Raw genomic sequence first — 60,948 nt, 5'->3', positions numbered from 1 at the left:
GCCGGGCGGGCGGGGGCGCGGGGGCTGCTGGGAATTGTAGGCTGGTCTCAGGAAGAGAACCGGAGCCAGGCCGGCAGGGGCGCGGGGGATGCCGGGAGTTGAAGGCCTGTCACAAGGAGAGAGCCAGAGTGGGGCGGGCAGAAGCGCGGGGGATGCCGGGAGCTGAAGGCCTGTTAGAGGGCGAAAGCCGTTGGAGGGGGGCAGCGTGCGGAGGCTGCCGGGAGTTGTAGGCTGGTCTGAGGAAGAGAACCGGAGCCAGTTGGGCAGGGGCGCGGGGGATGCTGGGAGTTGTAGGCCTGTCAGAGGGCGAGAACGGGAGCCGGGCGGGCCGGGGCGCGGGGGCTGCCGGGAGTCGTGGGCGCGTCAGCGAGCGAGAAGCAGAAGCGGAAGCGGAAGCGGGCGGGCAGGGAGGGGCGCGGTGTCTGCCGGGAGTTGTAGTCCTGTCGGAGGGCGAGACTCCGGGGAGCCGGGGTCCGGCCGCCGGCGAAGCGGGCCCCATGGCCGGGCCCGGCGGCGCGGGGGGCCTGCCCGGGGGCGCGCGGCCCAAGGTGGCCCCCAGCGTGGACTTCGACCACAGCTGCTCGGACAGCGTGGAGTACCTCACCCTCAACTTCGGGCCCTTCGAGACGGTGCACCGCTGGCGCAGGCTCCCGCCCTGCGACGAGTTCGTGGGGGCCCGGTACGGCCGGGACCGGCCCCGAGGCGGAGGGGGGGCGGCCCGGGGGGCGGCCCGGGGGGCCCGCCGGAAGTGGGCCGCCGGACGGGGCCCGAGGGAGGCCCGAGGGCCGAGGGCAGGCCCCGGGGGCGAGGGGAGCCCGGGGGAGGGCACGGGGCACGGGAGAGACCGAGGGGAGAACACGGGGGGCGGGGAGGAGAGAAGGCGAGGAACTGAGGGGAGACGGGGGGCGGGGGGGAGGAACTGAGGGGAGACGGGGCAGGGGAAACTGAGGGGACACGGGTTAGGGAGAGGAGAGAAGGGGGGAGCTGAGGGGAGACGGGTTGGGGGAGAAAATGAGGGGAGACCGGGCAGGGGTCGCTGAGGGGACACGGCTTGGGGGAGGAGAGAAGGGGAGGAATTGAGGGGAGACTGGGCAGGGAGAGCTGAGGGGAGACTGGGGGGGGGGGGGGAATGAGGGGAGGCCGGGCAGGGGGAGCTGAGGGGAGACTGGAGCTGGGGAGAAGCTGAGGGGCCACAGGGCAGGGGAGACTGAGGGGAGACTGGTGGGGGGAGGAGCCGAGGGGAGACGGGGCAGGGGGAGCTGAGGGGACACGGGTGGTCGGGAGGAGAGAAGGGGGGAGCTGAGGGGAGGCAGGACGGGGGGAACTGAGGGGAGACTGGGGGTAGGGAGGAACTGAGGGGAGACAGGGCTGGGGAGACTGGTGGTGGGGAGGAGCTGAGGGGAGACGGGGCAGGGGAAACTGAGGGGACACGGGCGGGTGGGGAGGAGCCGGGGGGGAACGGGGCCCGGGGAGCTGAGGGGACACGGGGCAGGGGAAACGGCGAGGAGAGAAGGGGAGGAACTGAGGGGAGACTGGGGCTGGGGAACCTGAGGGGAGACTGGTGGGGGAAGGAGCTGAGGGGAGACGGGTTGGGGGGACGAACTGAGGGGAGACAGGGCAGGGGAAACGGTGAGGAGAGAAGGGGAGACACTGAGGGGAGACGGGTTGCGGGAGAAGAGAAGGGGAAGGAATTGAGGGGAGACGGGGCGGGGGAAACTGAGGGGAGACGGGGCAGGGGGAGGAACTGAGGGGAGACGGGTGGGGGAGAGAAGGGGAGGGCCTGAGGGGAGACAGGGCGGGGGAAACTGAGGGGACACGGGTGGCAGGAAGGAGAGAAGGGGAGGAACTGAGGGGAGACTGGGCAGGGGAAACTGAGGGGAGACTGGTGGGGGAAGGAGCTGAGGGGAGACGGGTTGGGGGACGAACTGAGGGGAGACGTGGGGGGGGGGAAGCTGAGGGGAGACAGGGCAGGGGAAACGGTGAGGAGAGAAGGGGAGAGACTGAGGGGAGACGGGTTGCGGGAGAAGAGAAGGGGAAGGAATTGAGGGGAGACGGAGCGGGGGAAACTGAGGGGAGACGGGGCAGGGGGAGGAACTGAGGGGAGACGGGGCAGGGGGAGGAACTGAGGGGAGACGGGGCAGGGGGAGCTGAGGGGAGACGGGTGGCGGGAAGGAGAGAAGGGGAGGAACTGAGGGGAGACATGGCAGGGGAAACTGAGGGGAGACTGGGGGTGGGGAGGAGCTGAGAGGAAACGGCAGGGGGAGCTGAGGGGAGAGGAGAGAAAGGGGGGAACTGAGGGGAGACGACAGGGCTGGGGAGACTGGGCAGGGAAAACTGAGGGGAGACTGGTTGGGGGAGGGACTGAGGGGAGACAGGGCAGGGGGAGCTGAGGGGACACGGGTTGGGGAGAGGAGAGAAGGGGAGGAGCTGAGGGGAGACCGGGCAAGGGGAAACTGAGGGGAGAGGAGAGAAGGAGGAACTGAGGGGTGGAACTGCAGGGACACTAGTGGTGGGGGGGAGCTGAGGGGAGACGGGTTGGGGGAGGAACTGTGGGGAGACAGGGCAGGGGGAGCTGAGGGGACACGGGTTGCAAAGGAGGAGCTGAGGGGAGGCTGGTGGCGGAGAGGTTGCTGAGGGGAGACAGCGCGGGGGAAACTGAGGGGAGATGGGCCGGGGGAGACTGGTGGCAGGAAGGAGAGAAGGGGAGGAACTGAGGGGAGACGGGTTGCGGGAGAAGAGAAAGGGAGGAATTGAGGGGAGACGGGGCGAGGGAAACTGAGGGGAGACGGGTGGCAGGAAGGAGAGAAGGGGAGGAACTGAGGGGACACGGGTTGCAAAGGGGAGGAGCTGAGGGGAGACTGGTGGTGGAGAGGTTGCTGAGGGGAGACAGCGCGGGGGAGACTGAGGGGAGATGGGCCGGGGGAGAATGGTGGCAGGAAGGGGAGGAACTGAGGGGAGACGGGTTGCGGGGGAAGAGAAAGGGAGGAATTGAGGGGAGACGGGGCGGGGGAAACTGAGGGGAGACGGGTGGCAGGAAGGAGAGAAGGGGAGGAACTGAGGGGAGACTGGGCGGGGGGAGCTGAGGGGACACGGGTTCGGGGAGGAGAGAAGGGGGGGAGCTGAGGGGAGGCAGGACGGGGGAAACTGAGGGGAAACTGGTGGCGGGGAGGAACTGAGGGGAGACGGGTTGGGGAGAGGAAAGAAGGAGGAACTGGGGGGAGACGGTTGGGGAGAGGAGGGGAGGGGAGGAACTGGGGAGACAGGGCATGGGAAGCTGAGGGGAGACGGGTTGCGGTGGGAGAGAACAGGAGGAGCTGTGGGGAGACTGTGGAAGGGTGAGGAGGAGAGAAGGGGAGAAGCTTAGGGGGAATGGAGGAGGGCGACCTGATGAGATGGGGAGAGGTGCTGAGGAGAAACCTGGGAGATGGAGAGGAGGGGAGGCTGAGGGGCCAGGTCAAGGGGGAAACCAAGCCGGGGCGGGGGGAAGAGGAGATTAAAGTGGGGACACTAGAGGTTGTATTAAGAAGGTGTTAGCAGGCGATCTGAGTAGGGGAGCTAGGGGAGCGGTCTCCCGGCATCGTCCACCCTGGGGCAGGTGAGAGTCAGTCTCCAGGACAGGCCCCGTCCCTTGGCGTGTCTCCCCGCAGGCGCAGCAAGCACACGGTTGTGGCCTACAAAGACGCCATCTACGTGTTTGGAGGCGACAATGGGTAAGTGCTGGTCCAGTCAGGAAACGAGGGGTCCCACCCCCATCCCCGGAGCCCGAAGCCCGGCGCTGTAAGAGCCAGGGTGGACACGAGACAGGTCGGACACGGTCCCCGTCCCTCCCAGGGACGCACGGTGTGAGGGGGAGGTGAGCAGGCGGGACCCGGAGGCCTCGGGTGACCCGTCCGGTCCGAGGCGTCCCGGCCCCGGTCCGGCGGGCCCAAGCTGTGTCCCCTCTGCCTCCCCTCGCTCAGGAAGACCATGCTGAACGACCTGCTGCGATTTGACGTGAAAGACTGCTCGTGGTGCAGGTAGGCCGGGGAAGTGGGGGAACCGCCTCGTCCTCACCCTGCCTCCCCTCAGTGCCTCTCCGAGAGGAGGGGGGTGGGTGGGTTTTGCCTTTCTGACCACCCCCGGCTATGAGGACAGAGGTCAAATCCGGCCCTTTTGAAGGCTCTGCCCGTGCTGGAATGGAAACACAGCTCAGCCCCTAACGCTTCCCCCCAACCTGGAGACCCCAAACCGGCTCGGGGCCCCCAGACTGCCCGGCTGGAACTGACTCGGCCCGTTCCCCCCATGTCCCCGCAGGGCCTTCACCACGGGGACCCCGCCGGCCCCCCGCTACCACCATTCGGCCGTCGTGTACGGGAGCAGCATGTTTGTGTTTGGTGAGCGTGGGCCCGGCGGGGGCGGTGGCACGCTGAGGGGTAGGGGTCCCAACCGTGGGAGCAGCTAGTAGATGGAGAAAGCCACCACCCTTGGGTGTGTAGGGGCGATCTGGGGCACAGCTGGGCAAAATTCACCCCATGGACGTCCCTGTGCCCGCCATAACTCCTTCCCTTTAAAACACTCAACCCCCTTGCCCCCTCCTACGTCACCTCGCATTTCTACTACAACCCAGCCCACGTACTTCGCTCCTCTCATACTAACCCTTCTCACTGTACTTCAGTCTCCCTGCTGACCTCTTGCCCACATCCTTCCTCTGGCCTGGAACACCCTCCCCCCTCGTATCGGACGACGATTCTCCCCTCCTTCAAAGCCTTATTGAAGGCACATCTCCTCCAAGAAGCCTTCCCTGACTAAGCCCCCTTTCTCTTCCTCTCCCTTTCGCAGCTCCCCGACTTGCTCCCCTTATTCATCCCCCCAGCACTCAAGTTTTTACCTATTTCTATTAACGTCTGCTTTAGACTGTAGGCTCATTGTGGGCAGGGGCTGTGGCTGCTATTATATCGTACACTCCGAAGCGCTTAGTGCAGTGTCGTAGACACAGTGAGCCCTCGGTAAACATGACTGACTGAAGGACGTCCTGACTCGTCCCCAGCCGTGGGGGCCTTCGCGATCCCTCGCCACGGTGCCAGGTGGGCACGGCAACTTCCTCCGTGGCGGAGGCGAGAGGGGGGTGGCAGGGCAAGGACGGGGGGCTGCGCTTCTTGTAGATGAAGCTGGTTCTCTGACCCCTTGTCTCAGCCTCCCCCACGGCTGGTCTTCAGGAGCCGGGAGAGACTCCTTTTATTTTTTATTTTATTTTTTTATGGTATTTGATGAGTGCTTACTATGTGTCAAACACTGTTGTAAGCGCTGGGGTAGGTCCCTGTCCCGCATGGAGCTCACAGTCTAAGTAGGAGGGAGAACAGGTGTTTAATCCCCATTTTAATACCCACTGTTGGGTAGGGACTGTCTCTAGATGTTGCCAACTTGTACTTCCCAAGCGCTTAGTACAGTGATCTGCACACAGTTATCGCTCAATAAATACGATTGATGATGATGATGCACACAGTAAGCGCTCAGTAAATACGATTGATTGAGTGATTGATTGATTGATTGATTTTACAGTTGAGGGAACTGAAGCCCAGAGAAGTCTTGGAGAAGCAGTGTGGCCCTGTGGAAAGAGCCCGGGCTTTGGAGTCAGAGGCCATGGGTTCAAATCACGGCTCCGCCAATTGTCAGCTGTGTGACTTTGGGCAATCAATCAATCAGTCAATCGTATTTATTGAGCGCTAACTGTGTGCAGAGCACTGTACTAAGCGCTTGGGAAGTACAAGTTGGCAACTTATAGAGACAGTCCCTACCCAACAGTGGGCTCACAGTCTAGAAGGGGGAGACAGAGAACAAAACAAAACATATTAACAAAATAAAATAAATAGAATAGATATGTACAAGTAAAATAAATAAATGGAGTAATAAATACGTGCAAACATATATACATATATACAGGTGCTGTGGGGAAGGGAAGGAGGTAAGATGGGGGGATGGAGAGGGGAACGAGGGGGAGAGGAAGGAGGGGGCAAGTCACTTAACTTCTATGTGCCTCAGTTACCTCATCTGTAAAATGGGGATTAAGACTGGGGGCCCCCCTGGGGACAACCTGATCACCTTGTAGCCTCCCCCGCGCTTAGAAGAGTGCTTTGCGCCTAGTAAGCGCTTCATAAATGCCATTATTAAGGCAAGTGACTCGCCCCAGGTCACCCACCAGACAGGTGGCGGAGCCAGGATTAGAACCCAGGTCCTCTTGACTCCTAGGCTCGGTCACCTTCCACTAGGCCCCACTGCCTCTAGGCCACGACTCCGTAACGAGCTGTTCCTTCCCAGGGGGCTATACTGGGGACATTTACTCCAACTCCAACTTGAAGAACAAGAACGATCTGTTTGAGTACAAGTTTGCCACCGGCCAGTGGACCGAGTGGAAGATCGAAGGCAGGTAAGAGGCCTCCGGCCGGGGAATGTACCGAGAACCTTTGTATCGTACTTTCCCAAGCGCTTAGTTCAGTGCCCTGCACGCCGTAGGCGCTCAGTAAATACGACTGAACGAACTGAATGAGTGAACCGTCTTCTCGTGAGGACAGCCGGCTTTCAAGATGACTTCGTCAGAACCCATTTATCAACCCCTTTCAGGAGTCCCGGAGCCAGTAATTTACCTAGTTGGCACCGCTAGCATTTAGCGAGCGTCAGCTAGGTGAGGGGAACTGACTGACTGGCTGCAGAGCTTTGTAACTCTTAATAATAATAATAATAATGAGAGTAATAGTAGTACTCATTCCATTCCATTCAGTCATATTTCATTCATTCAATCGGATTTATTGAGCGCTTACTATGTGCAGAGCACTGGTCTAAGCGCTTGGGAAGTCCAAGTCGGCAGCGTATAGAGGCGGTCCCTATCCGACAGTCTAGAAGGGGGAGACAGAGAACAAAACAAAACATATGAACAAAATAAAATAAATAGACTATGTACAGGTAAAATAAATAGAGTAATAAATACGTACAAAGATACATACAGGTGCTGTGGGAAAGGGAAGGAGGTAAGGCGGAGGGGGTGGAGAGGGGGAGGAATATTTATTGAGCGTTTACTGTGCAGAGCACTGTTGTCATTATTATTATTATTGTCATTGTCAGCTCACTGGGAGCCTAATAACACAGTAATCATTTTATTATCAGTTCCCAAAGTCCTAATACTACTATTGTCATTATTAATAACATTCCCAGACTGAGGCCCTTCCTTCCTCTCCCCCTCATCCCCCTCTCCATCCCCCCATCTTACCTCCTTCCCTTCCCCACAGCACCTGTATATATGTATATATGTTTGTACATATTTATTACTCTATTTATTTTACTTGTACATATCTATTCTATTTATTTAATTTTGTTAGTATGTTTGGTTTTGTCTCCCCCTTTTAGACTGTGAGCCCACTGTTGGGTAGGGACTGTCTCTGTGTGTTGCCAATTTGTACTTCCCAAGCACTTAGTACAGTGCTCTGCACACAGTAAGCGCTCAATAAATACAATTGATGATGATGATGATTAAGCACTTGGGAGCGTACAATGCAATGATAACCAGTCACATTCCCTGCGCACAACGAGTTTATAGTCCTGAGGCAGGGAGAAAGACATCAATACAATTAAATAAAATTACAGATATGTATAGTTGTGGGGCTGGGAGGGGGGAAAGAGCTAAAGGAGCAAGTGAAGGCGACGCAGAAGGGAGCGGGAGATGAGGAAAAGCGGGGCTCAGTGGGGGAAAGCTTCTTGGAGGAGATGGGCGTTCAGTAAGGCTGTGAAGTCGGGGGAGATTAATCGTCTGTTGGATTTGACGTGGGCCCGGGGTCGTCGGCGAGTCAGGCGAGGTGGAGGTACAGTGAGAAGATTAGTGCCAGAGGAGCGAAATGTGCGGGCTGGGTTGTAGAAGTAGAGTAGCGAGGTGAGGTTGGAGGGGGCAAGGTGGTGGACCGCTTTAAAACCAGCGGCGAGGAGCTTTTGTTGGATGCGGAGGTGAATTAAGTATTAAGCACTGCCTCTGTGGCTATATCAAGGGCCAGCTGGATGTAAAGGGCCCGAGGAGCCAGTGGCCACCTAATTGGCGGGCGAAAGGGTGAAGGACGAGCCGCGGTACGGCGTAGCTTGTCGCGGAGGGAGGGATGGTTTGGGTCCGAGATGGCCCCGACCCACCGGTGGGCACCGGGGGGCTGAGGCTCACGTCCGCGTTGCAGATTGCCGGTGGCGAGGTCGGCCCACGGCGCCACCGTGTACAGCGACAAGCTGTGGATCTTCGCCGGGTACGACGGGAACGCACGGTACGTACACGTCCCGTATGACGCCGGACCCCCAGGCCAGCCCCTCTCCAAGTCTCTGGGATCTGGCCACCAGCCCCTGGGTCTGGGCGGAGAGAGGGGGATGAAGCATTTTTTGTTTTTTTTAAAAGGCATTTGTAAAGCACTTACTATAATAATAATAATGATGGTATTTGTTAAGCGCTTACTATGTGCCAAGCACCGTTCTAGGTGCTGGGGCGATACAAGGTGATGAGGTTGGCCCACCTGGGGCTCACAGTCTTAATTCCCATTTTACAGATGAGAAGAAGTTGTGACTTCATTCATTTATTCATTCAATTGTATTTATTGAGCGCTTACTGTGTGCAGAGCACTGTACTGAGCGCTTGGGAAGTACAAGTTGGCAACATGTAGAGACGGTCCCTACCCAACAGCGGGCCCACAGTCTAGAAGGACTTGCCCAAAGTCACACAGCCGACAGTTGGTGGAGCCGGGATTTGAACCCATGACCTCTGACTCCAAAGCCTGTGCTCTTTCCACCGAGCCACGCTGCTTCTACTGTGTCAGTCGGTCGTATTTATTGAGAGCTTACTGTGTGCTTGGGAGACGACAGTATCACCATATACAGACATAGCCCACTGTTGGGTAGGGGCTGTCTCTCTGTGTTGCCAATTTGTACTTCCCAAGTGCTTAGTACAGGGCTCTGCACGTAGTAAGCGCTCAATAAATACGATTGATGATGATGATGATACCCTGCCCACAGCTAGCTGACCGTCTAGAGGCGAGGGGAGGCAGACATTAATTCATTCATTCATTCATTCAATCGTATTTATTGAGTGCTTACTGTGTGCAGAGCACTGTACTAAGCGCTTGGGAAGTACAAGTTGGCAACATATATACATTAATATATATATATGAGCTATGTTCCGGGCGCTGTACTAAGTGTTGGTTAGATGCTTATTGGACACGGCCTCTGTCCAACAAAGGGCTCACAGTCTCAATCCCCATTTTAATAATGACGCCCAGAGAAGCGAAGTGACCTGCCCAAGATCATACAGTGGCAGAGCCGGGATTAGAACTGAGGCCTTCTGGGCTCCCAGCGTCTGGGCTCTTTCCACTAGACGAGCGTCTAGAAGCGACCAGAATTAGCGTGGCTCAGTGGAAAAGAGCCCGGGCTTTGGAGTCAGAGGTCATGGGTTCAAATCCCGGCTCCGCCACTTGTCAGCTGTGTGACTTTGGGCAAGTCACTTCACTTCTCCGAGCCTCAGTGACCTCACCTGGAAAATGGGGATGAAGACTGGGAGCCCCCGGTGGGACAACCTGATCACCTTGTAACCTCCCCAGTGCTTAGAACAGTGCTTTGCACATAGTAAGCGCCTAATAAATGCCATTATTATTAATTATTATTATTAGACCACACTGCTTCTCAATGCGGGGTGGGAGGGTGGTTCTTGTTGGACTCAGGAAAGGTTAAGAAAGGGTGGTGGAGGAGGAGAAACAGCATGACTTGGGAGTCAGAGGGACCTGAGTTCTAATCCTGGCTCTGCCACTTGTCGGCTAAGGGGCCTTGGGCAAGTCACTTCACTTCCCAGCGCTTAGAACAGTGCTTTGCACATAGTAAGTGCTTAACAAATACCATTATTATTATTATTCTCTGGGCCTCAGTTACCTCGTCTCTAAAATGGGGGTGAAGTGTGAGCCCCATGTGGTGCCTGGACTGTGTTCAATCTGATTAGCTTGTATTCATTCATTCATTTAATCGTATTTATTAATGATAATGATGGCATTTATTAAGCGCTTACTATGTGCCAAGCACTGTTCTAAGCACTGGGGAGGTTAACAAGGTGATCAGGTTGTCCCACGGGGGGGCTCACAGTCTTCATCCCCATTTGACAGATGAGGTCACTGAGGCCCAGAGAAGTGAAGTGACTTGCCCAAAGTCACACAGCTGACAATTGGGACCCATGACCTCTGACTCCAAAGCCCGGGCTCTTTCCACCGAGCCGCGCTGCTTCTCTTTATTGAGCGCTTCCTGTGCGCGGAGCACTGTACTAAGCGCTTGGGAAGCCCAAGTTGGCAACATATAGAGACGGCCCCTACCCAACAGCGGGCTCACAGTCTAGACGTCGTCCACCCCAGCCCTTAGTACAGTGCCTGGCACATAATAACCGCTCGACAAATACCATAAAGAAGAAAGAGGAGGAGGAGCAAAGCACCCTGTAGGTGTGCCCTGAGGGGTGGGTACCCCAAGAGATGTCTTGGGGGCGAGGGCGAGAGTTTGTTACTGCCCCGTGACTCCCCGTCTGGCCTGGAGAGTCTGCGGGATTCACCGGCGCCAGTCCCCGTTTCCTCGCTCCGCCCAGCCCAGGCGGGAAGGGAGCAGTTTTCCCAGAAAAAGTCCCTCTCCCCAGCCTCGAGGGCAAGGACAGAGGTTGGACCCGTTGTAGCTCCAAGTCCGGTCGCCGCCCCGGCCCGGGGAACCAGAGCGGTCCCAGCCATTGCCCCGTGTCACCTCCCGTCCGGTCCCCTGCCCAAGCCGTGATAACAGTTCCTCCTCCTCCCTCAGGCTGAACGACATGTGGACGATCGGCCTCCAGGACAGAGACGTGACGTGCTGGGAGGAGGTGAGCGGCCGAGGGGCGCGAGGAGGGCCGGGGACCGCGGGACGGATAGGTGAGAGCCCAGCGCCGGGTCCACCCCCTCCCGCCAGATCGAGCAGAGCGGCGAGATCCCGCCTTCCTGCTGCAACTTCCCCGTGGCCGTCTGCCGGGACAAGATGTTCGTCTTCTCCGGACAGAGCGGGGCCAAGATCACCAACAACCTCTTTCAGTTCGAGTTCAAGGATCGAGTGTGAGCCCTGCCTGGGGTCGTGGGAGGAGACGGAGGATGTGGGGGCCGAGGGCCGCAGCGGGGAGGGTCTCGAATCACCGGGTCGAGCGAAGGGCGGCGGGGATGACGTGAGGATAGGGTCGCGGGGGGAAGTTTTCAACCCGCGTTTCACTCTCTTCCCGTCAAACAGCATCCCCCTGCCGCGGATCCTTTTTGGGAGCCACCTGAGGGGGCAAATGTGGCTTTGGGGTCACAGTTGGCTTGTAAAATATGGTTCTTTCCATTGCCCATTTCCTACTCTCCCCACTGCACCCTCTTTCCTCAAGTAGGCCGGGAGGCCTCACCGAAATCTTGTTTATTTATATTAATAAATAAGAGAGTCTAGAGCCTCCCGCTCTAGACTGTAAGCTCGTTGTGGGCAGGGATCGTGTCTGTTTATTATTATTTTGTCTTCTCCCAAGTGCTTAGTACGGTGCTCTGCACATAGTAAGCGCTCAATAAATACGATCGACCGACCGACCGAAAGCTACTTGAGGAAAGGCAGCGGGCCGGAGGCTCCCTGTGGGCCAACAAGACCACTTTTCTTTGAGTCTCAGACTCCAGTCTGTGGGTGAAAGGCGAAGTTCTTAGTATTTACTGAGCGACTCCTGAGTACTGAGCGTCAGACTGCGTGCTTGCTGCAGGCAGGGCAGGGAGTCAGCCGCCTGTCTGGGCTCAGAGGCCTGTTGTGGAGGAAATCAATCAGTCACTCAGTGGTATCTGTTGAGCGCTTACCGTGTGCAGAGCACTGTACTAAGCTCTCGGGAGAGCATTCATTCATTCAATCGTATTTATTGAGCGCTTACTGTGTGCAGAGCACTGTACTAAGCGCTTGGGAAGTACAAATCGGCAACATACAGAGACGGTCCCTATCCAACAGCGGGCTCACAGTCTAGAAGTGAGAGTACAGTAGAACAGAGTTGGTCGTCACGTCCCCTGCCCACAACGAGCTTCCGGTCTAGAGGAAAAACGGGCAAGATGAGGTGACAAGCTAAACATGGAGGTAGAAAGAGAGAGAAGTTAAGGTCCCAGGAGAAGCAGCGTGGCTCAGTGGGAAAGAGCCCGGGCTTTGGAGTTAGAGGTCATGGGTTCAAATCCCGGCTCCGCCAATTGTCAGTTGTGTGACTTTGGGCAAGTCACTTGACTTCTCTGGGCCTCAGTTTCCTCATCTGTAAAATGGGGATGAAGACGGTGAGCCTCCTGTGGGACAACCTGATCACCTTGTAACCTCCCCAGCGCTTAGAACAGTGCTTTGCACATAGTAAGCGCTTAATAAATGCCATTATTATTATTATAGGAGGATGGTGAAGTTGTTGCCTGGAGTGGGAAAGGTAGGGGGAGGGGATACTTTGGGAGGGAAGATGGGAGTATTGGAAAGAGGAATTGAGTTTGGGCCTTGTCTTTTGAGGTGCTGTCAGGGATCCTGGAGCTCCCCTCTAGACTTTAAGCTCGTTGTGGGCAGGGAATGTGTCTGTTATATCGTTCTGTCGTACTCTCCCAAGTGCCTTGTACAGTGCTCCGCATTCAGTAAGTGCTCAATAAATCTAACAGGATGTATCGCAGGGGAGGGTTGAGGTCATCGGAGCGGGGAGCTCACCCGCCTGTCCCCGGCTTTTCTCCCAGCTGGACCCGAATTCCAACGGAGCACCTGCTCCGAGGCTCGCCGCCCCCTCCCCAGCGGCGTTACGGGCACACCATGGTCGCCTTCGACCGCCACCTCTACGTGTTCGGGGGCGCCGCCGACAACACGCTGCCCAACGAGCTCCACTGCTACGACGTGGACTTCCAGACGTGGGAGGTGATCCAGCCCAGCCCAGACAGCGAGGTGAGGGCGCGGTCCGACCGGGAGACCGGGAAAGGGGGGGTCCGGTCCGGCCCGGACGGCGAGGGAGCCGGGGTGCGGGGGGGGGGGGGTCTCACCGAGCCTGGATGTCGAGGGGTTGGGGGTCCAACCGAGGCCTTCAGAGAGGGAGCGGACGACGAGCGGCGGGACGGGGGTCCGACCAAGCCCGGACGGAGTTCGTTTAACACCCTTCCCAGGACGCTACCAAAGTCCCCTCTGGGCAGGGAGTGAAAGCAGGTTAAAAATGTTGGTATCGGTTCGGCGCTTACTATGTGCCAAACCCTGTTCTAAGCGCCGGGGGACATCCAGGGTAATCAGGTGGGGCCCACAGTCTTCACCCCCGTTTCCCAGATGAGGTAACTGAGGCACAGAGAAGTTGAGTGACTTGCCCAAGGTCACACAGGTGGCCAGTGGTAGAGCCCAGGATTAGAACCTGTGACCTCCGACTCCCAAACCCGTACTCTATTAAGCCATGCTGCTTCTCTTAATAAGAAGCACTGTCCTAAGCGCCGGGGTACGTAGAAGGTAATCGTGTTGTCCCATGTGGGGCTCACAGTTTTAATCCCCATTTTACAGCTGAAGTACCTGAGGCCCAGAGAAGTTAAGCCATTTGCCCAAAGTCACACAGCTGACAAGTGGCGGCGGCGGGATTATCATCATCATCAATCGTATTTATTGAGCGCTTACTATGTGCAGAGCACTGTACTAAGCGCTTGGGAAGTACAAATTGGCAACATATAGAGACAGTCCCTACCCAACAGTGGGCTCACAGTCTAAAAGGGGAAGACGGAGAACAAAACCAAACATACTAACAAAATAAAATAAATAGAATAGATATGTACAAGTAAAATAGAGTAATAAACACGTACAAACATATATACATATATACAGGTGCTGTGGGGAAGGGAAGGAGGTAAGATGCGGGGGATGGAGAGGGGGACGAGGGGAAGTACCTGAGGCCCAGAGAAGTTAAGCCATTTGCCCAAAGTCACACAGCTGACAAGTGGCGGCGTCGGGATTAGAACCCAGACCTCTGACTCCCAAGCCTGTGCCCTTTCCACTAAGCCACGCTGGTTTGACAGGGAAGATCCCGGCCTTGGGACTCCTCACGGGGTGGGATGGGGAGGGTCTGTTCGGGCGTCTCATTTCAACCCGTCCTTCAGTCAACAGTATTGAGTGAGCGCCTTCGGTGGGCAGAGCACTGTTTTGAGCACTTGAGAGAGTTCAGTGGAGTTATTAAGCTCCATCCCCGCCCTCAGGAGCTTCCTGTTAGTCCGGGGGGGAGACACCAAAGCAATTCCAGGAAGGGGAAAGCAGGGAAAAGGAGAGGTGGCGGGGAGCGGGGAGCGTTCGATCCGGGCCCAAGGGCCACGGGGCAGTTTGAGGAGAGTTGGGAATGCCGAGGCAGCCCGGATGGAGTCGCCGAGCCGAGGGATGGGGGTTCCCAACGCGGGGCCGCCCCCTGCCCCGCCGCCGGCGCAGGTTTCCAACGCGGAGATGCCCGAGAGAGCGTCCGCTCCAGAGGAGGTGGCCCCCCTCCCCGCCGAGGAGCGAGGCTTCAAGAAATCTCGGGACGTCTTCGGCCTGGACTTCGGCGTGACCACGGCCAGGCAGCCGCCCCTGCCAGCCTCGGAGGTAAGCGAGGGTCCCCTTCCGCCTGCCCACTTTTTAATATGAGTGGTATTTAAGTGCTTACTCTAGTCCAGGCTCTGTACTATAGAGAAGCAGTGTGGCTCAGGGGAAAGCTCTCTTCCTCCCTTCAAGGCCCTTCTGAGAGCTCACCTCCTCCAGGAGGCCTTCCCAGACTGAGCCCCTTCCTTCCTCTCCCCCTCGTCCCCCTCTCCATCCCCCCCGCATCTTACCTCCTTCCCTTCCCCACAGCACCTGTATATATGTATATATGTTTGTACATATTTATTACTCTATTTATTTTACTTGTACATATCTATTCTATTTATTTTATTTTGTTAGTATGTTTGGTTTTGTTCTCTGTCTCCCCCTTTTAGACTGTGAGCCCACTGTTGGGTAGGGACTGTCTCTATAGGTTGCCAACTTGGACTTCCCAAGCGCTTAGTACAGTGCTCTGCACACGGTAAGCGCTCAATAAATACGATTGATGATGATGATGATGATGAAAGAGCACAGGCTTGGGAGTCAGACGTCATGGGTTCTAGACCCGGCTCTGCCACGTGTCTGCTGTGTGACCTTGGGCAAGTCGCTTCACTTCTCTGAGCCTCAGTTGCCTCATCTGTAAAATGGGGATTATTCATTCATTCATTCATTCAGTCGTATTTATTGAGCGCTTACTGTGTGCAGAGCAGTGGACTAAGCGCTTGGGATGTACAAGTCGGCAACATCTAGAGACGGTCCCTACCCGACAGTGGGCTCGCAGTCTAGAAGGGGGAGACAGAGAACAAAACAAAACATTTCAACAAAATGAAATAAATAGAATAAATATGTACAAGTAAAATAGAGTAATAAATACGTACAAACATATATGCATATATACGGGTGCCATGGGGAGGGAAGGAGGTAAGGTCGGGGAATGGGGAGGGGGAGAGGAAGGAGGGGGCTCAGTCTGGGAAGGCCTCCCGGAGGAGGTGAGCTGCCAAGTGGGCTCCCGCCCCGCCGACCCGTGCCCCCTATTTCATTCATTCAGTTGCATTTCTTGAGCTACTACTATATCTGTTCTATTTATTTTATTTTGTTAATATGTTTTGTTCTCTGTCTCCCCCTTCTAGACTGTGAGCCCACTGTTGGGTAGGGACCGCCTCTAGATGTTGCCAACTTGGACTTCCCAAGCGCTTAGTCCAGTGCTCTGCACACAGTAAGCTCTCAATAAATACGATTGAATGAATGAATGAATGAATGGGGACCAATTCTTCCTTCACCACAGTTCCCCATGGTCTCTCTCCCAGCCTCAGCTCTTCCCCTGCCCCCCGTCCCTTGCCCCACCTGGCTCCCTAGACTGGCACCACACACATGCTCCCCGAGCCGGGGTGGCACAGTGTGGGTTCTCCCAGCCGGGTCCGAGGCCTCCGGGCCCGGACGTCTGGAGCTACTTCCACACTCCCAGACGCTCCCTGCCTCTCCCCAGCTTCCCAGTGGGCGCCTGTTCCACGCGGCGGCGGTCATCTCTGACGCCATGTACATATTCGGCGGCACCGTGGACAACAACATCCGCAGCGGCGAGATGTACCGCTTCCAGGTATACGGCCCGGGCAGCAAGTAGGTGCGAGCTGGCAGCCACGGGCACGCGAGGCAAGCGTCGCTCGTGGGTGGCGGGCATGGGGGGCCGTTGGGCACAGAGAATCCCAGGCGGTGGGTGATAGGAACCGGGTTGGCCTGCTTGAATCCTCTGGGAAAGACTGTATGCTCAGTCAGTAGACACATTCCCTGCCCACAGTGAGCTTACGGTGTAGACGTTTCCCAGCGGCTCCGACCTGAGCCGTGACCCAGAGTTTGAGGGGGTGGCAGAAGGGCCTTTCCAGCCAGTCCCCTGCCCCTGGGAGCTACAGCCCCAAAGGGGAGGAGGATTCTTTTTAGCCCAGGCCTGCCCGCCGTGCCCTCCCTTCCGCTGTCTCCCTGCTGCACTTTTTCCCGGCTTCGGGGCAGGACGAGAGGCGAGAGGACCGGCATCCTGGCCGTCCCCTCCCGCAACGTGGGCCGCATGCGCCGACCACTGCTCCTCCCCGATCCTGGGAGTGGGACAGACCGAGGCCAGAGCCGACCTCATCCTCTCTTTGGTTTCAGTTTTCATGCTACCCCAAGTGCACGCTGCATGAGGATTATGGCCGGCTGTGGGAGAGCTCTCAGTTCAGTGACCTGGAGTTCATCCTCGGAGAGGTGGGTACGTCCACGGGCCACCGCGTTGGGCCCCTCCACCGTCCCCGGACGCGGGGTCCACGAGCACGGGAATGCCGGAGGCGGGGCACGGAGCTAGCGAGCACAACTCCCTCCACCCCCAGGCTCGTCCCCCTCTTCCCAACGCGGCCTATGCCTCCGCTCCCCACGTGTTCTGGGGGTCCATTGAGTGTCAAGAGCCTGCCGGCTTCGGGGAAGGGGGCTCTGGGATGAGATGCCCCCATTTCCAGCGAGGAATTCTGCCTCATCCCGTGTGGGATGCAGCTGTCGTTCAGCCCGGCCCGCACCCTCGCTGCCCCACCCCGGTCCTTGGCCCAGATCCTCTGCCCTCCTGAGCACCTGCCCCCATCCCATGGAGAAGTGGGAGTTGGGCTACATCTTCCCGTCTCCTGGGGGGAAATGGCAATCGGCGCCGGCCTCCCCTGCCGCCTCCGACCCCTTCCTCCTCCCCCGGGCAGAAGGAGGAGCGCGTCCGGGGACACGTCGCTATCGTCACGGCCCGATGCAAGTGGCTGCGAAACAAAATCATGCAGGCCCGGGACCGGCTGCGCCAGGTGAAGAGCCGGGGTTTGGGGGGGGTCACGCCACTTTTCGGGGGTCAACTGCCGGGGCTGCTCTGGGACCCAGAGATTTTCCCAGCCTGGAAAGGTAGCGAGTGGAACGGGGATTCATTCAATCGTATTTATTGAGCGCTTACTGTGTGCAGAGCACTGTACTAAGCGCTTAGGGATGGCACCAGGTAACCGGGGTGCTCAGGACGGGGGTGGAACAGCTGTTGCGGGAGGGCCAACTGAAAGGGTCAGGATTTGGCCATTTGGGCACAGCGGACAGAACAAGGAAGGGAGTGCGCCGGACCATCGTGGGATTGTTGTTCCCCAGATCATCAGTCGTATTTATCATCAATCGTATTTATTGAGCGCTTACTGTGTGCAGAGCACTGTACCATCTACCAGGGTAAGGAAACCCCTCCGGTCAGACGTAGAGCAGGAAATATGTTTCCCCCGTGTGAAGAGGGATGGGCCGTTTTGGGTCCCTGAGGGTTGGAGGGGGAAGAGGCAGGGGTGTCGGATAATAATAATAATAATAGTGATGGCATTTATTAGGCGCTTACTACATGCAAAGCACTGTTCTAAGCACTGGGGAGGTTACAAGGTGATCAGGTTGTCCCACGGGGGGCTCACAGTAGCCATCCCCATTTTACAGTTGAGGTAACAGGCCCAGAGAAGTTAAGTGACTTCTCCGTAAAATGGGGATTAAGACTTTGAGCCCCCCCGTGGGACAACCTGATCACCTTGTAACCTTCCCAGCGCTTAGAACAGTGCTTTGCACATAGTAAGCGCTTAATAAATGCCATCAAGAAAAAAAAAAAAAAGCGACTTGCCCAAGGTCACGCGGCTGACAATTGGAGGAGGCGGGATGGTCCGTGCTGGTTCTTGGGAGGAGATTCAGAGCTGAAGAAAGAGAGAGAGAGAGTCAGGGATGGAGGATAGTGTATGTTGGGTTAATGGGGAAAATCAGAGATAGGGAGGGGAAAGTCTGGAGTATTGGATGATCTGTGTTGGGAGAGTCGGGGGGAGTCAGGGAGGTTGGATGGTCCATGCCGGGTCCCTTGGGGAGAGTCGGGGGGGGTTGGATGGTCCGTCCCTGACCATAACGGGGGCTGTCCAGGAGGGCAGCCAGCAATCGGTACTTCCAAGTATCCAGGTGCTCTTGTTGGAGAGGAGTTCTGGGCTGGGGGGGCCACCGGGGATCAACCAATCAATCAATCAATCGTATTTATTGAGCGCTTACTGTGTGCGGAGCACTGGACTAAGCCCTTGGGAAGTCCAGGTTGGCAACATCTAGAGACGGTCCCTACCCAACAGTGGGCTCACAGTCTAAAAGGGGAAGACAGAGACCAAAAACCAAACATACTGACAAAATAAAATAAATAGAATAGATATGTACAAGTGAAATAAGAGTAATAGGGATGTCCCTTGTTGACCCTTGAACCCGGGGTTAAACCCCCTTCCCCCTCCAGAGCTGCCCCGGAGGCTCGCCCGACTGGGCCGAGCCCGGCCACGCACCCACTCCCCCCGGGCCCCCCCGAACCCAGCTGACCCGTCCCCGTTTTGCTCCCACCTAGAAATGCAAGCAGGAGGCCGAGGAGGCCGAGGGGCCGCCCACCAGGGACGGGATGCCGGGGGCCGGCGGCCCCAGGCCGGCCCGGCGCCAGGCCCCGCTGGAGGTGACCATCCGGGAGGCGGCGGCCGAGCCGTTCGCGGTGCTCATGCAGTTCCTCTACACCGACAAGATCAAATACCCGCGCAAAGGTAGAACCTGGCGGCCGGGACCCTGATGAAGTTTGGGTTCCCATCATCATCATCATCATCATCAATCGTATTTATTGAGCGCTTACTGTGTGCAGAGCACTGGACTAAGCGCTTGGGAAGTCCAAGTCGGCAACAGATAGAGACGGTCCCTACCCAACAGTGGGCTCACAGTCAAAAAGGGGGAGACAAAACCAAACATACTAACAAAATAAAATAGAATAGATATGTACAAGTAAAATAGAGTAATCATCATCATCATCAATCGTATTTATTGAGCGCTTACTGTGTGCAGAGCACTGGACTAAGCGCTTGTGGAAGTCCAAGTTGGCAACATATAGAGACGGTCCCTACCCAACAGTGGGCTCTCAGTCTAAAAGGGGGAGACGAAACCAAACATACTAACAAAATAAAATAAATAGAATAGATATGGACAAGTAAAATAAATAAATAGAGTAATCATCATCATCATCAATCATATTTATTGAGCGCTTACTGTGTGCAGAGCACTGGACTAAGCGCTTGGGAAGTCCAGGTCGGCAACATATAGAGACGGTCCCTACCCAACAGTGGGCTCACAGTCTAAAAGGGGGAGACAAAACCAAACATACCAACAAAATAAAATAAATAGAATAAATATGTACAAGTAAAATAAATAAATAAATAATCATCATCATCATCATCATCAATCGTATTTATTGAGCGCTTACTGTGTGCAGAGCACTGTACTAAGCACTTGGGAAGTACAAATTGGCAACGTATAGAGACGGTCCCTACCCAACAGTGGGCTCACAGTCTAAAAGGGGGAGACAAAACCAAACATACTAACAAAATAAAATAAATAGAATAGATATGTACAAGTAAAATAAATAAATAAATAGAGTAATCATCATCATCATCATCATCAATCGTATTTATTGAGTGCTTACTGTGTGCAGAGCACTGTACTAAGTGCTTGGTGCTTGCCTCCACCTCCCGGGGCTGCCAAGATGCAGCGGGGAACGAGATGACCCATAAATATCTTCTGTGTACCCCAGTGCTTAGTACAGTGCTTGACCCCTCGTAAGCGCTTAACAAATACCACGCTTATCATTAGTATGAGATGAGTATGAGATTATCATTATGAGAAGCAGCATGGCTCAGTGGAAAGAGCGCGGGCTTTGGAGTCACAGGGCGTGGGTTCAAATCCCGGCTCTGCCAATTGTCAGCTGTGTGACTTTGGGCAAGTCATTTAACTTCTCTGAGCCTCAGTTACCTCGTCTGTAAAATGGGGATGAAGACTGTGAGCCCCCTGAGGGACAGCCTGATCACCTCGTAACCTCCCCAGCGCTTAGAACAGTGCTTTGCACATAGTAAGCGCTTAATAAATGCCACCATTATTATTATTATTATTATTACTTATACTGTTAGCCCTATGTGGGACTTGAGGTCCCGTGCCTAAGCGTGGCTCAGTGGAAAGAGCCCGGGCTTTGGAGTCAGAGGTCGTGGGTTCAAATCCCGGCTCTGCCAATTGTCAGCTGTGTGACTTGGGGCGAGTGACTTCACTTCTCTGGGCCTGTTATCTCATCTGTAAAATGAGAATGAAGACTGTGAGCCCCCTGAGGGACAGCCTGATCACCTTGTAACCTCCCCAGCGCTTAGAACAGTGCTTTGCACATAGTAAGCGCTTAATAAATGCCATCATTATTATTATTATAGTATTATCTGGCCTCGGGCGAGAGGCCTGAGCAGCCCCGCTCCCAGAGGGCCTGGTACTTCCCAACGTAGGCTGATCCCAAGGTCCTTAGCCCGATCCCCGGCTCACTCGCTCTATAGTTCCCGTAGAACTCAGACTTCCGAATAGCCAAACCACCACCCCCCGGCCTGGGGATTGACATCTGACCTCTCCAGAGCAAGTCGGTCAATCAGTGATATTTATCATTCATTCATTCATTCATTCAGTCGTATTTATTGAGCGCTTACTGTGTGCAGAGCACTGGACTCAGCGCTTGGGAAGTCCAAGTCGGCAACATCTAGAGACGGTCCCTACCCAACAGCGGGCTCACAGTCTAGAAGGGGGAGACAGAGAACAAAACAAAACATATTAACAAAATAAAATGAGCCCCTTCCTTCCTCTCCCCCTCGTCCCCCTCTCCATCCCACCCATCTTACCTCCTTCCCTTCCCCACAGCACCTGGATATATGTATATATGTTTGTACGGATTTATTACTCTATTTATTTTACTTGTACATATCTATTCTATTTATTTTATTTTGTTAGTATGTTTGGTTTTGTTCTCTGTCTCCCCCTTTTAGGCTGTGAGCCCACTGTTGGGTAGGGACTGTTTCTATACGTTGCCAATTTGTACTTCCCAAGCGCTTAGTATAGTGCTCTGCACATAGTAAGCGCTCAATGAATACGATTGATGATGATGATGATGAAGTAGAATAAATATGTACAAGTAAAATAGAGTAATTCATTCATTCAGTCAGTCATATTTATTGAGTGCTTACTGTGGGCAGAGCACCGTATTAAGCGCTGGACAGGGCTTCTAATCCCAGCCGAGCCTTTGGCCAGACACTTCCATAGCCCGTTGTTGGGCAGGGATTGTCTCCATTTGTTGCCCAATTGGACTTTCCAAGCGCTTAGTACAGTGCTCTGCACACAGTAAGCGCTAAATAAATACGATTGAATGAATGTCTCTGTTGCCCAATTGTACTTGCCATTTGTCAAGTGCTTACTGGGGGCAGAGCACTGTACTAAGCGCTTCGGTGTGAGCCCACTGTTGGGTAGGGACTGTCTCTATATGTTGCCAATTTGTACTTCCCAAGCGCTTAGTACAGTGCTCTGCACACAGTAAGCGCTCAATAAATATGATAGATGATGATGATGACAATCAGGTGGGTATGCCGGCTGACTCCGAGAGAGGCCGAGACCACTTGGATCTGGGGGATGGGCCCTGCGGGAGGGGTGTTTGTGGGTCATCTGGTTCCCCAGTTCAATTCAATCGTATTTATTGAGCGCTTACTGTGTGCAGAGCACTGTACTAAGCGCTTGGGAAGTCCAAGTTGGCAACATATAGAGACGGACCCTGCCCAACAACGGGCTCACAGTCTAGAAGGGGGAGACAGACAACAAAACAAGACATATGGACAGGTGTCAGTGACGTCCCCGAGAGGCGGGGGGCAAGCCTGAAATATCTAACAATCAATGAATCGTGTCACTGAGCGCAGCGAGCACTGTACTGAACGCCAGGGAGAGGACAGTATAAAAGAGTTATATATGACAAACCGTGGACTAATCCCAGGGTTAAGTACAAAATAATCAAATTGGACAGAGTCCTTGTCCCTCTTGGGTTTCGTGGTCTAAATAGGGGGAAGACCCAGTACTGAATTCCTGGTACTGATCACCTGTATATACATATATATACATATGTATATATGTTTGTACATATTTATTACTCTATTTATTTATTTATTTTACTTGTACATGTCTATTCTATTTTATTTTGTTAGTATGTTTGGTTTTGTCTCCCCCTTTTAGACTGTGAGCCCACTGTTGGGTAGGGACCGTCTCTATACGTTGCCAATTTGTCCTTCCCAAGCGCTTAGTCCAGTGCTCTGCACACAGTAAGCGCTCAATAAATACGATTGATGATGATGATGATCACCTTGTAACCTCCGCAGTGCTTTGCACATAGTAAGCGCTTAACAAATATCATCATTATTATCACCCCAGTGCTTAGTACTTGGCACATAGTAAGCGCCAAACAAAATACCACAGATATTATTAGTGTCTATGAACTGTGTTGCAGATGCAGAAACCGAGGCCCTGAGAAGTTAAGTCACTTTCCCAAGGTCACACGGCAAGTGGCCGAGCCGAGATTAGAACCCAGGTCCTCTCACTCCCAGGCCCGGGCTCTTTCCACTAGACCACGCTCCTTCTCATGGGGCTTCCCTTCAAGGCCCTGCTGAGAGCTCACCTCCTCCAGGAGGCCTTCCCAGACTGAGCCCCTTCCTTCCTTTCCCCCTCGTCCCCCTCTCCATCCCCCCATCTTACCTCCTTCCCTTCCCCACAGCACCTGTATATATGTTTGTACAGATTTATTACTCTATTTATTTATTTATTTTGCTTGTACATATCTATCCTATTTATTTTATTTTGTTAGCATGTTTGGTTTTGTTCTCCGTCTCCCCCTTTTAGACTGTGAGCCCACTGTTGGGTAGGGACTGTCTCTATATGTTGCCATTTTGTACTTCCCAAGCGCTTAGTACAGCGCTCTGCACAGAGTGAGCGCTCAATAAATACGATTGATGATGATGATGGGGCTGGGGAGTCCCAGCCCCATGCCACAAGTGGGGAAACGGAGGCCCAAAGTGGTCACGCGGCAGAGCTGGGATGGGAACCCGGGTCTCATCATCATCAATCGTATTTCCCGAAAATCCGGTGGGTGACGGGGGCGGCCACCGTGTCCCGGACGCCACAGTTCCGGAGGGACATCCCGGTTATTTTTGTTTTGTTTTATTTTAATGGTGTTGGGTAAGCACGTACTACGTTCCAGGCACCACACACAGGGACGCACACAAACGCGTGCACGCTCCTCCTCTCCCCGCACCTGGTTATTGAACCGCTCGCCCCCCCGGGTCCCTCCCAGGGCACGTGCAGGACGTGCTGCTCATCATGGATGTATACAAGTTGGCGCTGAGCTTCAAGCTGGCACGCCTGGAGCAGCTGTGCCTGCAGTACATCGAAGCGTCCGTGGACCTGCAGAACGTGCTGTCCGTGTGCGAGAACGCCGACAAGCTGCAGCTCGACCAGCTCAAGGTGCGTCGTGCCCAACCGGGGACCCCCCAGGACGGCTCCCAGCCCCCCTAGCCCTGCCCGGTGATGCCCCCCGACTCTCCCATCCCCTCCTACTTAACACCCTGAACAGCCAACCCTGCCCGGCGATGCTCCGGTCCACTACCTCCCAGTTCACTCCATTCTCTCCCAGTGATGCCCTGGACAGCTCCCCAACCTGCCCAATAACATCCTGCCCCTCAGTTTCCCCCCCCCGTCCCCTCCTAACGATGCCCTGGGCGGCCCCCCGCCATCCCTTCCCGGGAACGCCTCCTGTACTCTCTGAGCCACAGCCCTGCCCTGGCAAAATATAATGATAATGGTATTTGTTAAGCACTTACTATATATTATTATAGTTATATATATTATTATATCTATTATTAGGGCTTACTGGGGGCAGAGCACTGGACTAAGTTATTATTATCATAATAATAATTATGATAGCATTTGCTAAGCGCTTACTATGCGCAAAGCACTGTTCTAAGCACTGGGGGGGAATACAAGGTGATCAGGTTGTCCCACGTCTTCATCCCCATTTTACAGATGAGGTCACTGAGGCTCAGAGAAGTGACTTGCCCAAGGTCACACAGAAGACGTGGGGGAGCTGGGATTCGAACCCATGACCTCTGACTCCAAAGCCCGGGCTCTTTCCACTGAGCCACGCTGCTTCTCTTGCCAAGCACTACTATTTCCGACTCCGCCACATGTCTGCTGTGTGATCTTAGGCAAGTCACTTAACTTCTCTGGGCCTCAGTTACCCCATCTGTAAAATGGGGATTAAGACTGTGAGCCCCACGTGGGACAGCCTGATCACCCTGTATCCTCCCCAGCGCTTAGAACAGTGCTTTGCACATAGTAAGCGCTTAATAAATGCCATTATTATTATTATTATTATTATTTCCAAGCACTGTTGTAAGCGCTGGAATACATCAGGTTGGGCACAATCCCTGTCCCACCTGGGGCTCACGGTCTTAATCCTCATTTTATGGATGAGGTAACTGAGGCCCAGAGAAGTGAAGTGACTTGCCCAGCGTCACACAGCAGACAAGTGGCAGAGCCGGGATTAGAACCCAGGCCGCTAGGCCAAGCTGCCGTCGGTCTCTGTGTAGTTATTTTATTTTGTTAGTATGTTTGGTTTTGTTCTCTGTCTCCCCCTTTTAGACCGTGAGCCCACTGTTGGGTAGGGACTGTCTCTATATGTTGCCAATTTGGACTTCCCAAGCGCTTAGTACAGTGCTCTGCACATAGTAAGCGCTCGATAAATGCGATTGATGGATTGATTGATTGATTGACCCTCTCTTCTCTGTTTCTCCCGCCTCGGTTCCAGGAGCACTGCCTGAATTTCGTGGTGAAGGAGACCCACTTCAACCAGGTGATCATGATGAAGGAGTTCGAGCGGCTCTCCTCCTCGCTGATCGTGGAGATCGTGCGGAGAAAGCAGCAGCCGCCGGCCCGGACCCACTCGGATCAGCAGGTGGACATAGGTAGGGGGTCTCCCACCTGCCGCCCACCCCTCGTGCCCACCGCCTGTGCCCCGTTCGCCCGTAGCGGAAGCCGGAGTCCGTCAGGATCCCGGCGGCAAGGTCCGCCCCGTCCTGGACGTGGGAAAACGCTCCGGTTAACGTGGTTCAGGAAGGGTGGAGGTGGAGCCGGGGCAGGACGGGGCAGCCGGGATGCTCGAAAGGGAGGAAGCGGGGACAGAGCGAGAAATCATCCTTCTCCCAGCGCGGGAGAAACACAGAGAATCGATTCCCTCGGGGAGCCGGAAACACGTAGAGGTGCCGTGGCATTCCCGGGGCGGGAAGCAGCCCGGCTGGGTCAATGGAGGAAAGTCAGGGATGGAGAGGAGAGAGTCAGGGCTATGAAATGGCCCCGTCTGGGCCACTGGGCGAGAAGCGGGAATGGAGAGGGCGTAGGGCCTAGTGGGTAGAGCCGGGTTGTCAGAAGGACCTGGATTTTAGTCCCGGCAGTGCCACGTGTCTGCTGTGTGACCTTAGGCGAGTCGCTTCACTTCTCTGCGCCTCAGGTACCTCAGCTATAAAGTAGGGATTAAGGCTGTGAGCCCTATCCGGGACATGGTTTGTGTCCAACGTGATTTGCTTGTGTCCTCCCCAGCACTTAGTACAGTGGTTGGCACAGAGTAAGCACTTAAAAATGCCGTCATTATTATTATTACCGTCATGATTATTACAAGAAGGAAGATTCAGGAGTACGGGGTGGTCCGTGCTGGGTCACCGGGGAAGGGGCGGGGATGGAGTGGGGAGAGTCAGGGACAGAATGGGGATAGTCAGGGGTCCCTCCCTGACCGTGGGGGTGGGCGTCCAGGGAACGGTCCAACCCAGTGGCCCGACGTCTTCGTCAGAGATGGAGAGCCGGTCCGGGCAGAAGCGTTGCCGTGCTTCCCCTCTGTGAGCGGGGTGCGGATGGGGGTGGAGGCCGTTGCTCAGATGTGTCCCCCTCGCAGGGACCTCCTTGGTCCAAGACATGAAGGCCTGCCTGGAGGGCATGGGGCTGGACTTCTGCGACATCACCCTGCTCCTGGACGGCCACCCCAGGCCGGCCCACAAGGCCATCCTCGCCGCCCGCTCCAGGTTCGGGGAGGAGGGAGGCGGGAGGGTCCCGCAAAGCCCAGGGCTCCGAGGTCTGGGGTTCCTCCTGGCCCATCCTACAGTGTCCTGGGGTGGGGACATCGGGGTTGGGGCACCGCCCGCGGGGAGACCCCGGGCTGCCCCCGGACCCCGGGCCGGCCCCCGGTGGGCGAGGGAGGGGGCCCGGAGCCAGGATCTGGCTAAGGGGAGGGCTCTTGGTGGCCAACAACCTCTCCCCTCCCGGCCCCCGCCGGTGGTTTTAGCTACTTTGAGGCCATGTTCCGGTCCTTCATGCCCGAGGACGGCCAGGTGAACATCTCCATCGGCGAGATGGTGCCCAGCCAGCAGGCCTTCGAGTCCATGCTGCGCTACATGTACTACGGGGAGGTCAACATGCCGCCCGAGGACTCCCTGTATCCTCCCGGCTGGGACACGGTACCCCCCTGCTGAGGCTCCGCGCCTCTCCCGTGAGGTGGGGGGCCGGGGCAGGGGTCCGGGGGTCTCGCCACCCGGGCCGAGTGAAAGCCAGATCCCCGCACACAAGGTTGGGTGCCATCCCGGACGGTGGTCGTGTCCCTCGTCCTGCCCGTCCCCACTCCGTGCTCCCCACCTGACTCAGAACTGGGGGGGCGGCATCCGCAGGATCGGGGCTGTCCCGGGGGGACAGAGAGGGCCGGCGGGGAGGCTTGGGTTTTCAGAACCAGGCACGGGGTGGGAGGCAGGGCTGGCGTGGAATAGCAATTCCCCCCATCCCACCCGCCAGGGCGGGGTGGGGGGCACCCGCTGGTTCAGAAAAACAACAGCTAACGTCTTCCCCCAGAGAGCAGGGAGCACTGGGAATCCGTTCCCTTAGGGAGGTGTGCCAGTCGGAACACCAACAGCTCCGGACAGGTCCAGAGATGAGCGTCCGGCCGTCCCGGGTCACCGGGATGGATGGGAGGGTTGAAGAAGGGAGAGGGGAGAGTTGGGGGTGTGGAATGGTCCGTGCTGGGTCCCTGGGGGAGAGTCAGGAATGGAGAGGGGAGAATCGGGTGTGCGGTGGTCTGTCTTGGGTCATGAGGGGAGAGTTAGGGATGGAGAGGGGAGAATCGGGTGTGCGGTGGTCTGTCTTGGGTCATGAGGGGAGTGTTAGGGATGGAGAAGGGAGAGGCAAGGGTGTGCTGTGGTCCATGCTGGATCACTGGGAGAGTCAGGGATGGAGATGGGAGAGGCAAGGGTGTGCAGTGGTCCATGCTGGATCACTGGGAGACTCAGGGATGGAGATGGGAGAGTCGGGGAGTTGGACGGTCTGTATTGGGTCACTGCGGGAAGTCGGGAATGCGGGATGGCCCATTCTCTAGCTCATTGCGGGAGTCAGGAATATCGAGGGGAGAGTTAGGGGTTTGTGATGGTCCATTTTCTAGCTCACTGCAGGAGTCAGGGATGGAGAGGGGAGAGTTGGGTGTGGGATAGGCTGTGCCGGGGGACGGATGGAGAGGATTGGGGCGAGGTGTCGGCTGACCCATTCCTGACCTGAAGGGTGGGTGCCCAGGAGGACAACCAGCCTACGCGTCCCCAAGGGTCCTATCAGACTGGAGTCCCGACGGACCCAGGAGCTGAAGTTTCAATCAATCAATCAATCAGTCGTATTTATTGAGCGCTTACTATGTGCAGAGCACTGTACTAAGCGCTTGGGAAGCACAAATTGGCATCCCGGGACCCCTCCCGGGAGTGAGCCGGACCCAACTTTTCCGCCGTCCGGCCCGGGCCGGGCGAGGGGCAGGGGACGCCTTGGGCAGGCCTTTCCTTGACCCTCCCCGGACTAGCTACCTCTTTGCCGCCCCTTATTACTACGGCTTCTATAACAACCGGCTGCAGGCCTACTGCAAGCAGAACCTGGAGATGAACGTCACCGTGGACAACGTGCTGCAGGTATCCGACGGTCCGCCTGCCTGGGGACTTGGGGGGGGTCCCGTCCCGGAAGCCCCCAGCCCCCCAGCTGAGACCCACCCGGGCCCTCTGGGTTCGCAGATCCTGGAGGCGGCGGACAAGACACAGGCCCTGGATATGAAGCGCCACTGTCTCCACATCATCGTCCACCAGTTCACCAAGGTTGGTTGCCTGTTGGCGGGGCTGTGGGGGCCCTGCTGCCCCCGCCCCCTGCAGTGGCCCTGAGGGGCCCCCACCTCAGCGGAGCTCTGTGCCATCCGACTGCGGCCACCCTGGCCTGCTGCCTGCGGCCTCGCCCGACGTGAGGTGGGCGATGAGGGGGCTGTCGTCGTTCTGGCACCCCGTGGGCCCCCAGCGGGTGGGCTGCACCTCCTGCTCCTCCGTTGGCGTCCTGGGGAGGGGACGGCGCTGACCTGAGGAAGGCAGGAGCAGCGGTGGGCGCGGGGCGGGTGGTCCGCCACCAGACTCCAGCCCCCAGCAACCGCGGACAGGCCGAGGCCTCAGGAGCAGAGATCCCGAATCGCTCCCGACTCAGCCTGGAGACCCCGGCTCCGCTCGCCCCTCGGTGCTGGCGGGGGGCAGAGGCCGCCTCGCTCCCCGGCCCCAGCTGCCCTTTCCGCTGCGTCAACCGAGACACTACTTCCAGCCCGCCTATGTCTTGGGCCTTGGCCCTGGGAGCGAACAGTGGGGGGAAGCGGTTCCTCCTCGGGCCCACCCCTGCCCCAAAGGTCAAAGACCACGAGGCCGTTAGCGTCACTTGTGTGTGTGTCTATCTGTCCGTCTAACATGATTTCAGCGGGAAAAGGGCGGCGCGGGACCGTCCAGGGACACGGGGTGGGCGGGAGGGTCCGGACCCGTCCCTCTCGGCCGCCGCCACGACCCGCTGAGCCCCGGGCCATGCCGCCTGGCAGGTGGGGAGGGGGGGAGGCCCGCTGGGCCGGCAGCCGCCTTAATCCCGGCTCTTCCTGCTTTGTCGTCTTCTCTAAAGGTGTCCAAGCTGCCCACCCTGCGTGCGCTGAGCCAGGCTCTCCTCCTAGACATCATAGAGTCGCTGGCCACCCACATATCGGACAAGCAGTGTGCCGAGCTGGGGGCCGACATCTGACCCGAGCCCCCCCAGGCCCAGCCCGATCCCTCCCCCTGCCCCCATCTCGGGCACCGCCGAGAGGGAAGCGGGTGGCCCGGGCTCACCGGTGGGATGCCCCGCTCGGGGATCCGGGAGAGAGAGGCCGGCACCGATCCTGGCCCTTCCCACTGGGGCGAGGGATTCCGGCCAGAGAGGCGGCCGGGATGCGGATGGTTTCTGCCCGATCGCCCGGGTGACGATGCCCGTCCGTCTAAGCCCGTGCAGGCAGCCAGAGGAGGAAGGAGCCGGGAGCTTTGGCTCCTGGCATCCGGGCCAGCATGCGAGTGGACATGCTCAACACACAGAGTTTGCCCTGCCTCTGCCACACCCCCGGCGAGTCATCTCCCGCCCGCTCGGACTTCCACGGTGGCGGGAGCCTGGATTCCCGGGAAGTCCAGCCCCGCTCTTCAGCCCCCCGGCAGCGGCAGCCGGGATCCTGCCCCCCTCCCGGCTGGAGTCCGCCCAAGTCCAGCTCTCAAGCCCCGGACCTCAGGAGCGAACCCAAGGAGGCAGGTCCCAATTCATCCCCGGAGAGGGGGGATTCTGACAGTGACCCTCGCTGACGGGAGGCAGAAGCCGTTTGCCAACCCAGCAAATGATGAAGGATTCGCGGAGACGAGAGGGCGGACCAACCGGCCGCCCGCCCGCTCTTCCGTCCCCGGGGTAAATGAGCAGGCTGTAAAGCCCAGATCCCAGGACGGCGTTGGCCCAGAACTTGCTGCTGCCAGGAGATCTGCTTCACTCCACGTATCCAGGGAGTTGCGGTGGACAGCCATCTGGGAAGACAGCCGGCCCGGGCCGTAGCGCTCCTGGGATTCAGGACTCGGACTGGTTCATTGCAAGGTCTGGACGCCCCCCACCCCCCCAAATCCCTGCACAGGCCGGAGATGTGAGGCGGGGGAGCGCAGACCAACAGGCCTCCCCAGGCTAGTGGAGCACAGCCTCACGGGTGCGCGGACGGGGCCGTGCCCCAGAGTCGGGGACGGCGGCTTGTCTGCTTCTTGTCTGCACGGCGGAACGGTCTCTCCCTGCTTCGGGGATCCGTCCCTGCCCCGACTGCGGCCCCAGACCCGGCCTCCGTGTTGCCGAGGCCCTTCCCACCGAGTGAGTATGAGGGTCCGGGATCTGGGAGGGACGTGGAGGAGCCCAAGGCAGACGGGGCTGACGGTCCCGAGCCACGGCAGGGCACAGAGAAAGGTGCGGGGAACAGGGCCTGCTACCCACCGTGCTGAATAAACACCCAGAAGCTACGCACAAATGTCTTTACTGCCCTTGCTCTGTCCACCCGAGGTCCAGCGGGGCCCGCGCCTCCTCCCGCGTGTCGGGAAGCCCTCCCTTCTTCTAGGGTAGGGGCCCGACTGCACCCGTCGAAGGTTAGTGTCCTGGGGCAGAGCGGCGGGGAGGGGGGGAGTCTACCGTCCAGTCAGTGACCACCGGGGCCAAGAGCCGGCTCTCCGTCCCCTACCGCCTCAGGCCAAGCTGGGGCTCTTCACCTTGGACCAGAGAGGGGGAGGATGGGGGGGCGGAGCCCAGCACCGCCCTTGCCCCAATAGTAAAAATAACGACGCCGGTCAGGGTCCTTAAGCGCTCCCGAGGTGCCACGGAGGTACCGGGCACGGGGCCGGATCGGGTCCGATCCCGTCCCCGCCCCACCTTGGGCTCGCGGCCTAAGCGGGAGAGGGGCCGGTCGATTCCCACTTCCCAGCTGAGGGAAAGCGAAGCGACTCGCCTGCGGCCGGGCTTCCAACCCGGGCGGCTCAGTCGGAGTTGCTGCTGAGCTGCAGCTCGAAGCCGTGCAGGTGGTTCTTGAGGGCCTGGCGGACGTCGGCCTGGGCGCGCTTGCCCCGCAGCCGCTCCTGCTGCAGCTCGGCGATGCGCAGGCGCAGCCGCTGCTCCCGCCGCTTGCAGGCCTGCAGCTGCCGCTGGGCCTGGTCCAGGGCGTCCAGGGCCGCCTCCGCCCGCCGCTTCCACAGCAGGGCACTGCCCACCTGGTAGCTGTGCTCGCTCTGGATGTAGGCGCCGACCGGCGGGGGCAGGCGCAGCATGTAGGCCGAGGGGGACACCGGCCGGGGGGCCGGGGGCTCCGGCTCCGAAGGCGGCGGGGGGCTCCCGGCCGCCCCGCCAGGGTCCGCCGGCCCCAGGAGGTCCGGCAGGGGGGCGGCCGGCTCGGGCTCGGCCGGCGGGGAGCCGGCGGGGAACGCCGGGCCGTCGCCGGGTCCGGGGGACGAGGGGCCGGAACCGGGCCTGGGGAAGGCGGAGCCGTCGCCGGAGCTGGACCTGGGGAACGGGGAGCCCGGCCCCCGGCATCCGGAACAGCTGCGGGAAAACAGGTGGGACATTCATTCATTTATATTTATTCATTCATTCAATCATTTATTGAGCGTTTACTGTGTGCAGAGCACTGGACTAAGCGGTTGGGAAGTCCAAGTTGGCCACATAGAGAGACGGTCCCTACCCAACAGTGGGCTCACAGTCTAGAAGGGGGAGACGGAGAACAAAACATATTAACAAAATAAAATAAATAGAACAGACATAGTAATAGCTCGAGAAATGCAACTGAATGAATGAAATAGGGGGCACGGGTCGGCTGGGCTGGAGCTCCCTCCAAGGGGCCTTCCCAGACTGAGCCCCCTCCCCATTCCCCCCGCCTTACCTCCTTCCCCTCCCCACAGCACCCGTATATATGTTTGTGCGTATTTATTACTCTATTTTATTTGTACCTATTTATTCTATTTATTTCATTTTGTTGCTATGTTTTGCTTTGTCGTCTGTCTCCCCCTTCTAGACTGTGAGCCCGTTGTTGGGTAGGGACCGTCTCTAGAGGTTGCCCACTTGGACTTCCCAAGCGCTTGGTACAGCGCTCGGCCCACAGTGAGCGCTCAATAAATACGATTGAATGAATTACTGAGCGCTTACTGTGTGCAGAGCACTGTACTAAGCGCTTGGGAAGTACAAGTTGGCAGCTAACAGTGGGCTCAGAGTCTCCCCAGGGGGGTCCCCCGCCCCGGGCGCCCGGTCCCCGGGGTCCCACCGCTTCCTGCAACGCCGCAGCCTGGCGAGGTCCGGCGAGGAGCCTTTGAACGGGTGGGACTTGGCCTTGGCCGTGCGGCGCAGCCTGGAGAAGGTCTCAAAGATGGTGGGCACGGCTCCCTCCTTCAGCCGGTGGTAGCCACTGTGGACGGCGGGCGGGAGCCGGTCAGCCACGGGTCCCCCGGCCCCCCGCCCCCTCCCCCCCACAGCCAGAGGGGTTGGAGGGGCAGCAGGATGGGCAAGGGGGGACGGGGCGCCCACCTGATGCCGACCAGCTCGAAGCAGTTCTCCTCGAAGTGCTTGGAGCAGAAATAGATGTACTCCGAGGCCGGGTCCCACAGGCCCTGACCGCTGGGGTCCGTCCGCCGGCAGTTGGCCAGCCACAGCCCGCGCCGGGGATTGTCCTTCTTGGGCAGCCTGGGGGACGGAGGCGCCACGGGATCGCTGGCCTAGGGGTTTCCTCGGCCCAGCGAAGGAGCCCCCTCCTCGCATCCCTCTGGGTTTCGGGAGACCCACCCGGGTGGGTGGAGGAAGCCTAACTTCAATGCTGCCTGGCTAGTCTGGGATTAATACAGTCGAGGGCCTAACAGCGGCACCAATCCACCGCTCTGTCCTGTTCCTCCAGGTCGCCGTTCCCCTCCCCGGATCACCGTCCTCGCTCCGACCGGATGGCCGTTCGCCCGGATCCGTTTGCCAAATGGGCCCTGTGGACGCGCAGGTGTCCCCCCCCGCCGCGTCTACGCCGAGGTCAGCGCGTGCTCATGGGGGACTTGGGCCACGGTCCCAGCCCCACTGGGCCATCCCGGCGGTGCCGGCCGGGAATCCCGGGGGCCGAGTCTGGCTCCGGGGCGGAGGGCGGCAGGGGCTGGAAGCACCACCACGGGTCACTCGGGCAAGCGGGGCGACAACAACCCCCGGCAGCTCCACGGGGGTGTTGGAAACCGGTCCCATGTCCCGCGTCTGTCCGCCCGCATCCCCCCACGTTCCCACCCTTGCCACCCGGAAGCCCTCCCGCTCCCGGCCCACCTGTGGAAGGAGATTCCCCGGTTCCTGGTCTCCCGCGTGTCCCGGGTGCAGCATCCGGCGGCGGAGCAGTGTCGTGGCATCTGGGCCGCCGGGAAGAGGGGGAGAAGAGGGTGGGATGAGGAGACCCCAACCAGGGCGAGGTAAGGAAGTGGAAGGGACCAAGACTGTGAGCCCGCTGTTGGGTAGGGACCGTCTCTATATGTGGCCAACTTGGACTTCCCGAGCGCTTAGTACAGTGCTCTGCATACAGTAAGCGCTCAATAAATACGATTGAATGAGTGAATGAACGAGGGGAACAGGAGGAAAGAAGCAAGAGGCTGTGAGCCCTATAGGGGACAGGGACTGTGTCCAGCCTGATTAACTTGAATCTACCCCAGCACTTAGCACGATGACTAGCACACAGTAATAATAATAATCACAATTATTATTATCCCCCTTTATTATTATAATTATTATTATAATAATATTATTATTTTCCCCCTTTTAGACTGTGAGCCCACTGTTGGGTAGGGACTGTCTCTATAGGTTGCCAACTTGTACTTCTCAAGCGCTTAGTACAGTGCTCTGCACACAGTAAGTGCTCAATAAATTCGATTGATTATGGCATTTGTTAAGCACTACGTGCAAAGCACTGTTCTAAGCACTGGGGGAGTTACAAGGTGATCAGGTTATCCCACATGGGGCTCACAGTCTTAACCCCCATTTTACAGATGAGGGAACTGAGGCTCAGAGAAGTGAAGTGACTTGCCCAAGGTCACACAGCAGACGTGTGGGGGAGCTGGGATTAGAACCCAGGACCTCTGACTCCCAAACCCGGGCTCTTTCCGCTGAGCCACGCTGTTTCTCTCTAAGTAAGCAGCAGAAGCACGGCCCAGCGGCAACAGCCCGGGCTTGGGAATCGGAGGTCATGGGTTCTAATTCCGGCTCCGCCACTTGTAAATTATTACTCTACTTATTATTACTCTATTTATTATTATTTATTCATTATTACTCTATTTATTTATTTACCTTGTACCTATCTATTCTATTTATTTTATTTTGTTAGTATGTTTGGTTTTGTTCTCTGTCTCCCCCTTCTAGACTGTGAGCCCGCTGTTGGGTAGGGAGTGTCTCTATGTGTTGCCGACTTGTACTTCCCAAGCGCTTAGTCCAGTGCTCTGCACACAGTAAGCGCTCAATAAATACGATTGATTAATTGATTGACTGATTGTCCGCTGTGTGACTTGGGGCAAGTCACTACACTTCTCTGGACCTCGGTTACCTCATCTGTCAAATGACGATGGAGACTGTGAGACCCATGTGAGACGGGGGCTGTGTCCAACCTGATTACCTTGTATGTACCCCTGTGCTTAGATCAGTGCTTGGCACATAGTAAGCGCTTAATAAATACCATCATTATTATTACTGTTACATACCAGGAAAAAGAAAAAAAAAATGGCAGGGCGAAGTGAAGGAACAGTTCCCCATTTCTCTAGACTGCAAGCTCATTATAGGCAGGGAATGTGTCTGCTACTTGTGATGTACTGTACTCTCCCAAGCGTTCAGTACAGTGCTCTGCAAGTAGTAAGCGCTTAGTAAATAAGATTGATTGATTTGACACCTCCAGAGGCTCAAATCCCAATAGGCACGCCAGCCGGTTCCACGCATCTTCCCCTCTATCCTTTCTACTTCTCCTAAATCTCTCCCGTTTTCGTTTGTTTGTTTGTTTTTATATTTCTTAGGCGCTTACTATGTGTCAGTCACTGAGCTACTTGTTTTAATGCCTGTCTCCCCCCTTCTAGACCCGGAGCCCTTTGCAGGCAGGGATTTTTTTTTTTTTTTTAATGGCATTTATTAAGCGCTTACTATGTGCAAAGCACTGTTCTAAGCGCTGGGGAGGTTACAAGATGATCAGGTTGTCCCACGGGGGGCTCACAGTCTTCATCCCCATTTTACAGATGAGGTCACTGAGCAGCATGGCTCAGTGGAAAGAGCCCAGGCTTTGGAGTCAGGGGTCATGGGTTCAAATCCCGGCTCCGCCACTTGTCAGCTGGGTGACTTTGGGCAAGTCACTAAACTTCTCTGGGCCTCGGTTACCTCATCTTTCAAATGGGGATGAAGACTGTGCGCACCCCCGTGGGACAACGTGATCACCTTGTAACCTCCCCAACGGTTAGAACAGTGCTTTGCACATAGTAAGCGCTTAATAAATGCCATCATTATTATTATTATTTGGGCCAGGAGGGGAGGAGGCCGTGGCAAGTGACAACCTCTCTCAGCCTCAGTTCCCTCCTCTGTAAAACGGGGATGAAGACTGGGAGCCCCCCGTGGAACAACCTGATCACCTTGTAACCTCCCCAGCGCTTAGAATAGTGCTTTGCACATAGTAAGCGCTTAATAACACCATTATTATTATCCGCATTTTCCAGAGGAGGGAACTGAGGCCCAGAGAAGTGAAGTGGCTCGCCCAAAGTCACCCAGCTGACAAGTGACAGGGGAGGGATTCGAACCCACGACCTCTGCCTCCAAAGCTCTTTCCACCGAGCCACGCTGTGTCTCCGGCCTCTCGCTTAGAGCAGTGCTTTGCACATAGTAAGCGCTAGCTCAGTGGCAGGAGTCACTGGAGTCAGAGGTAATGGGTTCGAATCCCCACCCCGCCACATCCCTGCTGGGTGACCTCGGGGAAGTCACTTCATCATCATCATCATCATCATCAATCGTATTTATTGAGCGCTTACTATGTGCAGAGCACTGTACTAAGCGCTTGGGAAGTCCAAGTTGGCAACATCTAGAGACAGACCCTACCCAACAGTGGGCTCACAGTTTAAAAGGGGGAGACAGAGAACAAAACCAAACCTACTAACAAAATAAAATAAATAGAATAGATATGTACAAATAAGAGTAAGAAATATGTACAAACATATATACATATACTTCACTTCTCAGAGCCTCAGTTCCCTCATCTGGCAAATGGGGATGAAGACTGTGAGCCCCCCGGGGGACAATTTGATCATCCTGTATTCCCCCCCCCCCCAGCGCTTAGAACAGTGCTTGGCACATAGGAAGCGCTTAATAAATACCCTCATCCATCAATCAATCGTATTTATTGAGCGCTTACTGTGTGCAGAGCACTGGACTAGGCGCTTGGGAAGTCCAAGTTGGCAACATAGTGAGACGGTCCCTACCCAACAGTGGGCTCACAGTCATCGTTATTATTATAATTATTATTAATAAAATTATTGTATGTAATATATTATATAATATAATTATATAATATAATTAATAATAATGCCAGTCATCATCATTATTATTATTAATAATAAATACCATCATCATCATCATCATTTCTCCCTGCGACTGCCCTCCCTAAGCGCTCAGTACAGTGCCCCCTCCCCAGCCCCACACTCACGGCCTCCCCATGGCGGCGCCGCCGACGTCTCGCGAGACTTTGGCCCGACCGGAAGTGGATGGCGCGCGCGCGCGCTCCTCGGGTCAGCCACTTCCGGTCGCGCGAGGCCTCCTCAGCCTCGCCATCTTTGAAGCCAGGCGTCGTGGTAGTTGCTGAGCGCCTACTGTTGTTGTGCCAGACGCCCCGCCTGCTTGCTGGACACCCCTTTAATAATAATAAATAAGGATGGCATTTATTAAGCATCATAATGGCATCATAATAATAAGGATGGCATTTATTAAGCGCTTATTATTCATTCAGTCAGCCAGTGGTATTTACTGAGCGCTTACTGTGGGCAGAACCCTGGACTAAGCGCTTGAAATCAAATAATGATGGCATTTATTAAGCGCTTACTATTCATTCAGTCAGCCAGTGGTATTTACTGAGCGCTTACTGTGGGCAGAACCCTGGACTAAGCGCTTGAAATAAAATAATGATGGCATTTATTGAGAGCTTACTGTGTGCAGAGCCCTGGACTAAGCGCTTGAAATAAAATAATGATGGCATTTATTCAGCGCTTACTATTCATTCAGTCAGTCAGTCGTATTTATTGAGCTCTTACTGTGGGCAGAGCTCTGGACTAAGCACTCGAAATAAAATAATGATGGCATTTATTAAGCGCTTACTATTCATTCAGTCAGTCGTATTTATTGAGCGCTTACTGTGGGCAGAACCCTGGACTAAGCGCTTGAAATAAAATAACGATGGCATTTATTAAGTGCTTACTATTCATTCAGTCAGTCGTATTTATTGAGCGCTTACTGTGGGCAGAGCCCTGGACTAAGCGCTTGAAATAAAATAATGATGGCATTTATTAAGTGCTTACTATTCATTCAGTCAGTCAGGCGTATTTACTGAGCGCTTACTGTGGGCAGAACCCTGGACTAACCGCTCGAAATAAAATAATGATGGCATTTATTAAGCGCTTACTATTCATTCAGTCAGTCGTATTTATTGAGCGCTTACTGTGGGCAGAACCCTGGACTAAGCGCTTGAAATCAAATAAAGATGGCATTTATTAAGCGCTTACTATTCAGTCAGTCGTATTTACTGAGCGCTTACTGTGGGCAGATCCCTGGACTAAGCGCTTGAAATAAAATAATGATGGCATTTATTAAGTGCTTACTATTCATTCAGTCAGTCAGGCGTATTTACTGAGTGCTTACTGTGGGCAGAGCCCTGGACCAAGCGCTTGAAGTAATGATGGCATTCATTAAGCGCTTACTATTCATTCATTTAGTCGTATTGAGCGCTTGCAGTGTGCAGAGCCCTGGACTAAGCGCTCGAAATGATGGCATTTATTAAGCGCTTACTATTCAGTCAGGTGTATTTACTGAGCGCTTACTGTGGGCAGAGCCCTGGACTAAGCGCTTGAAATAAAATAATAATGGCATTTATTAAGCGCTTACTATTCATTCAGTCAGTCGTATTTATTGAGCGCTTACTGTGGGCAGAGCCCTGGACTAAGCGCTTGAAATAAAATAATGACATTTATTAAGAGCTTACTATTCATTCAGTCAGTTGTATTTACTGAGCACTTACTGTGGGCAGAGCCCTGGCCTAAGCGCTTGAAATAAAATAATGATGGCGTTTATTAAGCGCTTACTATTCATTCATTCAGTCACTTGTATTTACTGAGCGCTTACTGTGGGCAGAACCCTGGACTAAGCGCTTGAAATAAAATAATGATGGCATTCATTAAGCGCTTAGTATTCATTCATTCAGTCAGTCGTATTTATTGAGCACTTACTGGGGGCCCAGCCCCGGACTAAGCGCTTGAAATAAAATAATGATGGCATTAATTAAGAGCTTACTATTCATTCAGTCAGTCGTATTTATTGAGCGCTTACTGTGGGCAGAGCCCTGGACTAAGCGCTTGAAATAAAATAAGAATGGCATTTATTAAGCGCTTACTATTCAGTCAGTCAGTCATATTTACTGAGCGCTTACTGTGGGCAGAACCCTGGACTAAGCACTTGAAATAAAATAATGATGGCATTTATTTAGCGCTTACTATTCAGTCTGTCAGTTGTATTTACTGAATGCTTACTGTGGGCAGAGCCCTGGCCTAAGCGCTCGAAATAAAATAATGATGGCATTTATTAAGCGCTTACTATTCATTCATTCAGTCAGACGTATTTAGTGAGCACTTACTGTGGGCAGAGCCCTGGACTAAGCGCTTGAAATAAAATAAGAATGGCATTTATTAAGCGCTTACTATTCATTCAGTCAGTCAGTCGTATTTACTGAGCGCTTACTGTGGGCAGAACCCTGGACTAAGCGCTTGAAATAAAATAATGATGGCATTTATTCAGCGCTTACTATTCATTCATTCAGTCAGTTGTATTTATTGAGCGCTTACTGTGGGCAGAGCCCTGGACTAAGCGCTCGAAATAAAATAATGATGGCATTTATTAAGCGCTTACTATTCATTCAGTCAGGTGTATTTACTGAGCGCTTACTGTGGGCAGAACCCTGGACTAAGCGCTTGAAATAAAATAATGATGGCATTTATTGAGCGCTTACTGTGTGCAGAGCCCTGGACTAAGCGCTTGAAATAAAATAATGATGGCATTTATTAAGCGCTTACTATTCAGTCAGTCAGTCGTATTTACTGAGCGCTTACTGTGGGCAGAGCCCTGGACTAAGCGCTCGAAATAAAATAATGATGGCATTTATTAAGCGCTTACTACTCATTCAGTCAGTCAGGCGTATTTACTGAGCGCTTACTGTGGGCAGAACCCTGGACTAAGCGCTTGAAATAATGATGGCATTTATTGAGCGCTTACTGTGTGCAGAGCTCTGGACTAAGCGCTCGAAATAAAATAATGATGGCATTTATTAAGCGCTTACTACTCATTCAGTCAGTCAGGCGTATTTACTGAGCGCTTACTGTGGGCAGAACCCTGGACTAAGCGCTTGAAATAATGATGGCATTTATTGAGCGCTTACTGTGTGCAGAGCTCTGGACTAAGCGCTCGAAATAAAATAATGATGGCATTTATTAAGTGCTTACTATTCATTCAGTCAGTCGTATTTATTGAGCGCTTACTGTGGGCAGAACCCTGGACTAAGCGCTTGAAATAAAATAACGATGGCATTTATTAAGTGCTTACTATTCATTCAGTCAGTCGTATTTATTGAGCGCTTACTGTGGGCAGAGCCCTGGACTAAGCGCTTGAAATAAAATAATGATGGCATTTATTAAGTGCTTACTATTCATTCAGTCACAGGCGTATTTACTGAGCGCTTACTGTGGGCAGAACCCTGGACTAAGCGCTCGAAATAAAGTAATGATGGCATTTATTAAGCGCTTACTATTCATTCAGTCAGTCGTATTTATTGAGCGCTTACTGTGGGCAGAACCCTGGACTAAGCGCTTGAAATCAAATAAAGATGGCATTTATTAAGCGCTTACTATTCAGTCAGTCGTATTTACTGAGCGCTTACTGTGGGCAGAGCCCTGGACTAAGCGCTTGAAATAAAATAATGATGGCATTTATTAAGCGCTTACTATTCATTCAGTCAGTCAGGCGTATTTACTGAGTGCTTACTGTGGGCAGAGCCCTGGACCAAGCGCTTGAAGTAATGATGGCATTCATTAAGCGCTTACTATTCATTCATTTAGTCGTATTGAGCGCTTACAGTGTGCAGAGCCCTGGACTAAGCGCTCGAAATGATGGCATTTATTAAGCGCTTACTATTCAGTCAGGTGTATTTACTGAGCGCTTACTGTGGGCAGAGCCCTGGACTAAGCGCTTGAAATAAAATAATGATGACATTTATTAAGTGCTTACTATTCATTCAGTCAGTCGTATTTATTGAGCGCTTACTGTGGGCAGAGCCCTGGACTAAGCGCTTGAAATAAAATAATAATGGCATTTATTAAGTGCTTACTATTCATTCAGTCAGTCGTATTTATTGAGCTCTTACTGTGGGCAGAGCCCTGGACTAAGCGCTTGAAATAAAATAATGACATTTATTAAGAGCTTACTATTCATTCAGTCAGTTGTATTTACTGAGCGCTTACTGTGGGCAGAGCCCTGGCCTAAGCGCTTGAAATAAAATAATGATGGCGTTTATTAAGCGCTTACTATTCATTCATTCAGTCACTTGTATTTACTGAGCGCTTACTGTGGGCAGAACCCTGGACTAAGCGCTTGAAATAAAATAATGATGGCATTCATTAAGCGCTTAGTATTCATTCATTCAGTCAGTCGTATTTATTGAGCACTTACTGGGGGCCCAGCCCCGGACTAAGCGCTTGAAATAAAATAATGATGGCATTAATTAAGAGCTTACTATTCATTCAGTCAGTCGTATTTATTGAGCGCTTACTGTGGGCAGAGCCCTGGACTAAGCGCTTGAAATAAAATAAGAATGGCATTTATTAAGCGCTTACTATTCATTCAGTCAGTCAGTCATATTTACTGAGCGCTTACTGTGGGCAGAACCCTGGACTAAGCACTTGAAATAAAATAATGATGGCATTTATTTAGCGCTTACTATTCAGTCTGTCAGTTGTATTTACTGAGTGCTTACTGTGGGCAGAGCCCTGGCTTAAGCGCTCGAAATAAAATAATGATGGCATTTATTAAGCGCTTACTATTCATTCATTCAGTCAGACGTATTTAGTGAGCACTTACTGTGGGCAGAGCCCTGGACTAAGCGCTTGAAATAAAATAAGAATGGCATTTATTAAGCGCTTACTATTCATTCAGTCAGTCAGTCGTATTTACTGAGCGCTTACTGTGGGCAGAACCCTGGACTAAGCGCTTGAAATAAAATAATGATGGCATTTATTAAGCGCTTACTATTCATTCAGTCAGTCGTATTTATTGAGCGCTGACTGTGGGCAGAGCTCTGGACTAAGCGCTTGAAATAAAATAATGATGGCATTTATTAAGCGCTTGCTATTCATGCATTCAGTCAGTAGTATTTATTGAGCGCTTACTGTGTGCAGAGCCCTGGACTAAGTGCTTGAAATAAAATAATGATGGCATTTATTTAGCGCTTACTATTCATTCATTCATTCAGTCGTTTTTAGTGAGCATTTACTGTGTGCAGAGCCCTGGACTAGGCGCTTGAAATAAAATAATGATGGCATTTATTAAACGCTTACTATTCATTAATTCAGTCAGTTGTATTTATTGAGTGCTTACTGTGGGCAGAGCCCTGGACTAAGCCCTTGAAATAAAATAATGATGGCATTTATTAAGCGCTTACTATTCATTCAATCATTCAGTCGTATTTATTGAGCGCTGACTGTGGGCAGAGCCCTGGACTAAGCGCTTGAAATAAAATAATGATGGCATTTATTTAGCGCTTACTATTCATTCATTCATTCAATCGTTTTTAGTAAGCATTTACTGTGTGCAGAGCCCTGGACTAAGCGCTTGAAATAAAGTAATGATGGCATTTATTAAACGCTTACTATTCATTAATTCAGTCAGTTGTATTTATTGAGTGCTTACTGTGGGCAGAGCCCTGGACTAAGCCCTTGAAATAAAATAATGATGGCATTTATTAAGCGCTTACTATTCATTCAATCATTCAGTCGTATTTATTGAGCGCTGACTGTGGACAGAGCCCTGGACTAAGCGCTTGAAATAAAATAATGATGGCATTTATTTAGCGCTTACTATTCATTCATTCATTCAATCGTTTTTAGTAAGCATTTACTGTGTGCAGAGCCCTGGACTAAGCGCTTGAAATAAAGTAATGATGGCATTCATTAAGCGCTTACTATTCATTCAATCATATTTATTGAGCAATTCCTGTGGGCAGAGCCCTGGACTAAGCGCTTGAAATGAAATAATGATGGCATTTATTGAGCGCTTACCGTGTGCAGAGCCCTAGACTAAGTGCTTGAAATAAAATACTGATGACATTTATTAAGTGCTTACTATTCATTCAGTCAGTCAGTCGTATTTATTGAGTGCTTACTGTGGGCAGAGCCCTGGACTAAGCGCTTGAAATAAAATAATGATGGCATTTATTTAGCACTTACTATTCATTCATTCATTCAGTCGTTTTTAGTGAGCATGTACTGTGTGCAGAGCCCTGGACTAAGCACTTGAAATAAAATAATGATGGCATTCATTAAGCGCTTACTATTCATTCATTCAGTCATATTTATTGAGCGATTCCTGTGGGCAGAGCCCTGGACTAAGCGCTTGAAATAAAACAATGATAGCATTTATTGAGCGCTCACTGTGTGCAGAGCCCTGGACTAAGAGCTTGAAATAAAATAATGATGGCATTCATTAAGTGCTTACTATTCATTCATTCAGTCAGTCATATTTATTGAGCGCTTACTGTGGGCAGACCTTGGACTAAGCGTTTGAAATAAAATAATGATGGCATTCATTAAGTGCTTACTATTCATTCATTCAGTCATATTTATTGAGCGATTCCTGTGGGCAGAGCCCTGGACTAAGCGCTTGAAATAAAATAATCATGGCATTTATTGAGCGCTCACTGTGTGCAGAGCCCTGGACTAAGCGCTCGAAATAAAATAATGATGGCATTTATTAAGCGCTTACTATTCATTCAGTCAGTCGTATTTATTGAGCGCTTACTGTGGGCAGAGCCCTGGACTAAGCGCTCGAAATAAAATAATGATGGCATTTATTAAGTGCATACTATTCATTCAGTCAGTCGTATTTATTGAGCACTTTGTGCAGAGCCCTGGACTAAGCGCTTGAAATAAAATAATGATGGCATTTATTAAGTGCTTACTATTCATTCAGTCAGTCAGTCATATTTATTGAGCACTTACTGTGGGCAGAGCACTGGACTAAGCGCTTGAAATAAAATGATGGCATTTATTAAGCGCTTACTATTCATTCATTCAGTGAGACGTATTTGAGCGCTTACTGTGGGCAGAGCACTGGACTAAGCGCTTGAAATAAAATAATGATGGCATTTATTAAGCGCTTACTATTCATTCATTGTCAGTCATATTTACTGAGCGCTTACTATGGGCAGAACCCTGGAGTAAGCGCTTGAAATAAAATAATGATGGCATTTATTAAGTGCTTACTAATCAGTCAGTCAGTCGTATTTATTGAGCGCTTACTGTGTGCAAAGCCCTGGACTAAGCGCTTGAAATAAAAGAATGGTGGCATTTATTAAGCGCTTACTATTCATTCTTTCATTCAATCGCATTTATTGAGCGCTTACTGTGTGCAGAGCCCTGGACTAAGCACTTGAAATAAAATAATGATGGCATTTATTAAGCTCTTACTATTCAGTCAGTCAGTCAGTCATATTTATTGAGCGCTTACTGTGCAGAGCCCTGGTCTAAGCGCTTGAAATAAAATAATGATGGCATTCATTAAGCTCTTACTATTCATTCATTCAATCGCATTTATTGAGCGCTTACTGTGTGCAGAGCCCTGGACTAAGCACTTGAAATAAAATAATGATGGCATTTATTAAGCGCTTACTATTCAGTCAGTCAGTCGTATTTACTGAGCGCTTACTGTGTAGAGCCCTGGTCTAAGCGCTTGAAATAAAATAATGATGGCATTTATTAAGCGTTTACTATTCATTCATTCATTTAATCGTATTTATTGAGCGCTTACTGTGTGCAGAGCCCTGGAGTAAGCGCTTGAAATAAAATAATGATGGCACTTGTTAAGCGCTTACTATTCATTCATTCATTCAGTCGTATTTATTGAGCGCTTTCTGTGGGCTGAGCCCTGGACTAAGCGCTTGAAATAAAATAATGATGGCATTTGTTAAGCGCTTACTATTCATTCATTCATTCAATCAATCGTATTTATTGAGTACTTACTGTGTGTAGAGCACTGGACTAAGCGCTTGAAATAAAATAATGATGGCATTTATTAAGCGCTTATTATTCAGTCAGTCAGTCAGTCATATTTATTGAGCTCTTACTGTGTGCAGAACCCTGGCCTAAGCGCTTGAAATAAAATAATGATGGCATTTATTAAGCGCTTACTATTCATTCAATAGTATTTATTGAGCGCTTACTGTGTGCAGAGCCCTGGACTAAGCGCTTGAAATAAAATAATCATGGCATTTATTAAGTGCTTACTATTCATTCATTTAGTTAGTCAGTCGTATTTATTGAGCGCTTACTGTGTGCAGAGCCCTGGACTAAGCGCTTGAAATAAAATAATGATGGCATTTATTAAGCGCTTACTATTCATTCATTTAGTCAGTCAGTCGTATTTATTGAGCGCTTACTGTGTGCAGAGCCCTGGACTAAGCGCTTGAAATAAAATAATGATGGCATTTATTAAGCACTTACTATTCATTCATTCAGTCAGTCAGTCGTATTTATTGAGCGCTTACTGTGTGCAGAGCACTGGACTAAGTGCTTGAAATAAGATAATGATGACATTTATTAAGTGCTTACTATTCATTCAGTCGTATTTATTGAGCGATTACTGTGTGCAGAACCCTGGACTTAAGCGCTTGAAATAAAATAATGATGGCATTTATTAAGCGCATACCATTCATTCACTCAGTCGTATTGAGTGCTTACTGTGTGCAGAGCCCTGGACTAAGCGCTTGAAATAAAATAATGATGGCATTTATTAAGCGCTTACTATTTATTCATTCACTCAGTCATATTTATTGAGCGCTTACTGTGTGCAGAGCCCTGGACTAAGTGCTTAAAATAAAATAATGATGACATTTATTAAGTGCTTACTATTCATTCATTCAGTCATATTTATTGAGCGATTACTGTTTGCAGAACCCTGGACTAAGCACTTGAAATAAAATAATGATGGCATTTATTAAGCACATACTATTCATTCACTCAGTCGTATTAATTGAGTGCTTACTGTGTGCAGAGCCCTGGACTAAGCGCTTGAAATAAAATAATGATGGCATTTATTAAGCGCTTACTATTCATTCATTGTATGTATTCATTATATGTATGTACAGATTTATCACTCTATCTATTTACTCTATTTTACTTGTACATATTTACTATTCTATTTTGTTGATAACACGCATGTAGCTTTAATTCTGTTTATTCTGACGACTTGACAGCTGCCCATATGTTTTGTTTTGTCGTCCGTCTCCCCCTTCTCAGCGTGGCTCAGTGGAAAGAGCCCGGGCTTTGGAGTCAGGGGTCGTGGGTTTGAATCCCGGCCCCGCCACATGTCTGCTGTGTGACCTTGGGCAAGTCACTTAACTTCTCTGAGCCTCAGTCCCCTCATCTGTTAAATGGGGATGAAGACTGTGAGCCCCCACGTGGGACAACCTGATCACCTTGTATCCCCCCCCGAGCGCTTAGAACAGTGCTTTGCACATAGTAAGCGCTTAACAAATGCCATTATTATTATTATTAGACTGTGAGCCCGTTGTTGGGTAGGGACCGTCTCTATATGTTGCCAACTTGTACTTCCCAAGCGCTTAGTACAGTGCTCTGCACACAGTAAGCGCTCGATAAATACGATTGATGATGATGATGATGATAAATACAATTGAATGAATGAATGAGGGCTGAATGTGGAGCGAGAGGGCACCCCAGTTCACAGTGAACCGTATTTATTTTACTTGTACATATTTACTCTTCTATTTATTCTGTTAATGATGTGCATTTAACTTTAATTCAATTTGTTCTGACGACTTGACGCCCGTCCTCATGTTTTGTTTTGTCGTCTGTCTCCCCCTTCTAGACTGCGAGCCCGTTGTTGGGTAGGGACCGTCTCTATAGGTCGCCGACTTGTACTTCCCAAGCGCTTAGTCCAGTGCTCTGCACACAGTAAGCGCTCAATAAATAACGATCGAATGAATGAATGAATGACTTTCCCGCTCTATCTGACTGTCCCCGAGTCTTTCATTCTTCATCAAACTCACAAACCCACTTACGCTAGGGTCCCCAACGGTTTTGGCGACCCAGATGGGACCCGTTCAGACGGACTGATGGACTCGGCTCAGGACGACGGTCTGGTGAGTGAACCTAACGGCGGCCTACTGTGGAATTTACTGGTCTCTCCTTTCCTTTACCCCAATTTTTGGGACGCCCTAGTAGTTCTTCCGCAGCAGTGTCTCCTAAATTATACTGATGATTGTATTTGTTAAGCGCTTACTAGACTGTGAGCCCGCTGTTGGGTAGGGACCGTCTCTATATGTTACCAACTTGTAATAATAATAATAATAATAATAATAATGGCATTTATTAAGCGCTTACTATGTGCAAAGCACTGTTCTAAGCGCTGGAGAGGATACAAAGTGATTAGGTTGTCCCACGCCGGGCTCACAGACTTAATCCCCATTTTACAGATGAGGGAACTGAGGCACAGAGAAGTCAAGTAACTTGCCCAAAGTCACACAGCTGACAAGTGGCGGAGCCGGGATTGGAACCCATGACCTCTGACTCCAAAGCCCGTGCTCTTTCCACTGAGCCACACTGCTTCTCTAATTGTACTTCCCAAGTGCTTAGTATAGTGCTCTGCACACAGTAAATGCTCAATAAATACGATTGAATGAATGAATACTATGTGCAAAGCACTGTTCTAAGCACTGGGGAGGCTACAAGGTGATCAGGTTGCCCCGGGGGGGCCTCACCATCTCAATCCCTATTTTACAGGTGACAGAGCTGGGATTGTCACGACTCCCTTCTGATTCCTAGGCCCCTCTATTCAGTAATAATAACAATGTTGGTATTTAAGTGCTTACTATGTGCCAAACGCTGGGGTAATAATAATGGTGGTATTTGTTAAGCGCTTACTATGTGCAAAGCACGGTTCTAAGCCCTGGGGAGGTCACAAGGTGATCAGGTTGTCCCACGGGGGGCTCACAGTCTTCATCCCCATTTTACAGATGAGGTAACTGAGGTACAGAGAAGTTAAGTGACTGGCCCAAAGTCACACAGCTGACAGTTGGCAGAGCTGGGATTTGAACCCATGACCTCTGACTCCAAAGCCCGGGCGCTTTCCACTGAGCCATGCTGCTTCTCCCGACATATTTATTACTCTATTTATTTATTTATTTATTTTACTTGTACATTTCTATCCTATCTATTTTATTTTGTTGGTATGTTTGGTTCTGTTCTCTGTCTCCCCCTTTTAGACTGTGAGCCCACTGTTGGGTAGGGACTGTCTCTATGTGTTGCCAATTTGTACTTCCCAAGCGCTTAGTACAGTGCTCTGCACACAGTAAGCGCTCAATAAATACGATTGATTGATTGATTGATTGATTGATTGATACCCACAGGGATGGTCGAGAGCGATTAGTCGCTTGCCGACGGATTAGCCGCTAAGAGCCGTAGGACTGGCCGCCTAGCGGGACTGTCCGTGAGTCCTCATCGGGAGGATTGGCTGGACTTTATCATGGGAAATAGTCAATCCCACCCAAGTCATAGCCTTACACGCGTCTCGAAATCCTGGGCTGATGGTCACCTTCCCCTTAAAAAGGGGATGACCAAGTCTAAATTGAAGTGTGAGCCCACTGTTGGGTAGGGACTGTCTCTATATGTTGCCAATTTGTACTTCCCAAGCGCTTAGTACAGTGCTCTGCACACAGTAAGCGCTCAATAAATACGATTGATGATGATGATGATGATGCTGTGAAGTGGGGTCGTCTGACCGATGATGGAGGTCTTTATTTTTGGCCCGAAGGAGGTAGTTTTGACCCTCAGGCTATAGAAACTTGACAAACTATTATAGTGAAATTACGCCCAGATGAATCTGTCTAGTGGAAGTGTTGGCCCTCCATAGTGAGGGTCTCCCTCAGACACCTCGACCCCCGGAGTCAATCAATCATATTTATTGAGTGCGTACTGTGTGCAGAGCACTGGACTAAGCGCTTGGGAAGTCCAAGTTGGCAACATATAGAGACAGTCCCCTACCCAACAGTGGGCTCACAGTCTAAAAGGGGGAGACAGAGAACAAAACCAAACACACTAACAAAATAAAATCATCATCATCATCATCAATCGTATTTATTGAGCGCTTACTGTGTGCAGAGCACTGGACTAAGCGCTTGGGAAGTCCAAGTTGGCAACATATAGAGACAGTCCCCTACCCAACAGTGGGCTCACAGTCTAAAAGGGGGAGACAGAGAACGAAACCAAACACACTAACAAAATAAAATAGAATAGATATGTACAAGTAAAATAAATAGAGTAATAAATATGTACAAACATATATACGTATATACAGGTATATATAATAAATATGTACAAACATATATACAGGTATGTATATACAGTTATGACGACAACGGTGGGCCTTGATTCACCTCAGTGTTTGACGCATAGTAAGTCATCCCTCCCTCCTGCTAAAAATTTCAAAGATTTCAACCCGCCGATTTGCCTCAGTGTTTGACGCATCGTAAGTCATCCCTCCCTCCTGCTAAAAATTTCAAAGATTTCAACCCGCCCCCTTATAGTCCCGCGTCTTGGAGCGCGCTTAACCATTTTCTAAGTACGTCCTTCCTCTCCTGGCCCCGTTAACCTCTTCCCAACCCCTGGTGGGGCCTCAGGGGCCGGTCATGGGCAATTCCGGACTCCCTTTGGCCTTAGAAACCCGGCCCCACGCCCCCTGGGACCCCGCCACCCTCGTCCTCTGGCAATCTCACGTCCAACCAATTCGCCAAGGACCCAAGTGGACTTCTGCGCAAGCTCCGAGCCATTTTCCTGGGATATTCACCAACCTGGGGGGTTGTGGAAGAATCATTAGACCCCTTATTTACGGGGGACGAAAGTCGGGATCTCTGGATTGGCCCAGGCTACCCTCCCTCACGAGGCATGGCTGCTCACTGATCCGTTCCCCCTCTCCCTCCGGCCGGCCCGGAATCCTCTCCCGCTCGTCAGGCGGACGGCGCGGACCGCGATTCCTCGACGACGAATCCTTCCTCTGCCCTCCCTCCTCTTCGACTCGTGCGAGAGGCTTCCGGTTGGGTCCCGGTTTCGTGAGGATTTTCCTGCTCGTTTTTTTCCCGCGGTCTGCCTAATCGCTTACCTCGGAGGACTTCTCTGCCCGTCTCTTTCCCCGTCGGTCATCCCTTTGCCCCCAGAGGACTTCGGCTATCCTTTCTCGGTTTTGTGCCATTTTTCTCCTCCTACTTCGTTACTCTGCTTAATCATGTGAGACGCCTCCAGGAGCTGATACTGGGGGGACAGGGATCCCTTTGGGTTCTTCTCCTGGCTGGACTCCCTATTCTCCGGCCTCCCGGCTTGGCTGGCCTCCCTCCTGGGGGACCTGCTTAGTCCCCGTTCTCTGTACCGCTTTTCTTTTCTGCTGTCTTTTTAGGCGAGCCGCGCGTAGGCCGGAGGCTGCCGGTATCTTCGTCTCCCACCCGGCCGATCCGGCCTACGTGATGCCGAGGCGTTCCAGATGCGGCCGGGGGATCGGTCCTCCGGCCCTGACCGTAGCCTGCTTGCTTTTGCTGGGGCTAATGTTGTGTCAGACACCCTGCCTGCTTGCTTGACACCCCTTTAAGATGGCCGCTCTCGCGCGTTCCCACGGGAACATCGCGCGGGCCGGACGAGTGTCTCGGGATGGCCACGTAAGAGAAACTCACGGTGGCCAGCTTTGATTAGCCCAGGCAAACCCGGAAACCCTGAAGGTCCAAGACACGATGGGTTCAAGATGTCGCGCGCGGATTGGTCTGGTGTCATCCCCGGGCTAACCGATAATAATCAATAAAAACAACGGGGCGGCGGCAGTCACTCGTCCCCTCCCCAGGGTCAACGGGCCGTCCGCCTCTTCTGACTTTCCCGCTCTTTCTGACTCCAATCTTTCATTCTGCATCGACCACACGAACCCACTTACTCTAGCGTCCCCAACACTATGTGCCTAGCACTGTTTTGAGTGCGGGGGGAGACTCAAGGTAGTCAAGTTGTCCCTCGTGGGGCTCACAGGCTTCATCCCCATTTGACAGAGGAGGGAACTGAGGCCCAGGGAAGTGAACGGACTTGCCTGAAGTCACAGAGCTGACAGGTGGCGGAGCCAGGATTAGAACCCACGACCTTTGACTCCTAAACCTGGGCTCTTTCCACTGAGCCACGATGCTTTTTCCATCTAGTGCTGTGGGAGATGCCCGCTCTAGCTTGGGAGAGCTGGTTTTCCTTCCCCTCCGGGGCCTTTCATGCGGCCCCGTGTGTGTGGGTCCTTCGTGGGGGGTTAGTCAGGACCATCGTGCAGCCTGTCCTCCTCGTGGTTTTGGTTCTTTACTTCTCGGTGACATGTTGACTCCTCCTCAGCGTGGCTCAGGGTCATTTTCCCCTTTCCACCTCCTCACCACCCAAAACTCACCCTCCCACAGTGAGCGCTCAGATGCTTAGAAATACAGCAGCCCTGTTTCTGTCTAGGATTTGAGTCAGATGTTTCGAGTTTCAGGTGACTGTTTTAACGAAGACTGCGTTCCCTGAGTGAGGACGTTATTCTCAAGGCTCAACCCTTCCTGCCTCCCCTAAGCCTGTTTCAGGATCAAAAAAAAAAAAAATCATTCCCTCAGATTTAGAACAGGATGGGTCTGACCGACATTCGTCCGGCCCTTCCCAAACCAGGCGGATGATGCCATGGAGTTTCTCCCGGAGAACGGGACACCTCCTACAGCGGGAGGGACCGCCCCGCCCTCCCCATCGCAAACACTGCATTTGTTTCTGAACCCTTTCTGCCCCCCTGAAAGGAAAACTCAGGAGCCGTCCTGGAATACCGAATTTTTATTTGTAAACCAAATCACATAACAAATCACACGGCTCCGCAACCTAGAAATACGCCCTTTCCGAGCGGCCCGGCCCTCGCGGTCAGTATTCTTCCCCTTCTTCGGCCTCCGCTTCCACCGAATCCACGCCGACTTCTTCGTAATCTTTCTCGAGCGCAGCCAGATCCTCGCGGGCCTCCGAGAATTCCCCTTCCTCCATCCCTTCGCCGACGTACCAGTGCACGAAGGCGCGCTTGGCGTACATCAGGTCGAATTTGTGGTCCAGCCGGGCCCAGGCTTCTGCGATGGCGGTGGTGTTGCTCAGCATGCACACGGCCCGCTGAACCTTAGCCAAGTCTCCGCCGGGCACCACCGTCGGGGGCTGGTAGTTAATGCCCACCTGGGAGAGGAGAAGGAACAGAGTCCGTCGGTTCTCGGCGGCACCGTTCCCTGCCGCCCGCGGGCCCTATGGGGAGGGGGGTGAGCGGGCGAGGGTTGGGACGTGTGATCCGATGATGACTGCCTGGCCGGAGGCCTGAATCGAGGTTGGCACCCATCTGCCCTTCCGGGAAACTCTCCCCGGAAAAGAGAAATCGGAGAGGCTGCCCTAGGAGAGGCCTTGGGCAAACAGACGGGCCATTTTAGGGAAGAGCTTGGACTGGTCCGGATTTTTTTGGCCAAAAAATATAGGTTCAAGGGAGGTTTAGTGTCCAGAATGGATAACTAAAGGCAGAGTTGGGGACGGAGCCCAGAGGCGAGCAGTTACAATGGTCACTCTGCACCAGTTTACCTTAAACCACTCCTGCTCCTAGTCATGTTCAAAATCCTACTTGGGGGATTCTCAAGAGGGCAGTTTCTTTGGGTGGGAGGGAAAGGTGGATTCTCAAGTCAAACCCGACTGACCCGGCCAGAACCAAAGATTCTCCCGGGCCACTTCTTTAGAGTTTTCAACAGCCGCCCCAGATGAAGGGAACGCAGCCTGACTCGGCCCGAGATGGGAGACGGAAAAGTCTAATGGGTTCTCCCGTGCCATCCCGGACTCCCGACTGACTCCTAGATTTCGGCACCTCCCACCCCCCGCCCCCGCGCCTCGGGGGACTCGAGGTGGCGGTACCTTAAATCCGGTCGGGCACCAATCCACGAACTGGATGGTGCGCTTGGTCTTGATGGTGGCGATGGCGGCGTTGACGTCCTTGGGCACCACGTCGCCCCGGTAGAGCATGCAGCAGGCCATGTACTTGCCGTGCCTCGGGTCGCACTTGACCATCTGGTTGGCCGGCTCGAAGCAGGCGTTGGTGATCTCGGCCACCGACAGCTGCTCGTGGTAGGCCTTCTCGGCCGAGATGACCGGGGCGTAGGTGGCCAGCGGGAAGTGGATGCGGGGGTAGGGCACCAGATTGGTCTGGAATTCGGTCAGGTCCACGTTGAGGGCCCCGTCGAAGCGCAGGGAGGCGGTGATGGACGAGACGATCTGGCCGATGAGGCGGTTGAGGTTGGTGTAGGTGGGCCGCTCGATGTCCAGGTTGCGGCGGCAGATGTCGTAGATGGCCTCGTTGTCCACCATGAAGGCGCAGTCCGAGTGCTCCAGGGTGGTGTGCGTCGTCAGGATGGAGTTGTAGGGCTCCACCACCGCGGTGGACACCTGGGGCGCCGGGTAGATGGCAAACTCCAGCTTGGATTTCTTGCCGTAATCCACCGACAGCCGTTCCATCAGCAGGGAGGCGAAGCCGGAGCCGGTGCCTCCTCCGAAGCTGTGGAAGATCAGGAAGCCCTGCAGGCCCGTGCACAGGTCCGCCTGCCGGGAGACACCACCGGTCACCGCTGCGGTCTCCGGACCCGCTTCACGGTAACGGTAATAACCGTGGTATTTACTAAGCGCCTGCTTACCCTGTGCCAGGCACTGTACTGAGCACTCGGGGTGGGGGGGGGGGGACACGAGCTAATCGGGTCAGACTGTCCCACGTGGGGCCCGGTCTTAATCTCCATTTTGCAGACGAGAACCGAGTCCCAGAGAAGTGAAGTGACTTGCCCCCAGTCCCACAGCAGACAAGTGGCAGAGCCAGAATTAGAACACAGGTCCTCTGACTCCCCACGCTGGTGCTCTTTCAAGAGAATCCGCGGCCCTGTGATCCATCTATCTCTACCTCTCAGGTAGAAATTCCTACCTTGTTTTTTTAATGGCATTTATTAAGCGCCTACTATGTGCAAAGCACTGTTCTAAGCGCTAGGCACGTCTCGATACCCTACTAAACGGATACAGAAGTCACTCGATTTTGCCTTCGGAATACAAGGACGATATATGTTGGGCAGCGACTGTCTCTATTTGTTGCTGAATTATACTTTCCAAAGGCTTAGTTATAGTGCCCTGCACATAAGACTGAATGAATGAATAAAAAGTTTTAAATATGGTACTAGAACTCCTCAAACCTGTTTTCCCCTGTGAGGAGGGACCGGGCTTTGCTCTAGGACAGTGGCTTGTGTCCTAACTAATGGGATTCCACGTACAGTGACTGCACTGTTTCAAAAAATCTATTTATTTTGACAGGGCAGTATGACTTAATGGAAAGAATGTCTGGCTGGGAGACAGGAGACCTGAGTTCTAGTCCCAGCTCTGCTGCTGGCCTGCTAGGTGACTTTGGGCAAGTGGCCTGACCACTCTGGGCCTCCGTCTCCACAACTATAAAATGAGATTAACAACATTTGCCTCTCCCTACCTAGAAGGGATTGGGTGGGGATAAACGAGAAGCAGCATGGCCCAGGCCTGAGAGTCAGAAGGACCTGGGTTCTAGTCCCAGCTCTGCCGCTTGTCTGCTGGGTGACCTTGGGCAAGTCCACAATGGGGACTGAGACTGTGTCCAACTACCCCCTTGCTTAAAACAGTGCATGGCACAGAGTACGCGCTAAACACACATCATATATATATATATGTGTGTGTATATATATGTGTATATATATATATGTGCGTATATATATACATATATATGTATATATACATGGCACAGAGTACGCGCTAAACACACATCATATATATATATATATATATATATATATATATATATATGATGTGTTTAGCGCGTACTCTGTGCCATGTATATATACATATATATGTGTGTATATATGTGTATATATATGTGTGTATATATATACACATATATGTATGTGTGTGTGTGTGTGTGTGTGTGTGTGTGTGTGTGTGTGTGTGTGTGTATATATATATATATATAAAATAGAATGGTGACGGAATTACCGGCCCGATCTCCTTTTCCTTAGCCTACAAAGGTCTCCGTTGAAAAAGAAGCGGGGACACCCCTCCCCGGCCTGACCTTCCGTCCATCACGGGGCTCCATCCCCTCGCCCCTCCGCTTTCAAGCACGCACCAGCTTGCGAATGCGATCCAGCACCAGGTCCACAATCTCCTTGCCGATGGTGTAATGGCCTCTGGCATAATTGTTGGCTGCATCCTCCTTTCCAGTGATTAGCTGCTCCGGGTGGAAGAGCTGCCTGTACGTCCCGGTTCGGACTTCGTCTGCAGAGAGAGCCCGACTCGGCCATCCGGGACCCAAGAGGAGGCCCAGGACCCCGGCCAGGGTAATAGCCCGCCCGCGGGCACCACATCTGACTGTGGTTACTGTAGACTGACCCCAGTGCACTTAAAATGATGTGGCCAGGGGTTCGCAGGGGTCACTCCAGGGTTCCCCCCCCTCCACCTCCCCAATTCCCTGGACACTCTGCGGTCACCTCTGCTGCCTCTGTGCCTTCAGGGGCAGTGGCGGAGACCGTTCAGAGACTTTAAGATCCTCCGGAGCTGGACGCTTAGCTGTCACTGGACTCCCCCAGTGCTCTGCACATCATCATCAATCGTATTTATTGAGCGCTTACTATGTGCAGAGCACTGTACTAAGCGCTTGGGAAGGACAAATTGGCAACATAGAGAGACAGTCCCTACCCAACAGTGGGCTCACAGTCTAAAAGGGGGAGACAGAGAACAAAACCAAACATACTAACAAAATAAAATAAATAGGATAGATATGTACAAGTAAAATAAATAGAGTAATAAATATGTACAACCATATATACATATATACAGGTGCTGTGGGGAAGGGAAGGAGGTAAGATGGGGGGGATGGAGAGGGGGACGAGGGGGAGAGGAAGGAAGGGGCTCAGCCTGGGAAGGCCTCCTGGAGGCCTCCAAGTCTATCATCGATCAGGGTTCCCGGCTTTTCCAGCGGGATTCCATATAGTAACTATGGTTCTTGGTAATAATAATAATAATAATGGCATTTGTTAAGCACTTACTATGTGCAAAGCACTGTTCTAAGCTCTGGGTAGACACGAGCCAATCGGGTCCGGTCCCTGTTCCACATGAGGGCTCGCGGCTCATGTAGGAGGGAGCGGGACTGAATCCCCATTTTACAGATTTTTGAGAGAAAAACTGTAGGTACCTCTAAGACTTCCTGGTCGTCTTTTACTTTATTGCTCCGCACTCAGCCAAGCGCCTAGTTCAGTGCTCTGTACGTAACAGAAGCTCAGACACTCCCCGCTTAGTTTCTCACCGGTACAGTGAGAAGCACTTCTCAAGTACACGAGAAGCAGCGTGGCTCAGTGGAAAGAGCCCGGGCTTTGGAGTCAGAAGTCATGGGTTCGAATTCCAGCTCCGCCACTTAGCTGTGTGACTTTGGGCAAGTCACTTCAGCGTGGCTCGGTGGAAAGAGCACGGGCTTTGGAGTCAGAGGTCATGGGTTCAAGTCCCAGCTCCACCAACTCTCAGCTGTGTGACTTTGGGCAAGTCACTTCACTTCTCTGGGCCTCAGTTCCCTCATCTGTAAAATGGGGATTAAGACTGTGAGCCCCCCGTGGGACAACCTGATCACCTTGCAACCTTCCTAGCGCTTAGAACAGTGCTTTGCACACAGTAAGCGCTTAATAAATGCCATTATTATTTATTATTTCTCTGGGCCTCAGTTCCCTCATCTGGAAAACGGGGATTAAGTCTGTGAGCCCCCCGTGGGACAACCTGATCACCTTGCAACCTTCTCAGCGCTTCGAACAGTGCTTTGCACCTAGTAAGCGCTTAATAAATGCCATTATTATTTATTATTTCCCTGGGCCTCAGTTCCCTCATCTGCAAAATGGGGATTAAGACTGTGAGCCCCCCGTGGGACAACCTGATCACCTTGCAACCTTCCTAGCGCTTAGAACAGTGCTTTGCACACAGTAAGCGCTTAATAAATGCCATTATTATTTATTATTTCTCTGGGCCTCAGTTCCCTCATCTGGAAAACGGGGATTAAGTCTGTGAGCCCCCCGTGGGACAACCTGATCACCTTGCAACCTTCCCAGCGCTTCGAACAGTGCTTTGCACACAGTAAGCGCTTAATAAATGCCATTATTATTTATTATTTCTCTGGGCCTCAGTTCCCTCATCTGTAAAATGGGGATTAAGACTGTGAGCCCCCCCGTGGGACAACCTGATCACCTTGCAACCTTCCCAGCGCTTCGAACAGTGCTTTGCACCTAGTAAGCGCTTAATGAATGCCATTATTATTTATTATTTCTCTGGGCCTCAGTTCCCTCATCTGGAAAATGGGGATTAAGTCTGTGAGCCCCACGTGGGCCAACTTGGTTACCTTGTATCTACCCCGGCGCTTCGAACAGTGCTTGGCACATAGTAAGCGCTTAATAAATGCCGTTATTATTATTATTACAGTGCTTGGCACCTAGTAAGAGCTTAAGAAACCAAAAAACCCCGAGGAGCCCGGGCACCTACCAACCACAGTGGGCTCCAGGTCCACGAACACAGCTCTGGGCACGTGTTTACCAGCTCCGGTCTCGCTGAAGAAGGTGTTGAAGGAATCGTCCCCACCACCTATGGTTTTGTCACTCGGCATCTGCCCGTCGGGCTGAATTCCGTGCTCCAGGCAATACAGCTCCCAGCAGGCGTTGCCAATCTGAACCCCCGCCTGCCCCACGTGAATAGAGATGCATTCCCTCTGGGAGGAAAAAAAAAAACAACACAAAGAAATTGCAAATGAAGAATCAAAGTAAAAACGCCCAGGATGAGGGATGTGGATTGAGGGCAGACGATCACATCTAACATCAAACACAGAAGCACGTTTCACTTTCCACTGAGCCAGCGCTTAGGACAGTGCTTGGCACATAGTCAGCGCATAACAAATACCATAATCATTAAAAATTATTATGAAGATTGTGAGCCCCCCGTGGGACAACCTGATCACCTTGTATCCTCCCCAGTGCTTAGTACAGTGCTTGGCCCATAGTAAGCGCTTAACAAATACCATAATCATCAGCGTGGCTCAGTGGAAAGAGCCCGGGCTTTGGAGTCGGAGGTCATGGGTTCAAGCCCCGGCTCCACCAGTTGTCAGCTTTGTGACTTTGGGCAAGTCACTTCACTTTTCTGGGCCTCAGTTACCTCATCTGTAAAATGGGGGTTAAAACTGAGCCCCCCGTGGGACAAACTGATCACGCTGTCACCTCCCCAGCGCTTAGAACAGTGCTTTGCACATAGTAAGCGCTTAATAAATGCCATCATTATTATTATTATCATTTGCAGAGAGAAGAAACAGAGAAGTTTAAAAACGAGGATTGACGCTCCTCTGACTCCCAGGCAGGTGCTCCTTCAGGAGAAACGGCGGCCCTGTGATTCATCCATCGTTACCTCTCAGGTAGAAATTCCTTTTTTTTAATGGCATTTATTAAGCCCTTACTATGTGCAAAGCACTGTTCTAAGCGCTGGGCACCTCTGGATACGGATACATAAACGGATACAGAATTAAGGTAACTCAGGGAATGCGGTTGTGTCCTAACACCCCAAGAGGAGGAAGTTTCTTTCCAATTGGAAAGCAATCTAGCTTTCAATTATTATTATGACGGCAGCAGCTTCCAGAGAGGGCCCGGGAGGGAAATCCATCACAGGGATTGACTGAATCCCTCCATCCTTCCTTCACTCCTGTCCACACGCTTGCCTCAGAGCGAGATCCCTCCCTCCCTTCCCTGTCTTATGCATTTTCACCCCGGCTCTTCTCCGGGGGGCCTGGTGTTTTCTGGAAACACCTCCTCACAAAGGAACCCTCCCCTAGCCCCAGGAGCCTCTAGAAGCCACCTGCCCTGAACGTGGTAGCCCCGGGACTGGTTTCCACTTGGCGGCATCTTTGCCTCCCTCAATTTCCCTGGCAGCCAAGACACGGGTGGCCCTCCTCCTTTGGCGGGACCAAGGTCAATCATTCATTCATTCGCATTTATTTTTTTTAATGGCATTTATTAAGTGGTTACTATGTGCAAAGCAGTGTTCTAAGCGTTGGGGAGGTTACAAGGTTACAATATTCGATCGTGTATTACATATTTACTATTCTATTTATTTTATTTGTGAGAGGGACCCCCGCCCCTCTCCCCCCATCAGTCAATCGTATTTATTGAGCGCTTACTGTGTGCAGAGCACTGTACTAAGCGCTTGGCGACCCCTCCTCCTCTCCCCCAACCGTCTCCTCGGGCACTGACGACCCCCGCCCCCTCTCCCAAACTTCCCACTCGTCCACCCGCGCCCCCTCCCATCTGTCCCGCGCATCCGCGACCCCCGCCCCCTCTCCCATTCAGTCATTCAATCGTATTTATTGAGCGCTTACTGTGTGCAGTGCACTGTACTAAGCGCTTGGGAAGTACAAGTTGGCAACATACAGAGACGGTCCCTACCCAACAGTGGGCTCACAGTCTAGAAGGGGGAGACAGGGAACAAAACAAATTAACAAAATAAATAGAATAAATATGTACAAATAAAATAAATACAGTAATAAATCCGTACAAACATATTTACATATATACAGGTGCTGTGGGGAGGGGAAGGAGGTAAGGCCGGGGGGGGATGGGGAGGGGGAATTTGTTAAGTGGTTATTAAGTGCCAGGCACTGTACTAAGCGCTTAGGTGGATACGAGCTATTTGGGTTGAACACAGTCCCCGTCCCACCTGGGGCCCGCAGTCTCAATCCCCACTGTACAGATGAGGAGACTGAGGCCCAGAGAAACCGAAGTGACTTGCCCACTCGTGCACCCACGCCCCTCACTCACCGCCCCAGGGCGGTCGCGACCCCCGCCACTAGCCCAGCGTGGCTCAGTGGAAAGAGCCCGGGCTTAGGAGTCAGAAGCCGTGGGTTCGAATCCCGGCTCCACCACTTATTACACCCTCATCTGCAAAATGGGGATTAAAACTGTGAGCCCCCCGAGGGCAACCTGATCACCTTGTAACCTCGCCAGCGCTTAGAACAGTGCTTTGCACATAGTAACTGCTTAACACATACCATCATTATTATTAGCTGTGTGACTTGGGGCAAGTCACTTCTCCGAGCCTCAGTTCCCTCATCTGGAAAATGGGGATGAGGACCGGGAGCCCCACGGGGGACAACCTGATTACCTTGTAACCTCCCCAGCACTTAGTACAGTGCTCTGTACACAGTAAGTGCTCAATAAATACCATTGAATGAATGAACTACCTTGTATCCTCCCCCAGAGTTTAGAACAGTGCTTGGCACAGGGTAAGCGCTCAACAAATGACATCAATGTATTGCCCAACCCTAATAGGGCGGACCCCGGCACCAACCGCCTTTCTCTAGAAGCAGCGTGGCTCAATGGAAAGAGCACGGGCTTTCGAGTCAGAGGTCACGGGTTCAAATCCCGCCTCCGCCACTTGTCAGCTGGGTGACTTTGGGCAAGTCACTTAACTTGTCTGGGCCTCAGTTAAGACTGTGAGCCCCACGTGGGACAGCCTGATCACCTTGTATCCCCCCCCAGCGCTTAGAACAGTGCTTTGCACATAGTAAGCGCTTAACAGGTGCCATCATTATTACCTCACCGGCAAAATGGGGATTAAGACTGTGAGCCCCCCTTGGGACAACCTGATCACCTTGTATCCCCCCGGGAGCTTAGAACAGTGCTTTGCACATAGTAAGCGCTTAACAGATGCCATCGTTATTATTATTACCTCATCTGCAAAGTGGGGATTAAGACTGTGAGCCCCCCTTGGGACAACCTGATCACCTTGTATCCGCCCCCCCCCCGCCCCACACTTAGAACAGTGTTTTGCACAAAGCGCTTAACAAATGCCATCATTATTATTATTACCTCATCTGCAAAATGGGGATTAAGACTGTGACCGCCCCGTGGGACAACCTGATCACCTTGTAACCTCCCTAGCGCTTAGAACAGTGCTTTGCACATAGTAAGCG

General features: G+C 52.8%; 3 protein-coding genes across 3 annotated transcripts in view; 1 reads left to right on the top strand and 2 right to left on the bottom strand.

Moving 5' to 3' along the window:
* The first annotated feature begins 497 nt into the window (after positions 1-497).
* Positions 498-29,577, top strand: LZTR1 (leucine zipper like transcription regulator 1). The gene is made up of 21 exons (XM_038762622.1): positions 498-679; positions 3,648-3,710; positions 3,960-4,016; positions 4,294-4,373; positions 6,295-6,403; positions 8,187-8,270; positions 10,813-10,870; positions 10,957-11,096; positions 12,738-12,939; positions 14,440-14,592; positions 16,055-16,165; positions 16,711-16,803; positions 17,280-17,375; positions 18,947-19,133; positions 23,765-23,934; positions 25,277-25,433; positions 26,414-26,540; positions 26,801-26,950; positions 28,343-28,448; positions 28,548-28,628; positions 29,455-29,577. Exons 1-21 carry the CDS (start codon positions 498-500, stop codon positions 29,569-29,571), a joined length of 2,523 nt encoding a protein of 840 aa, XP_038618550.1. The 3' UTR covers positions 29,572-29,577.
* A 1,263-nt stretch (positions 29,578-30,840) lies between these two features.
* On the bottom strand, positions 30,841-37,066 carry THAP7 (THAP domain containing 7). The gene is made up of 5 exons (XM_038762621.1): positions 37,037-37,066; positions 33,649-33,728; positions 32,884-33,039; positions 32,624-32,764; positions 30,841-31,908 (listed from the first exon to the last, which is right to left on the bottom strand). Exons 2-5 carry the CDS (start codon positions 33,726-33,728, stop codon positions 31,350-31,352), a joined length of 936 nt encoding a protein of 311 aa, XP_038618549.1. The 5' UTR covers positions 37,037-37,066; the 3' UTR covers positions 30,841-31,349.
* A 14,653-nt stretch (positions 37,067-51,719) lies between these two features.
* Positions 51,720-60,948, bottom strand: part of LOC119942219 (tubulin alpha-3 chain) — a 9,540-nt gene continuing 311 nt past the window's right edge. The window contains exons 2-5 of the mRNA XM_038762870.1: positions 57,483-57,705; positions 55,093-55,241; positions 52,830-53,510; positions 51,720-52,115 (exon numbers count right to left, since the gene is read on the bottom strand). Coding sequence (XP_038618798.1) covers positions 51,819-52,115; positions 52,830-53,510; positions 55,093-55,241; positions 57,483-57,705 — 1,350 coding nt within the window. The 3' untranslated portion in view covers positions 51,720-51,818. The remainder of the gene's footprint in view (positions 52,116-52,829; positions 53,511-55,092; positions 55,242-57,482; positions 57,706-60,948) is intronic.

This window comes from Tachyglossus aculeatus, chromosome 21, assembly GCF_015852505.1.
Source record: "Tachyglossus aculeatus isolate mTacAcu1 chromosome 21, mTacAcu1.pri, whole genome shotgun sequence".
Classification (NCBI taxonomy): Eukaryota; Metazoa; Chordata; class Mammalia; order Monotremata; family Tachyglossidae; genus Tachyglossus; species Tachyglossus aculeatus.
This window is presented reverse-complemented; position numbering and strand designations above follow the sequence as displayed.

Bases quoted from the DNA above. Each gene is read 5' to 3' on its own strand.
- THAP7 (XM_038762621.1), bottom strand. From the start codon at position 33,728: ATGCCACGACACTGCTCCGCCGCCGGATGCTGCACCCGGGACACGCGG. The intron at 33,040-33,648 runs GTGGGCCGGGAG...TCCGTCCCCCAG, and splicing joins CGGGGAATCTCCTTCCACAG to GCTGCCCAAGAAGGACAATC. The intron at 31,909-32,623 runs GTGGGACCCCGG...GTTTTCCCGCAG, and splicing joins CTGCGGCGTTGCAGGAAGCG to CTGTTCCGGATGCCGGGGGC.
- LZTR1 (XM_038762622.1), top strand. From the start codon at position 498: ATGGCCGGGCCCGGCGGCGCGGGGGGCCTGCCCGGGGGCGCGCGGCCC. The intron at 16,166-16,710 runs GTATACGGCCCG...CTTTGGTTTCAG, and splicing joins GCGAGATGTACCGCTTCCAG to TTTTCATGCTACCCCAAGTG. The intron at 25,434-26,413 runs GTAGGGGGTCTC...TCCCCCTCGCAG, and splicing joins GGATCAGCAGGTGGACATAG to GGACCTCCTTGGTCCAAGAC.